This window comes from Helianthus annuus, chromosome 13 (assembly GCF_002127325.2).
Source record: "Helianthus annuus cultivar XRQ/B chromosome 13, HanXRQr2.0-SUNRISE, whole genome shotgun sequence".
NCBI lineage: Eukaryota > Viridiplantae > Streptophyta > Magnoliopsida > Asterales > Asteraceae > Helianthus > Helianthus annuus.
The window spans coordinates 113,119,089-113,191,177 of NC_035445.2; the positions used below are offsets into that span (position 1 = coordinate 113,119,089).

Genomic DNA, 72,089 nt, shown 5'->3' on the forward strand with positions numbered 1-72,089 from the left:
TATCAAACTCACAAATCATACAAAAATCATGCAAAAGACCTCTAAACTAGTCATGTTTCTTATTCATTAAACACACATAACTCTTAACACACATTTAACACTAACCGGTTGATGAAGAGGTACCGAGTCGCGGAAGAAGGTGAGGAAATGAAGTGTCCGAGTGATGATGATGAGCTTGACCGGGGTTCCTTGTTGTTGCCGGTTGAATCCGAGAGAGGGAGAAGGAGGTGAGCTTGATTGTTAGGGTTTAAGGTTTTCTAGAGAGAGAGGGAGTGAGGATGAAGTGAGAGGGAGTGTAGATGAGAGTGTGTGTGGGTTTTAGGTATATATATAAGGTGGTGCATGTGACAACCCTCACAAAACCAGGTATCCGTACGACTTAATTAACTATTAATTGTTGCCTAATTACTGTGCTTAACTGAGATTTCTGATAAACTGCTACTTGATTGTTGATACTTGTACATATCTGCATCATACTTTGATTTTTCCGTCACTACATTATTTACTTACTGAACTCTAGTGACAAACATGATGCACAAAAGCACAGTAGCATTTGGACGGATAACCTATTGAACATGCTGATATAGCCAGCATCAGGCAGACACTGCCTCTAAAGGCCTGTATGAGCCAGAAATATTTTACTACACCCATAGTGTGTGTAGGGATACAGGGGTTGTTAAACTGCGTCTCTAGGAATAAGATACAGAGATTGGATGTGCCTAAAACGTACTCTTAGCACAAAACACAACATTTTTATCAACACACTAGCTTCTAGCTAATTAATAAAGTGCCAAAACATGGGGAAATATTCCTGACACTTTGCAGAATAAATTGTGTCGCTAAAAATATTATTTACGACGCTTAAAGGATTACTTAAGCACTTTAACGGATTACTATCCAACCGAACAACCGGACTATACCCGGAACATAAAAATATTGCCAGAAATATTATTAGTCTTTTTCTGAGCCAGTTAGGGTCCCTGATTACCCTAACACCCGCTTTATAACGCATCATGCAACTAACGGGGTTAATCCCTAAAAGTAACCTACTTAACATAACTGAACTCTAACCGTATGATTGGAAACGAACCGGATGTCCTTTCCCCCTAAAGGGATCGGCCAACCAAGGGGACAAGGGGAGTACAATTTTTGATTTTTATATTACTTATGTTGGATATCAAGAAGACATAAGAACCGATGGACGAAGAACACAACTTTGTCTATAAAATCCAAGCTAAACACATTAGAGACTTCACATCCATTTCACCAACATCACTCTCTCTCTCTTGCTCTCCCTCTCTCTCGGCCGTAACCCACCCCCACCACACCTCCATTGCCGGCTTTTGATTCATCCATTCCAAGCTTATGCAAGTGTCGAGGATCACGTATAAGGAAGCTTGAAGCAAGCGGAAGTTGAAGGACCTCGTTTCTTTGCTTTTATCCACGCCATTTTCGCCAAAGATCTTCCCTAGCCCCGAGCTAGAGGTATAACGTTTAAAACTCACTCTTGATCGTATCTAAAGTGGTTAATATGATTTTTAACGGTTAAAAGTCGGAATCATGCGTTTTGAATCCTTAAAGGCTACTAAAACTCGAATATTGTTGGTTAAAAGCTCATAACATGTGTAAAAGTCGTAGTATTCGAATATGTTGATTATTGAGGCCCGATCTACGTTGTGGTGGCTCTTATCATCGTTTAACCCGACTTTGTTAAGATCACGAATCTTGACATACGCTTGTTTCTATCGATACAAGGGTTAAAAGGTGAAACTCCACCACACGAGAAACATGAACTTGTGTAAAAGTATTTTGACTTGTAAAATAGTATTTAAAACGAGCCGATCTACGTATGTACAAGTGGTATATTCGTAGAACCAAGTGTCGAGAAAATCATGTTTTATAAAAGTTGGATGACATGTTAACAAATATGATTTTTACAAACTACAAGTGTATAAACACTTGTGAAACGAAAGATCCGACAAAATAACAATTTTTTTTATAAAAGTTGTCGGGAAGTTGTAAAGGATGATTTGTTCCAAAAACGGGGTTTTTACAAGACTAAACTATTTTATACATAGATCCACTAAATATAAGGTGATCTACATTACGACTTTCGGAAAAATTACAAGTTCATGTAACAACGCGACTTTACATACTAGTCTACAAGATCGATGTGTTAAAACTGGTTTGAAGTATCGGAACTTGATTGGTTGATTAAAGAAATTGTTGAAGTGATTTTGTAAAAGAAAATGATACGCTTGAAAGCGTGGCCACCTCCAGTTACAGGGGAAACTCTGGCGAAATTTTTCTAAGAATCTAACACTTAGAATTATTTACAAGTGTTAAACTATTTTGAAATGTTTTCAAAATATATTTCGCCATGACTTTATTTATTAAATAATCGGAGGTGGGATTTTCACAAAAACTAAACGTGATAAATATTTATTCAATAAATATATTTTTCACCACACTGTTTATGATTATTTTGTGAAAATATATAAATATTATTTTAGAGTAAAAATAATATTTACAAACTGTGACAAACCCAAAATAATACCAACGCCTACACGGCAAACATATAAGTTACAACGGTAAGTACTATTACCACTAAATCGCCAAAACGTAACTTACGCTTTATACGGAAATATTCATAAATGCGGATATTGTCAACGTATTATTTTGGAAAGTATTATGCGAAGAGAAAATATATTATTTTTGAGAAAAATAATTATATTTTGGAATGAGAAATAAAATATATTAAGTGAGACTTAATATTATAAGCGCACATGTATTAAATCCCCCATCCTTGGGAAGGAGATTAACTACCAATTATATACAAGGAACAGTTGTCTAACTGTTTCCCAAAAATTAAACTATAAAGCTAAAGCACGGCCATCCGTCTAATAGAATTAGCACATGTAGGTCGTTGCACAGCTTTCGGACATTTGGAGTACTCGACTTAGCGACGCACAGACTGTGAGTTCATGTCCCCTTTTTCTCTTAACTGTTTTCAGTTTTCTAAACTGCGGGGGTGAAATACATGTTACAATGATTATGAATATGTTTATACATGGTATGATTAGCGTAAGGAGGTTTGTTACTTAGATCATGTGAGTGGGTAGGCGGAAACTTGAGGCCATTAATCCTCATAGTAGGACCGAGGGACAGGAGCGGTAGATCTATCTGGGTGTAGCGAGCCCAGCCCCAGGTCCAGCTACACGGACCTCGGGGTGACTTAGTGCCCGACTTATAAATCCGCTAGGTTTGAGTCTTCCTACTTGCACTTCACACATATCAATGGCCTTGCAAACCATTGGTGATCTCTTTTTTTCCTTATTTGCTACATACCAGGTTTTTGACAAAGATAAAGGTTTATATACTCACTTTCGCATGAACTCGCTCAACATTATTGTTGATTTTTTCAACTTACATGTATTTCAGGAAACTAACGATCTGGCGCGGTATGGCTTGTTTTCCGCTGCATTAGGCCCGAGGTCATCCAGGGTTCGAGACTTGTGACTCTTTCCTGGACAAGTCACAGTCCCTGAACCATGTTTACTTTAAGTTTGCATTTGTAATGTTTAGACAAGTTTATGGTTGTTGGGTGTTAACCCGTTAAGACAATGTTTAATATTTTTATTATCAATGGATGATCTTGCATATTTTAATTCATATAGCTTTGTTATGATTAAGCTATGGTATTAAGAAGTCACACCAAATTAACCACGCTTCCGCAAAGCCAGGGTGTGACAGTGCACCCTAAGTGGGTTCCGAGTGGGCTAAGGGAGTTTGTGGCCCAACCGGCCCCCAACCGTTTACTGTTCACTCGAGACTGGGTGGTCTCGAGTCGTGGTCTCGGTTCACTATTATACACATACATATATATATAATTCACATACTTAATACAAGGATCACATAACTCGTTAAGATAATTCATGAACTTTCATTTAATAATATAAGTGCACCAAAGGCTAATACAAGAAGGTTGCTCGGGAAAACCCGAAGTGTCACATTATCCCCAAGTTTTAAGAACTTTCGTCCCGAAAGTTAAGGCAGCCACTGACAAGCTAGTACGTGTGAGAGTGTTTCAACAGGGTGTCACATCATCCCCCCGTTAGTTTGGAATTTCGTCCCGAAATTCGGTTGTAGCTTCAGTGCTGGGGGTTTCGTTTGGGAACAACTGGGGATACTTGCACTTCATCTGGTCTTCCCGCTTGGAGGCGTGACTGACCAGGATCCAGCCACCAATTATACTGAGCAATATAATAAATAACATAAGTAATACTCACCAACCACAAGGTTAGCAAATATCGTAGTCAGAGTTCAAAAGTTTTAAGTTTAAATAATAGTTCAGATAAGTAGCGGAAGCATTGAAACAAAGTTCTTAGTTCAAGTTTGTTAAAAACCCAACACACGGGTTAGACGACCACTACGCATCCCCAAGTAGCAAGCTCCTGATGTTCTTGACATGATTCACAATGAGAGTAATCATGTTTGGGTTGTCATTCCTAGCCCGTTTAATAAACATGTGATGTTCGGGTTGACCTGTTTAGTTTAAGGGGGCGTGTTCGGATTAACCTGTGAAACAAACACGTCCACGACCCTTTAACCCTTTTAAAGCTACAGCAATAAAAAAATATATATATTTAATAAGGCCAACCCACCAATTGTGTATTATCTAACCCGTTTAATAATTAGGTTCATAACCCCTCAACCATTTTAAAGCAAAACAAAAAAAATAACACACATTTAATAATGTATTAGGTATCCCCAAATGTAGCACACACTAAGGTTTTGTCTGAACTAAGCGTATCATAATTATTGTTGTATGATATGTGTGTCAAGTCATTAAGTCACCTATATACCATTATCATGGTAATAACAATCGCTTTTATATATGAGAAGTTCTAAGTTTATTGTTTGATTATAGTTACGACATCAAAAATTATATGGGCATGCATTGGCGCCTTGAAGACGCTTCGCGAGTGGTTAAAAGTTGTCGTTGGCCAACCATTGGAAAAGCATAACAAGGAAGTTAAATGATTTGGTCATAGGTAAGGTAGGTGGTGTTTGATGGAGCTGGTAACAATTAAGAAGTTATTGTATTTGTAACTATTTAGAAGTTATGTATTTGTTACAATTTAATTTAATAGATTTGTACAATACATGTCTTTTAATTTTAAGAGTGTCCATACCACCACGACTCACAACCGAATCGAACCCTGCTAATCCCTAGGCGCAACGCGCCGGGTTGAAAGCACTAGTTAATAATAATAACTAGGTTGTTTTTTCGTGCGTTGTAGCTGTCACACCCCCAAAATCCACATGCGGAACACCACCGCTTGGAGGCGTGACTGACCAGGATCCAGCCACCAATTATACTGAGCAATATAATAAATAACATAAGTAATACTCACCAACCACAAGGCTAGCAAATATCGTAGTCAGAGTTCAAAAGTTTTAAGTTTAAATAATAGTTCAGATAAGTAGCGGAAGCATTGAAACAAAGTTCTTAGTTCAAGTTTGTTAAAAACCCAACACACGGGTTAGACGACCACTACGCATCCCCAAGTAGCAAGCTCCTGAGTCACTGGGTACCTGCAAAGCATGCAGTAGAGTGTCAACAAAAATGTTAGCGAGTTCACGAGTTGTCCAGTTTTTAATTACAAAAAACTTGTTTCACCAGTTAATTTACCGGTTTATACATGCCATGGGGAGCTACCCCATAAGTAAGCGACTAAACTGTTTTTCCAATACCGAATACTTCATGTAACCGTACGTTTCCGTAAAGTGCTCCGTTTGTCAATGTTCTATCATCATTGACGGATTTGCCAGAGTCTATTAGTTCACTCCCGATCCCATACACGGGCACGGTGTGAGGCTGGTAAGACCTAATAGCGCTATCAACTAATAACCCGTTCGCCTGGCCCCGGCGACTAATCGGTATTAAGTAGTAGGGACTTAAGTGATAGAGTTTCGTTTAGTGTTGCCTGTTGCATTCCGTATAAACAGTGATTAACTAAGAGTTCCCAGTAACAAGGGAAGAAAAGTAAGTTTGTATCCCTCACAAGGGGATGGTGTTGTTTTAGTTCCGTTTCCCAATCCACCGGGAACGCATGCTTTAAGTTGTGAACTTACCTTGGGTTGCTCGGCAGATTAGCTTACTTGGTCAAACTTGTTGGTCACCACGTCCTAACATGGTTACCAGTATCGGTCAGGTTTGGGGGTACAAGTAATCACGTATATCCTACTAGAATCTAACACATAGAATGCATACAGTTACATGTTGAGTTATTGGGCCTGCTCTACTATTGGATCAGTCAACAGTAACAACTCACATAGTTCAGTTAAACAGGCAGCCCAAACAAATCACGTTGTGGCCCAATAGCTAAAGTGAGCAGCCTAGTCGAGACAAGGTGGTCTCGACTCGAGAACATGTGGTCTCGAGTCGCAACCAGGAGGTCTCGGCTTGTAATGGTTGGTCTCGAGTGGTGCAGGCATGACTCGCAACCTCAGAGGTTTCGAGTCCCGTCTCGAGTTGTCACGGTGTGGTCTCGAGTCGCAACCGTTGCGGTCTCGAGTTGTAGCTTCATGGTCTCGAGTCGCAACCGTTGGTCTCGACTCGTTTACCTGCTGATTCTGATGCATCTGCCCGAATTGTACTATCCTACAGAATTTGTTTCCATGATTTTTGTGTACTAACCAATGAGGGTTCACAAACATGTTTTGTTGTCTAAAACCCTAATCAAATGGATCATACAACCAGATTTCAAACTTTATAACAACATTCAACACATATTCATCATATGTTCAAAATTTTAGTGTTTCTATATTATCAAACATGTTCATCCTACATAACCATGCATTCTATGAACAAAATCACCTAGATATCAAGATTACCTTGCATTTAACATAATCCGGATGGTCATAAACATTCTTAAACTATCATTCTTTTGCCATTTGAACATCTTAGCAAGACATTATCATGTAGTAGTTCACACACATTATCAAACTCACAAATCATACAAAAATCATGCAAAAGACCTCTAAACTAGTCATGTTTCTTATTCATTAAACACACATAACTCTTAACACACATTTAACACTAACCGGTTGATGAAGAGGTACCGAGTCGAGGAAGAAGGTGAGGAAATGAAGTGTCTGAGTGATGATGATGAGCTTGACCGGGGTTCCTTGTTGTTGCCGGTTGAATCCGAGAGAGGGAGAAGGAGGTGAGCTTGATTGTTAGGGTTTAAGGTTTTCTAGAGAGAGAGGGAGTGAGGATGAAGTGAGAGGGAGTGTAGAGGAGAGTGTGTGTGGGTTTTAGGTATATATATAAGGTGGTGCACCCTAAGTGGGTTCCGAGTGGGCTAAGGGAGTTTGTGGCCCAACCGGCCCCCAACCGTTTACTGTTCACTCGAGACTGGGTGGTCTCGAGTCGTGGTCTCGGTTCACTATTATACACATACATATATATATAATTCACATACTTAATACAAGGATCACATAACTCGTTAAGATAATTCATGAACTTTCATTTAATAATATAAGTGCACCAAAGGCTAATACAAGAAGGTTGCTCGGGAAAACCCGAAGTGTCACATTATCCCCAAGTTTTAAGAACTTTCGTCCCGAAAGTTAAGGCAGCCACTGACAAGCTAGTACGTGTGAGAGTGTTTCAACAGGGTGTCACATCATCCCCCCGTTAGTTTGGAATTTCGTCCCCGAAATTCGGTTGTAGCTTCAGTGCTGGGGGTTTCGTTTGGGAACAACCGGGGATACTTGCACTTCATCTGGTCTTCCCGCTTGGAGGCGTGACTGACCAGGATCCAGCCACCAATTATACTGAGCAATATAATAAATAACATAAGTAATACTCACCAACCACAAGGTTAGCAAATATCGTAGTCAGAGTTCAAAAGTTTTAAGTTTAAATAATAGTTCAGATAAGTAGCGGAAGCATTGAAACAAAGTTCTTAGTTCAAGTTTGTTAAAAACCCAACACACGGGTTAGACGACCACTACGCATCCCCAAGTAGCAAGCTCCTGATGTTCTTGACATGATTCACAATGAGAGTAATCATGTTTGGGTTGTCATTCCTAGCCCGTTTAATAAACATGTGATGTTCGGGTTGACCTGTTTAGTTTAAGGGGGCGTGTTCGGATTAACCTGTCAAACAAACACGTCCACGACCCTTTAACCCTTTTAAAGCTACAACAATAAAAAATAAATATATATATTTAATAAGGCCAACCCACCAATTGTGTATTATCTAACCCGTTTAATAATTAGGTTCATAACCCCTCAACCATTTTAAAGCAAAAACAAAAAAAATAACACACATTAATAATGTATTAGGTATCCCCAAATGTAGCACACACTAAGGTTTTGTCTGAACTAAGCGTATCATAATTATTGTTGTATGATATGTGTGTCAAGTCATTAAGTCACCTATGTACCATTATCATGGTAATAACAATCGCTTTTATATATGAGAAGTTCTAAGTTTATTATTTGATTATAGTTACGACATCAAAAATTATATGGGCATGCATTGGCGCCTTGAAGACGCTTCGCGAGTGGTTAAAAGTTGTCGTTGGCCAACCATTGGAAAAGCATAACAAGGAAGTTAAATGATTTGGTCATAGGTAAGGTAGGTGGTGTTTGATGGAGCTGGTAACAATTAAGAAGTTATTGTATTTGTAACTATTTAGAAGTTATGTATTTGTTACAATTTAATTTAATAGATTTGTACAATATATGTCTTTTAATTTTAAGAGTGTCCATACCACCACGACTCACAACCGAATCGAACCCTGCTAATCCCTAGGCGCAACGCGCCGGGTTGAAAGCACTAGTTAATAATAATAACTAGGTTGTTTTTTCGTGCGTTGTAGCTGTCACACCCCCAAAATCCACATGCGGAACACCACCGCTTGGAGGCGTGACTGACCAGGATCCAGCCACCAATTATACTGAGCAATATAATAAATAACATAAGTAATACTCACCAACCACAAGGCTAGCAAATATCGTAGTCAGAGTTCAAAAGTTTTAAGTTTAAATAATAGTTCAGATAAGTAGCGGAAGCATTGAAACAAAGTTCTTAGTTCAAGTTTGTTAAAAACCCAACACACGGGTTAGACGACCACTACGCATCCCCAAGTAGCAAGCTCCTGAGTCACTGGGTACCTGCAAAGCATGCAGTAGAGTGTCAACAAAAATGTTGGCGAGTTCACGAGTTGTCCAGTTTTTAATTACAAAAAACTTGTTTCACCAGTTAATTTACCGGTTTATACATGCCATGGGGAGCTACCCCATAAGTAAGCGACTAAACTGTTTTTCCAATACCGAATACTTCATGTAACCGTACGTTTCCGTAAAGTGCCCCGTTTGTCAATGTTCTATCATCATTGACGGATTTGCCAGAGTCTATTAGTTCACTCCCGATCCCATACACGGGCACGGTGTGAGGCTGGTAAGACCTAATAGCGCTATCAACTAATAACCCGTTCGCCTGGCCCCGGCGACTAATCGGTATTAAGTAGTAGGGACTTAAGTGATAGAGTTTCGTTTAGTGTTGCCTGTTGCATTCCGTATAAACAGTGATTAACTAAGCGTTCCCAGTAACAAGGGAAGAAAAGTAAGTTTGTATCCCTCACAAGGGGATAGTGTTGTTTTAGTTCCGTTTCCCAATCCACCGGGAACGCATGCTTTAAGTTGTGAACTTACCTTGGGTTGCTCGGCAGATTAGCTTACTTGGTCAAGCTTGTTGGTCACCACGTCCTAACATGGTTTCCAGTATCGGTCAGGTTTGGGGGTACAAGTAATCACGTATATCCTACTAGAATCTAACACATAGAATGCATACAGTTACATGTTGAGTTATTGGGCCTGCTCTACTATTGGATCAGTCAACAGTAACAACTCACATAGTTCAGTTAAACAGGCAGCCCAAACAAATCACGTTGTGGCCCACTAGCTAAAGTGAGCAGCCCAGTCGAGACAAGGTGGTCTCGACTCGAGAACATGCGGTCTCGAGTCGCAACCAGGAGGTCTCGGCTTGTAATGGTTGGTCTCGAGTGGTGCAGGCATGACTCGCAACCTTAGAGGTTTCGAGTCCCGTCTCGAGTTGTCACGGTGTGGTCTCGAGTCGCAACCGTTGCGGTCTCGAGTTGTAGCTTCATGGTCTCGAGTCGCAACCGTTGGTCTCGACTCTTTACCTGCTGATTCTGATGCATCTGCCCGAATTGTACTATCCTACAGAATTTGTTTCCATGATTTTTGTGTACTAACCAATGAGGGTTCACAAACATGTTTTGTTGTCTAAAACCCTAATCAAATGGATCAAACAACCAGATTTCAAACTTTATAACAACATTCAACCACATTCAACACATATTCATCATATGTTCATCATTTTAGTGTTTCTATATTATCAAACATGTTCATCCTACATAACCATGCATTCTATGAACAAAATCACCTAGATATCAAGATTACCTTGCATTTAACATAATCCGGATGGTCATAAACATTCTTAACTATCATTCTTTTGCCATTTGAACATCTTAGCAAGACATTATCATGTAGTAGTTCACACACATTATCAAACTCACAAATCATACAAAAATCATGCAAAAGACCTCTAAACTAGTCATGTTTCTTATTCATTAAACACACATAACTCTTAACACACATTTAACACTAACCGGTTGATGAAGAGGTACCGAGTCGAGGAAGAAGGTGAGGAAATGAAGTGTCCGAGTGATGATGATGAGCTTGACCGAGGTTCCTTGTTGTTGCCGGTTGAATCCGAGAGAGGGAGAAGGAGGTGAGCTTGATTGTTAGGGTTTAAAGTTTTCTAGAGAGAGAGGGAGTGAGGATGAAGTGAGAGGGAGTGTCGAGGAGAGTGTGTGTGGGTTTTAGGTATATATATAAGGTGGTGCACCCTAAGTGGGTTTCGAGTGGGCTAAGGGAGTTTGTGGCCCAACCGGCCCCCAACCGTTTACTGTTCACTCGAGACCGGGTGGTCTCGAGTCGTGGTCTCGGTTCACTATTATACACATACATATATATATAATTCACATACTTAATACAAGGATCACATAACTCGTCAAGATAATTCATGAACTTTCATTTAATAATACAAGTACACCAAAGGCTAATACAAGAAGGTTGCTCGGGAAAACCCGAAGTGTCACAGTAGCGGTACGTTATCGGTTAGGTTTGTTATACCACTGGTATGATACATGTACTCGATTTAGAAATCAACACATGTTTTACATGGACTGAAACAAAAAATACGAACACCAGTACAGACAACGATGTTGTCCGAATGGTGTCGATTAGTTCAGATCGTCACGGTAGTGGTAATGTTATCATCACAGACAGAGTTGTATAAATGAAAATTATTGAAACCGGAAACTATAAAAATGAATAATGGTACATGTACCAATGTTATTCGACATGATACATCAGTTTATCAAAAGCAACGACAACAAAAATAAGTAGCGGTACTGATACCGATGTTGTTCGGTCGGTTTCGGGTTGGTTAACTACGATAGCAGCTCAAAATTCATTACCAAACAGCAACTATACAAATAAGTACATGTACAAATAGCGATGTTGTTCGGCACGGTATAGTAACGATACGATGTCAGTTTATTGAAAACAAAAACAATACAAATATATATCGGTTTATCGAAAACAAAAACAATGTAAATAAATACTGGTATCGATATATATATTATTCGGTCGGTTTCAGTTCTTTTTTAGTACTATGGCGGGACAATATTTGTTTTCAATAAAATTTATACTGCAATGTTGAAAAAGAAAAACAATCGGTTCCAGTTCGGTTAAGTACGATAGTAGCACGTTATCTGGTTTCAATAAATTTATATTGCAATGTTGAAGAAATAAACATAGAATGCAAGTTATTAGGAAAATAATCAAAATATATGATAATAAAATATTATTAAAAATTATTTAAAAATCAAAATCACTATCTATGAAAACTTTGTTTTAATTATATATATAGGGTGAGGTTCGGCTACAAAGTCCAAATTTCCTAAAAAGTGTAAAAGGTCATAAAACACTATAGTTTCAGCCATAAAACACACCTAAAACCCTCAAATAACAGAGTGAAGACTACTAAAACACCATATTCAAACCATAATAGTCTATATAAACTTCAAACACACAATCATAGAACTATGAATATAAAATATAACATGCTAATCAACATAAAACACAATAATGTTTGTCATTTGATAATCAGGGCCTTATCATCCAAAACATAAAACACAACCCACATATATAATGTTTTAGTAATCTTCATTTTTTTTGGTAAAGGGTTACCCCGGTGATTCTATTAAAACAACCGCAATTAAGTACAAGTAGTAAGGATGATGCACACTAGTTCATATACAAGACATGCCCCATATATGTAAGCCATGAAAACAAAATACCTATGACACAACATAACCTAGTCTTCATTTTGTTATTTGTAGGTTTTGAGTGTATTTTATGATTGATATTTTGGTGTTTTATGACTTTTTACACTTTTTAGAAAATTTGGACTTCGTAGACAACTCCTAGCATATATATATATATATATATATATATATATATATATATATATATATATAGAAACGGGTTCGGGAGAAAACGCTCAAAAGTGTGAGAACGGTGAGAACGCTTCCTGGCCCAACACGTGTCACGCCGCTTAGAAAAGAGCGGAGGGGCTTTTTTGTCCTTTCATCTTCTGCTTTTACAGTTCCGCTTTTTCCCAATGTTGTTTTAATTTTTTGTTTTTAAGATTTTTGGCATTAACCAAATTCAATAATTAATGGCGTTTTAATGGTTTCATTGTATCAACATTTTGGAGTTTATGACGTTTATGGCGTTTATTCACATCGTATGCCATTTGAACCCAGGGGGCAGGAAATCTATTTGAATGGCGTTTTCCAAGGGGTTTTAAACAAGATGACCTATTGTTCTATTATTTTTTATAAACATTTTGGCGTTTTACTATTGTTAAATTATATTTCAACCACAGGAAAAAAAATACAAGGGAAGGAAATAAATTAAAAATCTTAATCGGATCTCTTTTCCCAATCTTCACTGTCATCGGTCTCTGTCTTCTTTAATAGTACAAGAACTGTCACCAAATATATGGCGTTTTATGTAAAACTTAACAAACCCATCGGTTTGATTTTTTTTGCCTGCTCGTCTGTTGAACTGGCTTTTTTTGTGGATGTTTGGGGACATAAATCTATGGCGTGTGAGTGGGTTTTTGGCTTTTTCTTTATCTGGATCTTCATCTTTATAGTGAACCCACTCTTCAGTGTCATTGATCTCTTCTCCTCATCCAAACCTTCTTCAAGAACAAAAAATACCAAATGCCACATGACTGGCATCAGTATCTTTTTCTTGAAATTTTGTCCATCTCATGCAGCAAAATCTTTCTGAGTTACTCCCCTCTGATAAGAATTCATTCAGTTTATTTGCTGCCGTTTTACAGTGGGTGGTATTTAGTAGTATTGGCGTTTGTTTTTTTGGTTTGATCAAATGGAAGTTGCTGAGACGTATCATTTTATAGGATGTCTTTTTGGCACCTAAATTAGGCGGTGCATTATTATAATAAAGTATTCGTCTTTATATACAAGACATGCGGAACACCACCGCTTAGACCCAGTAAGTATTCTAGCCTTGATAACAAATTTCCCAAGGTCTGTGATAATAAGGCGGGTGCCATTACATAATCCTTGCGAGGGGTTCACATTTCTTAAAAGCATGATAGGGAGGCCTTCTTTTAAATGCAAAGCGTGCGGTGGCATACCTGACAATGTCAAATAATTAAAGAATTTAACTGGACACATTTTTTTTGTCTGTAACTAATATTTTAGTGCCGGGGGGTGGGGGGTACCTGGGAATGTCAAAGAGTTTAGGAATTCAGACGGATAGAGTTGTTCCTGTTCTAATACATCCGTGGATGCGCGACATATCTCATCAGAACTCTTGTAGGTCTTTGTGGTCCGCCTCAGTTGTGCAAACATGTAATCATTGATTTCGTCCGCGTCTATATTGCGCGGGGTTAGTATTGCTCTTTCACATAAAAAATCGTCATCGACCTGCCTTTCTATAAACGACGGGAAGACAGTGTTAACAATCGATTCCACAGGAAGGCCACAACCATCTACGATGAACCTGGTGGGTATCTCGATCCAGGTTGGCTCATCTTCACCTTCTTTGGTCTTTGAAGGAACGATTCCATCGCCGATTTCTAACAACCATTTGTTGAAACGTTGCTTATCCATGTCTAGCACACCTGTTGAGGTGTATTCGTTGACAAGCATACTACGGTGGAGTCTGAAGAGTTTACAACTTTTCCACAGATTACGATTTATTTATGCATGCCTGAACAACATCTTCTCCTTTTTCCTTTTGGGATGACGGGAAGGATTTGTCTGAAATCACCACCAAGCAAAACAGGCATGCCACCAAACACGCGTTCCCTGTTTGCGTAGGCAGGAAACCCCAAGATATCTCTAAGTATTTATCAAGTGCTTCAAAAGCATATTTTTCATCATTGGTGCTTCGTCCCAGATGATTAACCTTACCTCTTGTAACAGGTGTGCCAATTGGGTATTTTGTTTGATGGCACACGTGTTATTGTGAAGTAATTCTAAAGGGATAGCGAAGCGGCTATGAGCTGTCCGACCACCGGGTAATAGAAGGGACGCGATACCAGATGTGCAGAGATAGGTAAAGTGAGTAAAAAATGAAGTTGCGTACGCGACCACATACATTATGTATCACGAGAATAATAATACAACATTTCAAAATTATTTTTTTACCTGAAGATGCAACCGCAAAGGCAATCATGCCCATAGATCTTAAGCGTGACAAAATGGCTTTGTACAGGAACGTCTTGCCTATCCCACCCGGACCATACACGAAATAGAACCCGCCTTTTCGGGTGGTAACAGAATCAATGACTGTGTCGTATATGACCGTTTGTTCCGTGTTCAGTGATGCATATAATCGATCGTGTTCGTCTGTCAACTTTTTTTTATTGTAACTCAACTCTTCCCTGATTAGACGATTATCCATCTTATCGAGGAGCGACGTATCCGGTTAGGGAATATCTGTGAAATCCGACAACGATTTTCCATTTTTCTCCAATAGTTCATTTAGTTCGATCAGACAGTAGTTCTTAAGCTGGTCGTCTGATAAATGTAACCCTGGGAACATGAAGAGCCTCCGTTTCAGGTACAAAATATCATCAGATAGTATCTCCCAATTTTGTGCCCACAGTTGCACCGGGCGATTCACTTCGCAAAACAACAACATGGTAACAAACAATTCCCGTAGTTGGGAACCGGACGCCCATAATTTAGCCTCTGACAGGGCGTCATTCCACTCCTTGTCATCATTAAGCAAGTCATACGCATAGCAGGCTTCTTTGAACGTTGCATATACGACTCCGTCGACCGTTTTTATTTCTTCGAAACTTCGAGGCCCTCTCACAATTCCCAACAACATCCTTAGATAATACTTTGGCCCAGCTGCTGGATTGCAATACACAATCCGCCCAATGGCTGTCCGCTCCAACCGCGTTTTCCATACCTTGTTATCCTCTTGACACACATACCTTGTTGGTATCTCGGCGTACGTTAACTCTCTTGCCGCTTCATCTCTGTTGTTTAGCGCAAACCATTGGGTGAACATTGTGTCTCGTATCCCGTCCCGGTTTAACAGGGCCGGCAAGCTGTCTGAATCACGTAACATGAGCAGATGTTGATTAGGTGTATGGAACGTTAGTTTCATGACGGATGGGAATGAGTAATGTATAGGAAATGCAAGCATTCTCCACACAGCTTCACATGGCGATAAGTACCGGTAATCCAGATAGTTTTTAATCTGATCAACCTTAACAATCTGTTGTGTACGCTTTTCACCGTGATTGCCAATGTTTTCCTGAACAACCATTGTAGCCCTGTCTGGCCCCTTGTTTAAGTATTTAAACAGGTATTTTATCGCTAGGGACTGGTTGCACCATTCAACATTGATGTGCGATTCGTACTTTAAGAGGAGGTAGCGGTTGTATGGGACGACAAACCGGTTGTCAAGCTTCGTTTTGCCCTTCTTAAAGAAGATCTTGGTATCTCGTCGGCGATAAACCGGGTAACCATCTTCGTCAATTGTTGTTTCTCGGTAAAATGGTTTCGGAAAGTGTTTCATGCATTTTCCATCTGTTGTACACGGAGCACTGCGCGCATCATTCCCACATGGGCCGTGCAACATGTAATCTGTTACAGCCTTATAGCCGGATGGATCGTCAATTTCCAATGGGATCTCTGCAGAAATCAAATCATCTATACCAGCCGGCGTGCGAGACGCGGCAGAATGTTCAAGCCACAACAAAAGGTGCGCATGCGGTAGGCCTCGTTTTTGAAACTCAATTGTATAAACAGCTGTATATAACCAAGGGAACAAAGATTGAAGTCAGCAAGGGGAAAAGGGGAAAATTAGAAAGTTAAAAAAGGTTAGTATTTGTGGGAGAATTGATAGCAAAAGAAAGAGGCGAGGCATTACAAACTTTACCTGCTTGGCAGCTGCCAAAGATTTGTTTCTTCATAATATCTTCAATCAAGGAGGTCAGCTTTAGCTTAAAAACGCGTGATACAACATCTGCACGGTCATGAGACTTTTGTCCTGGTATGAGAGACACCATGTCTTCGATTTCAGGCCATTTTGGGTTAGCTGTAAACGTTACAAACAGGTCGGGGTTCCCAAAAGTACGCACAGAGCCATGGCGTCTTGGTAATTTTTGATCATATATCTTGGACTACCCGTAAAGGTTGCCGGTAAAACTATACGTTGCCCGATAGCCTCAGCATTTGTATCCCCACGCGTCACATCGTCACAAACATTATGATAGAGATCAACGCGCAGCTTATTTTGGTTATTCCTCATCCAGCGCAACCTTTGTTCTTCGATAGCTGCGTATGAGTCAACTAAATACTGTTAGAATAAACGACCGCCTCTTAACAGGGTGGTGCCTTCGTTATTGCGATAATGGATTCTGTAGCAGTAGTATTCCCGCATTGTGACACATTGTCGTTTAGTCGCCCGACGTCCGGTGTTGTCATGGTAGTGTATGCGTTCGTGGAACCCGGTCTCTCCGTACGGAAACAACAACGGATACTGCAAAGGCATGTAAAGCTGATGTAATTCTGATATGCGTTGAAGCGCGCCGTGCTTTGTGCTAACGATAACATCACGTGGTTCGGTGTTGTCCCCAAAGTCGTTTGTGATAAGAACAGCAACTTCAGACACATTAGGGCGGTTGTATTGTGGATTGTTTATTATTTGGCCAAGTAAGCGTAGTTGACAATTGTTGCTTTCATTTTGAGTGCACCAGTCGCGTGCCATGCGGAAGGCGGTAGCCAAAGGACTGTGGGTGTCTAACATTCTGATGAGGGACGCAACAATTGCTTCATCACATGTGTCGTGACAATGGGTCTGGCCAAACAAAGCAGTTATACGGTTTTTAACTTCGTTTTGCGTGTCGTAGAAATACAGCTGAGCATATCTGGGTTGCTCACCTTCAACTGGCAACATGGAGCCTATTCGGTGGTAGTTCTGCCCACTTATTCAGAAGGTGTATAGGCTTCGACCACTGTTTATAGCATGATCAATCTTTCCCCCCAAATGATGTGAAACAGAACATGCTATTGTAAACTCTAATATGTTCTCTGAATCTAAGTGTCTCCGGGTCGTTATAATCAAGTAATGATCTTAATGGTTCAGGTGGATCAAGAAGGCGAGCAAGCAAAACCTTGCCATCCTGGCAGCACGAAGAGAAAGTCGTCCCATCAGACGACTTTGTATTTTTATTCCTCTCTTCATACCACATGATCGTTGCACAATTATGGCACGTGAAGGTTGGACGGCCAAGGCTCTGGTACCTAACATGCGCACCTATGATATTTGTAACAGGCAAACTTAGCACAACGCACGATTTAGAGTAGCGTATCAAACAGCATAGTAAAGCCAGATGCAAAAGGGAGCAAAACGTGCATGGCAAGAAATAGGGTCGGAAAATACTTGTTGATGCAAACGCTGCCCTACGTGGGGTGCGAACACGAATACCTGGTAACATATTAAAATATGGCAATGTTATTCCTACGTTGCATGATAGACAGGTCGAAGGATAGTCTGGTACAGGGCAGTGATGGTGGTTTACCTTCTGTTTTTTTAGGCCGAGAAGGGCGCAGGCGCGATGGGCCCGCTACGCTTTGGCGAGAATTCCGTGTAGTGCAGGAAATATTGTCTGAAAAAACGTAATAGTTACGAAAATGATAAAAGGATAGTAGTAAACATCGTAGATAACGTTGCAGACCTTGGGCAGATACGGAGGGAGAATATGTTGTTGGTGGACATAAAACAGGCTGCATCTGCACTGCATCGCTCCGCATGGCGTTTTTACCTGTAACATATGTTTAAAAACAACTATTATGTAGGGCTCGCAGCGGGATGAGGGATAATGTAAGCGTGCAATCCAGAAAGTATGAATAGGCGTACTGCGCCCTAGAGGGACGTACATGAGGAAATATGGGGACGACCTTTTATTGATTCTCTTGTGCACACTTTAGCGCCTGTACCAGTGGTCACTGTAACAGTTGGCGGTTGTATTTGAGTGCAACCTGCAAGAGGCACAAAACATGCAGATAGAATAAACGCAACAGAGTAGGTAGAAAAAGTATAAATAACTGACTAAGAAAGTAAATTCCAATCCATTGCGTGCGGCTTTACAGCAGCGGCATCAAAATTGGAGTGCCTAAACTGTTTGCAGCCTAGTTAGAGTTGTAATTTGTGCGTGCACGCATGTCGGTAAGCGGACATTATGGCTAAAAGGTTCCGTTTTTACGAACAGTATAACTAACCTGCGTTGGGGTCAGCAGAGGAAGTAGTTGCATCTATGGTAGTTAGGGTAGGCCCACAGTATGTCACGACCTTCCCACTAAGTCCCACATAATTACGATTTTGTATATGGATAGAATGTTTGCTACCCACGATGCTAGCATCGTTGCAGCTGTTAATCAATGCAAGGCCAAAATATGTTTGTATCTTTCCATAAGACAACGTATAGGAACAACGACGGGCCTGTATCGAATTACTAACCACATCAGGAGCAGTAGGCCATAACCTGCAAACCTCGTCTTTTATGAGGGAACAGGAAGGGTTAGAATTTAGTATTTAAAACTCCATATGCGGGGTCGGGGGTAACACTGCAATTAAAAGTCTCATACCTCTGTTTGTTCCAGCCTGTTCAATCAGTTTTAGCCCACAAACGTATTGGATCAACCCGTTAGGCAAATCACGTGAATATGCATGAAAGGCGAAAGAGGCTTCGAGCATCACAAAGGGGCGCACAGCCAGCTGTATGTTGCATACAATGTTACATAATACATCGTCCAAAATGAAGCATTCATACATGTCCCCGCCGGGGGGGGGGGGGTAAAACAAAGTAAGTTGCTGTCAAGGAAAAGGCACAGTATCTACGGCAAAATAATTCTTAAAGAATGCATGCTAAAGCTGGTTTAAATATTATATTTATTGTTGGCCACGCGCCTGTTTTTTTACCAAAATAACATATACAGGCACAGTCGGACAGAAAAGGTCGTATGTGGTTAGATATTTGTGTAGCTCAAGTCATAATTAGCTTATTTCGTTGTTGTTTGTAATGCAGTCTTCTACGTAAGTGCTCACGAAGGTTGTATAGTGACACGGTCATCGCTTGTATATTTGCATTCATCTATATGATTTATTCAACATCTTCGATAAAAATTCATGTAAGTCTTATATGATTCCAAAACTTATTTTACCTTGTTCATTGGTATTATTCTATTGGAGTATGCATGATTCCGAACAAACATTTATAGAACCCTTTTACAGTGATTGGAAGTTATATGTGACTTTAAAGATGTAACAAGAGGGTTGGGTAAACGTATTTGGAAGCGTATGTTCCGAGGTGGCATATTATGATCCTATTTGGACTATACCATCCCTTTTTAGGCGGAGTATCTTTATGCGATGTAAATACGTGGCTGAATTGTTTTAATAAATCCAGAGAGACTGGTAAGGCAGGAAAATTACATATATTGCACAATAGTAAAGCAGCACAGTTTTGGTGTGGGCACAAGTCATATATTTCGCCACATTATTTGAATCCATAAAAGAAAAAGTCACAAGAGCGCAAACACTTGAAGAAAATGAGAAATGACCACCGCCATATCAGCGAGAGCCCTTCTTAGCATCCCCACTATTGTCGACCACACCGGTAACATGCACACGATCAACGGACACCCCCTCATCATCGTCATCCGATTCTTCAAGGTAGCTGCAAAGAAAGATGGAAATGTATGTATTGGCGCAAAGTTCCAACATGTAAACATTCGAAACAGGGGAAAATTGGCAGGTGTAACTTACAGCTTTCTAAGTTTGCGTCCAGTTCCGGGTGTCGGAGGCGGGAGGCTCGAACCACGCTTTGGGGAGTCAGATGGTATGGCACCCAAATCCGACGTGACACACTTAACGTTCCCATCTGTATTATCCAAACCAGGGCCGACAATCTTCGCACAATTGAAGCTCTCATATTCTCCATAATGGTAGTATATGTGGCTCTTTATCTCAAAAGTGTGTTTTGTTCCAATAAGGGATTCGAGGGCGGAGGGTAGTATGGGAGCATCTATAGAAGTATCCTGCATACCAAATACAAACCAGAAAAGTTATCGTAGCAATTTCACATATGCTTCAAAACCATCTTGTAATGAGCAGTGCGCATACATTCAGCTGCTCCTCTACCAAGGATTTTGCGGTCCTCTTGACCAACTGCTCAGCAACTTCATCAAAGAGGGTGACAACGGTGCTCATCGTTCCATCAGTTACATCCGCTTGAATCCGAAACCTAGCAGGGTAAAGTAGATCAATAATAATGGTACTACGGGGACAAAATTGTTTGGTGGTGAAGGTAGAAGGGCACCAAATCACCCTGGACAATAAAGAATCATGGCATCATATCGGAAGGGGAACAAAGTCATGAAGTTGGGCGTGAGATGTTGAAGTGTATACCTCGTCCTTGGATAGTCAACCTTCGATTTGCACGCCTTGCAAATGAAGTAACCTCCCTCTCTTGTTAGTCCCCTACGACATTGGCTCCCGGAACACGCGAAAAGATACCAGCTGTTCTTGGTTCTAATAGACGTAATCTCTACAACGTTCCGGAAAAGGATGGCCTACAATGAACAAAACACAAGTAGGCACATGGACAGGTTGTGTCGGGGAGGGTAATCCCTATTTCCATACATTTGATAGATTAGGCAGTTCTGTTTAGCAGGGGATTAATAAAAAAAATTAAGAACCCTAGATGTTTTTTTTTTGTGATAAAAAGTTGAAGAAATGAGATTGGTATGAACCCAACGGTGGTGGGTCACAGTGGTGGTGGGGTGGCGCCGGCGGTAGCGGTGGTGGTGGTGGTAAATCTTGGAATTTAAAGCATACACTAATTATGTTCTTGTTTATTTTATACAGAATAATGGTTGTCTGCACATACTCTGGGCACTGGTCATTTTCTGATGTTTTAATCTAAGAATGGCGAAGATGGAATGATTTATTCATTAACTTATACTAACTTTTAAAAATAGTAAAAGATTTTAAAAAACAAAGCAGGATATGAGTGTTTATTAAATTACATTCAATAAAATCTAGTATGCATGAATGGTTTTAATGCAGAGTGTGTGTAGTAGTTCAGTACTTATTCCCCCGACCAACCAAAGCGAGGACCACCAGGTTGCCGTTACCATAACATCAACGTACCCTTTCTCAAATATATAGTTCTGAACCTATGAAAAAGGTCTTGTTTGATTTAATTTGTAACTTTCAACCAATCATTAGGGTGGTTTAAAGCTCATAAAGTCGATTAATCATTTCTTTTAGTTTCTTGGTAGCTGCCAAAGACAGTGTTTTTTAGAAAAGGGTTTGAGGAGTGCGTTGGGTAAAGTACTGGTTTACTGGTTGAAGCGGTATAAGGGGAGAGACGAATGCAAACAGTCAGTTGGGATGAATACTTTTTTTTTGGATTTGTCAGCACGAACTCTGTCCACAAGCTCTTGTAGGGTACCAACACTTACCACTTCCTCGGTGACTGGATCGCTAGCATCTCCAATAGGAACACAGCTGGGAAGCATAGTTTCATATTCAGCCAGAGCAATAAACGTATAAAAAATAGATAATTAAAGTGTGTGCGACAAAGGCTGTAACAGTACCTGACAGACGACTTAAAAGTTTGCAGTGCGGGAACCTCGGAGGAATCAATGAGCATAGTTGACGATGAACTGGACAAACCAAGGACACCTGCATTATCTTAAGTTAGGTGAAGTTTTTTTAAGTAGTACGCATCATAATTTACGCGTCGGAAAACAATCGTACCCAGGTAAAACTTTGCGCTCATGGAAGTCAGGATTAGACAATAGACAGCCGGGTTTTCGTCCTTCTTCTTAATCATAACATCACCGAGATCACCCCACAGCGTCACTCTAACCCGGCGATTGCTGGGAGAATTTTAAAAAGGTCAAAAATTTAAAGGGTTAGGTTAGGGAAAAAGAAAGAACAAACAGGCAATAAGGATTAGGTACCTACCGTTCGTTGGTTAGATTGAACTCAACCGCGCGAGCACCCGATGATTTCACAGACTGCGGCCCCACCTCAGTAACATATCCGATAACATCTGCAGTGCAACGAAAATTAGTCTGAATTATAAATATGTCCAATAGCCTAACTGAGCCAAATTTGAGCCAAATTCAACTGAGTAAACTAATTTATTCGGTTTAGTTAGCTGATCGAACCAGTTATTGTCTGGTTTATTCGTTTTCATTTAGTTTGGTTATCCGAATATGCAAGGTTTGTGGAACCCGGATTCTGAATTTATATGCGAACACGGCTACGGCCTGAACTGAAAACCGGATTCACCATTCGTTCAGTTATTTCTCGTACGGACAGCTTCAATTGGTTTTTGGCTTTTCTGTTTCAATGATTTGTGTGCAAGTGAATTTTTACCTAGAAGAATAGCGTTTACATGTTCCAACTCCCAAGAGAATTTCTAATGCATTCGAAGGTTGAAGGAGAAACAACGTGTCACGACAGAGTAGCTGCTATTCTACACCAGATAGTCATTAGTCTTTGTAGATTCGTAAAGCAAAATGGTTCTTACGTTTAAATGTTCCAACCAGTTTGGCCCATTACTTGGCCCGTTTACTATGCACATGTTTTACATTGAGGTAGTAGTCTTTGTAGATTTTAAGAGTAAAATGATTTTCAACCCAGGTGAGCCCTTTCGGATGGGTCGAAGGATAATCCAGAGGTAGAAACGGGTGGTTCCCACCAGTTTATGTGGACAGACATCAAAGACTTACTAACACCAATGGAACACCCGACTTTTACTATTTTTCGATGTTATACACTCTATGTGGATTCCCTTTTATTTCTCTCAGCCAGTTATAGCAGTCTACAAACTAAATAAAAGATCAGTTCCATACTATGTGGGGTTACTACTGGTTTTGGAACCTGATTTCCTCCGCAAAACCGTTACACCAGCATGAGGAGAGTAAACATACCTACAAAGTACTTTCCCTCTGTTGGTTCGAGTTCCTCAAACGCCGTAAGTAAGAACGGGTAGCGCGTAAATGAACCACCGGCATCGTCAACCTTCTTAACTACCGTGGAGCCATTTAACCCGATAACAAAGGGGTTGTCTTTCAGAATCCGGTATTGATCGGTGCGTTGGACTACAAAACCCTTGAGTAAATATACCCCACCCTCTTTTAGCTTATCAAAGAAGTAATGTGCAATGTTATTCCAGGCGGTACAATGCATGACACCTCCCTGCGTAAACCAAACAGTAGACTTTCAATAACGATGAAACTCGTAAAAGGGAAAGGGTACGGGGGTTAAAAGGGTGATAGTTACCTTTATATCACTGGCGACATAGTCAGTGCTCATGAAGCGTCCATTGACACTTGTGACGTCCCACTTTCTGCAAACCATAACCGTGATGGGGCCGGTACTCCCTTCATGGAGGTCAGCAAGGCCCAATTGGTTGCCAACACCAATTCCTGATGTATTAACACTAACAGAGCTAGACATGACAGTAGATTAACAACTCTGAATATGGGTGCACAACAATAGGGAGGGTGGAGGTCATATAATAGAAATTAAGACCATTCACCTTCCTAGGAAGAAATTGGTGAATTATCAATGCAATTAAAACCTACCGTAAATTGCCCCATTGAATGTTCATGCAATTGTGGTATATAAAAAGCCTCATTAATCAATATCCCTAGCTAAAACCCTAAAATCTATACATAATTTATTATGAAATAATATGATATAATGTGACAATTTTAATAGTATGAAGAATCATTACCTGACCACAATAATTCCTAGAATTAATATCACCTGAAGTTTCTTGAACAACCAAAGAACCAACAATGGTGTATACCCGCAACAGGAAGAAGATATACATATACTTCACCATTAGATTCATCTCATTGAAGAAGATGAATCAATAATCCCCAAACTCCAAACCCTATTTACCCAAAAATAATCAAAACAAAATAACAAAAAAACAATAACAACACTATTTGTCTTTAAAGACAACCATATTCTCAAGTGTTTTGGGCTGGGATGGCCCGAAGTACTTTCTATCATGAATCAATAATGTATTTTTTAAAATTTTTGTTCCGCGTCAAATAGTATACTTTTTCAAAAAATAATACGATTTTGACATAAAACGATTAAAATGTTGTATGCACTAAAAGTTTATATTATGTTGGAACTCATATTCTGAAATGACTAATTTCAAGATACTAACTGAATCGTACTTCTCGTTTGAAGGTTCGTTACGAAGAACTTCAGGTGCCATGCATTGAGGCTGTAAAAGACATAACCATAATTAAGATTTTTTTTGCCAGTTTTGACACTTTACCAAGAAAATAGCGAAAGAAAATGGTCTTACCGTCCCTCCGCGGATCTAGCAGATAAAAAGGCTGCATGCTTCAACTTTAAAAGACCGAAATCCCCAACCTAATGAATATCATGGTAGATTTAAATCATAAGCTAAAAAACAAAACTTTGAGAAGGGTAAAAACGGCAATGATCACATGAAGTGGTAGATTAAAATGTTGTATGCACTAAAAGTTTGTATAATGTTGGAACTCATATTCTCAAATGACTAACTTCAAGATACTAACTGAATCTTACTTCTCGTTTGAAGGGTCGTTACGAAGAACTTCAGGTGCCATCTATTGAGGGTGTAAAAGACATAACCATAATCAATATTTGTTTTTTGCCAGTTTTGACAGTTAACCAAGGAAATAACGAAAGAAAATGTTCTTACTGTCCCTCTCTGGAGGTAACAGATAAAAGGGCTGCATGCTTCAACTTTAAAACACTGAAGTCCCCAACCTAGTGAATATCATGGCAGATTTAAATCATAAGCTAAGAAACAAAACTTTGAGAAGGGTAAAAATGGAAATGATCACCCGAAGATGGTTGAACAACCAAATATCCAACAATGTCGTACGCTTGCAACACCAAGAAGATATACATATACTTCACCATCAGATTCATCTCATGAATAAGATGAATCGATAATCCCCAAACTTCAATCCTAGCTCACCCAAAAATAATCAAAACAAAATAATAAAAATAATAACAACAACACTATTTGCCTTTAAAGACAACCATATTCTCAAATGTTTCGGGTTGGGATAACCCGAAGGACTTTCTGCCATGAACCAATAATTTGTTTCTTAGCAGTTTTTTTGGTGTGTGAAATAGTCTACTTTCTCAAAAATAAAATTTTTGTTAAATAAAACGATTAAAATGTTGTATGCAGTAAAAGTTTATATTATCTTGGAACTCATATTCTCAATTGACTAATTTCAAGATGCTAACTGAATCTTACAGCTCGTTTGAAGGTTCGTTACGAAGCACTTCATGTGCTATCCATTGAGGCTGCAAAAGACATAACTACAATCAATATTTTTTTTGCCCAGTTTTCACACTTCATGAAAATAGCCAAAGAGAATGTTCTTATCGTCCCTCCCCCGGATATAGCAGATAAAAAGGTTGAATGCTTCAATTTTGAAAGGCCGAAATCCCCAACCTGATCAACATCATACTATATTAGGCTGCTTCATTATTAATACTAACAACAATTAACAAATATCAGATCATTTAAACAGTGTTACTCAGTGAAACACTACCTTCAACCTACTAATTATACATAAATAAGAGCCATAGCATTTTACAAAATAAATAAAAGATCAATTCCATACAATGTGTTGTTACTACTGGTTTTCGAGCCTGATTTCCGTCTGAAAACCGACTAATAATTAGAAACCAAAACACCAAGGGTAAATAACCGACTAATAATTAGAAACCAAAACACCAAGGGTAAATAAAGAAATTAGCAACCTGGTTTACGGATGTTGAACACAAAAACACCTAATCGACTTACAGATGAACAATAAACAAAAAATCACAACGAATTAATTCATAATATCAAAACTTAAATCAACAAATCAAACCAAATATAAAACACTCAAATTAACCCAACTAATTTCATCACTACATATTCAAAAGACCAAAACAAAAATTTGAACTGAACATGTAAGATCAAACGAAATCAGAAAGTACCATTTTTTAAACGAATCGCACCATCGTCAGTGGTTTAGGGTTTAGTGTCGTCACATTCAAGCGTGCATCACTGACGTCGAGTACCGCCTTCGCACACATCAGCGACTTCATTGCCTTCGGAGATTGAGGCATATCGCGGTAGTGATTGAGGCAAACGGAGATTAGGGTTTCAAAAAGTCGAACTGTGAGAAAGACAGATGATGCCAGATTGGGGATTTCCCTTAAAATTCGTCGAGGAGGGGTTTGGTTGTGGAAGATGGATTCTCCATCTTCAGAGGTTGAGAGAACCCTAATTAAAAGGGATAACGGGGATGGAGGGGGATTATGATTTTGTATTATATTATTTTAATCAATTTTATTTTAAGAATTGCATTTAAAACATCATAAATTAGACTTTAAAATGGAAGATGTAACTAAATTTTAGATTATATATAGATATAAATTACAATACACCAGGTTCTTAAAAATATAATATTTTTTATTATTTAATATGTAAAATTACATTTATCCAACCTGTGTAATAAATGAGGTTTTTAAAGATATATTGTTTTATTATTTACTATGTAAAATAACATTTTTTCAACCCGTGTAATACACGGGGTAATAATCTAGCAATAATATAACCAAAATGGTTGAGCACACACGATTTGTTCCGATAAAAAGAATCAATCTTTACTTTTTTTAATGACCCATAAAAAATTGATTATCTGGGTAAATCTAATGGCAAAAGATCATCCATGTCTGTGAATACAGACAATGCTAGTGACTCGGTCCGCCATCATTCTAGAGGAAATTCACTGCCCAAATATCTGCTCTGATAAAACCCCTAACTCAACCCAGAGTATTTTTGCTCTAGACAAAACTCGAACCTATAACCTTCACTTTTGGAAGATCACAAAACTGCCATTTGCACATTAAGAATTAAACTTTACCTAAATGTGAATTCCATTTAGATGCAACTTTTTCGCCCCTCTCTTACTTGCATCTATGTAATTATGTTATATGTTAGGTCATATATTTCGGTCTTTCTTTATAAATTCATCTAAATCTACCCTCTCATACTTATATGTATGTAATTATGTTAGGTTATATATTTTGGTCTTTCTTTATTAATTCATCTAAATCTACCCTCTCTTACTTACATCTATGTAATTATGTTAGGTTATAGCTTGAAGATATCCGTGTTTTGTGTGTTTAATGAAGTGCAATTTTCAATATATATATATATATATATATATATATATATATATATATATATATATATATAGGGTAAGGTTCATGCGAGAACCACATTTATTGTGAGAACCAATGTGAACACAACCTAAAATAGCGAAAAAAACCCTAAAAAAACCTAACCTCCACCCCCCCCCCCCTCCAAAAAAAAAACCCTAAACCCCCAAAAAAACCTAAAAAAATCTAAAAAAAATAAAAAAAAAATCTAAATTTTTTTTAATATTTTTTATGTTAAAATCGCTACTTTTAGTAGCAAAAAAAAAAAATTTAATTTTTTTTCTTTTTGCTACTAAAAGTAGCGATTTTCTTATAAAAAATATTAAAAAAAAATGTGTGTTTTTTAGCTATTTTTAGGCATTTTTGGTTGTGTTCACATTGGTTCTCGCGGTTCTCGCAATAAAAGGTGGTTCCTAACGGATCTTTGTCCTATATATATATATATATATTTCGATCTTTCTTTATTAATTCATCTAAATCTAAATATAATGTTTTTGGGTGTCTTTCTTTATTAATTCATCTAAATCTAAATATAACTAGAATTTATACCCGCCGCGCGTTGCGGCGGCGAGCGACGTAAGTAACTCAATTATTCGATTGCAATCTGGTTTATTATACAAAGTCTCTGACCCATGCACTTGTTGTAGATTCTATAGGTGGTGAAAAGCCCAAGCATTGATGCTGGTAGATGTGGACTTGGTCAAAGAATTGCACATTGTAGCATGTTTAAAATTGAAAATTAACACATACTGTTTCAAGAGTTCTCTTTACAAAATCCAATAATGCTATGTAATATCCATAAAAATTTAGAGTCCAACCTGTATTTTTATTAATACTAATATACTATGCTTTCTAATTCGCCTTCTAAAATAATTATTGCTCCTCCCTTGTCAATGCTTCTTCTTCAACTTCACAATCTCTTCCTGAGTTCGTTTTTCTTTGAAACCATCTCCCCATCATCATCTCTGCAAAATTAAACAACTTATTTAAACTTGACTGTTCAAGTAAATGGGCCAAACGGAAAACTGTTAGCCCGATAAATGACCCTCATTTGACTCATTACCCAACCCGCAAAACATCCATTTTTCCAAGTCCGTGCGATAAAGAAAATGCGAGTTTCTCAAGCGATGAAGAAGATGCAAGTTTCAAATGAAAAAAAAAGTGTAATCATACCTTTGATTCCATTTCCGCTTCCTAGTGACTTTCCTTTGAATCTCAAAATCATCAAACACTCTGCTTTTTTTCAACATTATTGTTATATAATGAATGTTGTTTAAATGATTAACACACCATAACAATCAGCAAAAGCAATTATCACTCACTCGCCACTAAGAACACGTTCTAAAGCAATATCACTCACACGCCACTAAGAGCTCTAAAGCATCATCATCTCTAAACAATTTTTGCAATTCATTTTCTTGACCGCATCATCAAATTTTAAATAAAAAGAAAAGTAATTAACAAAAAGTGTGCGAATTTTACGGGTAGAATCACTGCATCATGCGATGCGTGCCTAGCCTCTGATGTGACCAAGGTGTCCAATCTGCTCATAGATTAAAAAAGCATTGTGAGTTTCATAGTTAGGTTAAAATCAAGAATAAATACTGTTTAGTTGAATTATATGCAAAAAAGATGAAGTTTTACTCTTGGCATGTTGTCAGACATTAAAAATCTTAGGCTTTGGTAAGATTTAGTTTTCTGTTAGTCTACTATTTCCATATTATATTAGTTTTCCACTTTGTGTTTTGAGACAAATAAACAATAGAACTATCAGAATGAAAATTTAATGATCTGAGTTAATTCAATCTAAAATCTTATAAATAATGGGAAACCAATAGAATGGTCGCCTTCCATTTCAGATTGTATACTTTAAACGAAAAAATATATATACCAAGTGATACTGGCTAAAAGAATGTTAATCGGCATGAATTTTTAGCAACAAAGGAACTAAGCTTGAGTATTTGAGGTTGTTTATCAAATCAGTTGCAACGGAAGTTCAGTGACCAACTCATATTCTTTATTGTAATTTAACAAACACACAATATAATTTTTTTTAAAAGACAAAATTAGGACCAACCATACCTTAATTTATCTTCCGCTATCCAAATCATCGTCATCGGCATTCCAATAAAAAAACAATCTATACTTCATCCATCTTCATAAGATGAGTAATAATCTAATTTGCACAAACAATTTGTATGTAAATAAAATATATGAGCACATTTTAAAGGAGTCAACAAAACAATCAGATTCATAAATTAGAACTCTAAAAATCATACCGGCAAAGAACGACGACAAGAGGCATCCAGTTTTGCACAAACAATCTATATAAAAAGAAAATTACATATGAGAAGAAACAATCGAATTAATCATAAAAATAAAGACGATTGCGGAGCCGTAGCCAATGTCGGTGGAAGTCTTTGCATTGGAGAATGGAATGTATTTAGCCAATAGACACACACATGAATAGAAATATCAAGAAAGAGTTGTGCAAGCTACTGTCGCTAATATAATAAAGACAGAATTGAAATACGAAACACATAATGATTACATGTACTTAATATTTGTTACAATGGAAGGGAAAAAAGGTTAATTAAGAAAGTCTTATGAATTGATGCCAGTTCCCAAAGATTTGAAAAGATCAAAACTCTTTAAACACTTGATTAATTAGTTAACAATCCATACTTCTAAGGATATACTGATTCAATGTATCACATTTTGTACTCCTCATATACATAAAACAATCTTTTAAAGCTTAGAGTAAAACCCCAAATGCAAATTTATCAAGACAAATTGTCGAGCAGTTGGTGTGCATTAAGAAGAACCCAAAAGAGAGGCAAACTTTAAGCACATATCATATAATAAAGAACAAACCATAGATTACGATACTGAAACTAAGGTGTAGAAAACCGTCGCTAACCTAAACAAACAAAATCGTAGAAGAAGCAGCATCCAAAACCACCGCAGGCTACCAACAGAGCACATCGCTCGATCCCCTTTACTTACGTCTTTTCCCTAACAGGCATATGCATATGTAAATTTTTTAGCTGCAAATACATTCATATCTCGAGCAATACTTGAACACGATCCAAACAGAATTCATTATAATCAGATTGGTTGAACAGTTGACCAAAATCAAACCAAATATCTAGAACTTTGAAAGAAATAATGAATGATTTACCTGCTCAAACTCTTGGATTTCGGCATCTTTGTAGAACCCTAGTTGTAATGTGTACAAACCATAGGTGTAAGGTGGAGGATGTAGTTTACGGTGGTTTGTGGTAGTTTGCGGTGATGAGAGACATCCATCTTTCTCTCTTTATTTGTTTCGTTTCTTGAGAAGATAGCAAGGAAGATGTGTTTTTAGTCAGTAAAGATTGCTTTCCAAAACCTCAGTACAACCCATGATTGCATTATTTACAACTTATATTGCATCATATAATCTTTTTTTTTTTTTTGAAACACACCCAAAGCTAAGGGTACAATCACCCTTAGCCTAAAGAGGTTACTTATTTATAGTGTATAATGTTTTTGGATCCCACTATAAGGCGTCGGCAAACACTCTTGTTACCCCCATTGGGTATTGCATGTGCTTGGAAATGGATTTGGCTATGGAATGACATGATTTAAATTATTCTATACACATAAAAAATAAATCAAAACAAGTATTATGTGATGTGGTTCATGTCATATTGGATCAAAGTCAAAACGCGTTTTAAAAAGCACATATAAATGTTTGACACATTTGTGGTCTTAGTGGTACCACACATAAAGCAACTTGTGGCCCATTATTGAAAATTTGTGGTCCTTCTTCGCATTAGGAAAAAGTAAATAAGGTGGGAACTTCTCAGGGAAAAAAAGAGAGGAATATGTCCGATTCAGTCTCATCGAAATACACATTGTAACCTGTTTGAAGTTTTATGCTTATTACTAGGTACTTAATAAGACGTATATAACATTTGCACATCTATCTTTCCATCAAAGAACGAGTTTCGTATACCAATTAAGTGAAAGATTCATGATTCGATTTGTGTAATAGGGATGACCAACTTAAGATAACTTTATGTTATAGACTAATACTATTGCAAAATATTGGATTTGTCCCGCATCGGTTGTATGGGCAACTGACGTGGGTTTCATATACCAAATGGGTTCTCTCACCCACCAGACTAGTCTTTTGGGTTGAGTTCTCTCGTTTGGTATGTAACATTGGTATCCGAGCCAGAACTCGTAGTGGTGGAACACGGAGTGGTGGCTACGGAGAGAGCAAGCCGTGACCAACGAGAACGTTGGCCCTTAAGGAGGGTCGATTGTTATGGACTAATACCATTGCAAGGTATGCGACTTGTCACACATCGGTTATATGGGCAACTGGCGTGGGATTTATATACCAAATGGGCTTTCTCACCACCAGACTAGTCTTTTGGGTTAAGTTCTCTTATTTGGTATATAACACTTTATAATATTACGTCAACATTAAGCATGATCATTTCCGGCCCACCACTCAATGGCATAATATAATTGTCTCTACCGGGCCACATTAATGATTCAAACGAGTATATTAAATAATTAGACGTGAAATGAATCATTTTTCTTCATCGTGAGTCAGTCGTTCGATAGGATAGAACAAAATAGTCATGGTTCACAAGGGTCAAAAGTCGTTTATTATATATGATCTAATAACTTAAATTGATTTATTATATTTGTAAATTTGAGATATAAGAACTTATCAAACTTTCATATATAAATAATGAAGTGGAAAAGAGAAATTGCATCTTTCACACACACAAATTACTTTCATATTTTTTAAGTTTATTTTTTGGTGTGTTGTGTTTATTATTGGTTATTTTTGTTTTAATGAGTTTTAAAATCTTTATTACTTTTTTTATCGTTAAGTATCGTATTATAACGTATCATGGCGTATCGTATCACACTTTTAATTTAATAGTTGAACCCTCCAGAAGAAATCGCCGGCTGATACTTAAAAATACATATAACGAGTTATCGTTTTTAGAATCAGACGAAGGTTACAAACACTCAGAAAATCACCAAAATGATATTGAAATTTGTGAGCCCTCAAATTATTTTGGGAAACATGAAAGAAGACCACCTCACGAAACGAGGTTTCATAATCATGGGAAACGAAGAAATTTGATCGTATCATGTTTTTAATTTAATATCGTATTATAGCGTATCGTTGAACCTTCCAGAAGAAATCGCACGCTGATACATAAAAATACATGTAACGAGTTATCGTCTTCAGAATCAGACGAAGATTACAAACACTCAGAGAATCATCAAAATGATATTGAAATTTGTAAGCATTCAAATTATTTTGGGAAACAAGAAACAAGACCACCTCACGAAACGAGGTTTCATAATCATGGGAAACGAAGAAATTTGATCATATCACATTTTTAATTTAATATCGTATTATAGCGTATCGTTGAACCTTCCAGAAGAAATCGCAGGCTGATACATTAAAATACATATAACGAGTTATCGTCTTCAGAATCAGACGAAGGTTAAAACACTTAGAAAATCACCAAAAATGATATTGAAATTTGTGAGCCTTCAAACTATTTTGGGAAACATGAAAGAAGACCACCTCACGAAACGAGGTTTCATAATCATGGGAAACGAAGAAATTTGATCTTGGAAGAGATCGAAGATTTGGGTACAACTTCAAGTCATGAAGATCACTCTGTAGGAGTTAATCATGACGACTGTAATAAAACGGAACATAATCCTAGATTGTCTAGAGAAGCACTTTTATCATGTATCATATGTTGGACGGAATATAGTTCAACTAGTGTAGCTGCAAATTCAGATCAAAAGCGTGCTGAGTTGGACAATGGTTTCTCAACGAAATGAATTGTAAAAAGGAAAAGAGACACAACTCGTGTAGCTGCAAAAACAGAATCACAGCCCTTTTCCTTCAATTTCCAGAACAGCCACCACCAAGACCAGTGTGTTACCAGTGCGGTTGCCGTGAGCCTGAGGAACTTTTAGTAAGTTGTCACAGTTGTCAAATTAGTTGCATGCATTCATATTGTTTGGATCCACCACAAATTCCATGGGTTTGTGTCCAATGCAAGGATCTTCAATTTCATGTACTTGATCATCTCAAATTTAGGGAAAATGGGGTTGAAAAATGATAACCCAACAGTGGAGGATCTCATTCTATAACTCTAATCATCATTCTTTTCAGTAGAGTTTGAACAAGTGGCCAAAACATTAACAAAACGTGAAGATCATGATTTAAGGTGTTTTAGGTTTTAATTTTGTTGAAGAAAGTCAAATTTCTTGTTTAGCTTTATGTCATTCAAATTTATCAATCACATTCTTGTAGGTTTAACTTAATATCGTATTATAGCGTATTGTGGCATATCGTATCACATCTTTAACTTAATATCGTATTATAGTGTATCGTGGCGTATCGTATCACATCTTTAATAATTTTTTATCGTTAAGTATCGTATTATAGCGTATCGTGTCGTGTCGTATCACATTTTTAACTTAATATCGTATTATAGCGTATCGTGGTGTATTGTATCACATCTTTATTATTTTTATATCATTAAGTATCGTATTATAGCGTATCGTGGCGTGTCGTATCACATTTTTAACTTAATATCATATTATAACGTATCGTGGCATTCGTATCACATCTTGATTATTTTTTTATCGTTAAGTATCGTATTATAGCGTATCGTGTCGTATCGTAACGTAATTTTGTTTTATTTTTTCATGTTGATGTATTCACGACTTGTGATATTATACATTGTACGTAACCAAGCAAACAAATCTAAACAGTTAAAATAAACAATCACAAATACAAATAAACTAAACCTGCAAATTTAATTAGATAATAAGTTTGTACATATACAGGACATCGTTCAAAATACATAAACTGTCAAAATACAAGAAAAGTACAACGATCCTAAACATATGGATCCTGACCCTCCTGACTGGTGCCTGAGGGCCCTGCCCCCTGAGTGCCTGAGGGCCCCGCCCCATGATCTGCATCCGTTACGGACCTACGCGCGTTACAGATGACTTCGACTAAAAATAAAAACATTATATATCAATTTCTACTTACAAGTATAACATTTAAAAAAACTAAGATATAAAACATTTTTTATACTTTATAAAACAGAAAAGAAAAAAAACATGAAATGTTGAATTAATACGATGAGTATAGGCCCATACGCATCGTATCGATTCATCTGATTAAGAAAAAACTTGAAATTCTGAAGCAATACGATGCGTATAGAGCCATACGCATCGTATTGCTTCATCCGATGTTGAAAAAACCCCCCAAAACCCAGAATTTCAACCCCAAAATCACACAAAATCGTCGGACAAATTTCAAAATTGAAAACGTATAAATGATGAGGGTTCGGAGATACATACCGTATGTGTATTTGATCTTGAAATCTCTACCGTATGTTCACCGTATATGTCTACACTAATGTGTGTGTATTTGGTGTTTTTGGGTCGTATCAAAAGTAATAACCCCCTGTTAATCAGGGGGTTATATCGTACAGCCGTATGATACACATAGTATAGGTCTATACGATACGTATTATAACCCCCTGAATTTTTTAAAATTCAGGGGGTAATATGCATCGTATAGGGCTGTACGATGTGTATTACCCCCTAAAATTACTGAAATACCCCTGGTTTTTTTTTTTTTTTTTTTGAGAAATTCAGGGGTATTTTTGAGAAATTCAGGGGTATTTTTGAGAAATTCAGGGGGTAATACGCATCGTACAGGCCTATACGATGTGTATTATACTGCAGTACGATCCAACATAGGCTTATACGATCGTATATGGCATAATTAGAAAATTTGTTTTTATCGTGTTTTCCTCGGTTCGACGCGTATACGTGTCGTTTTTGATGAACTTTCACGTATTTTGTCATTTTATGAAGTATACCTTCAACATGCGTCGTTTTGGTGACGTTCGGTTGCGTGTGATTATCGTATTCTATGATTACGTACAGTTTTGTTTGAAATCCACTTGTATTGTATAGTGTCGTGTTATATGTATACGCGTGTTGAAATATCATTAGTTGCGTATTTTCTGTGTCACACCCCAACCGATAGCGGAATCATCGGGGCGCGGCAATGAGCGAAACAGATTGTCCAGGAGAATCCATAACACTATTAGTGACAATATATTTAACGTTCACGTCCCATACCATAAACATATAAAGCATAAATAGTTATTACAGACATTGTTCTCAAAGACAAATAATTGTTCTGACAACTCAGATTTTATTGAATGACGTTTCTAGACTCCCTAGCTTGATTTCCAGCAAACATAGCAAGCAAAGCATCCTAATCATCATATCACATACGTTAAAAGAAAGTCAATACACAGAGTGTAAAGGTGAGCATACAAGTTTAATAGCATATAGTGGCGAAAAGCAATTTATGCATAACCAGCATGTAACACGTAGAAATGTGATGCAAATAAGCTATCGATAATGACATATGCAACCGACATGACTGCGAGTTGTAGAATGCGCAACACATTATCACCACTATGACCATGTGAAGTAAAGCCCTTATGTTGGTGCATGCATCTGTCGACTTCGTCTTGTATCGAGTCTAGAGTAGAATAGGCTAGAACAGGGCACATGAATCAAGAAATTGTGTTAAGTCTGATTTCGTTCCAAATGACATTTTGTCATTAGGAGCGAAACCCCTATGTTCTGATTCCGCCCGAGAGTGATTTAAGTCTGATTTCGCCCAAAAGTGTAACAAGTGATTTCGCTCTTGATGTAAATGCTGATTTCGCTCCTGATGATCATGCATGTTGGAGCGAAATCAGGACAACTATATATAGGTTGTCATTTAGAGCGAAATCAGAATAGAAGTTAGGGTGATTGTCTTCCGGTAAGCCACGAAGTGCTGCCGAAGTGTTGTCAGGACTGTAAACGTCATCAGAATCAATAGAATCAACAGTTAAAAGTGAATACTCGGTGAATTGAACCTGATTTTTCTGTTTCCGCCGTTCAAATCAGGAAAAGTTCTTCTGATAGACTCAATTGGGTCCGAAACTGATCCTACACCTTAGCAACCCCTGTCCACGACAGATGCTGAGTCCAAACTAAAGTACTATCGTTGCTAAGGTGTCAGGCAACAATCACTATGTAAACATAACATACAAGCATTCATCAAAACACGTATAACATGCAGGAACGGTTAGCATTAAAAGTGTTTGCGTTGTGTGATCGATGTGATTTGATATAGGTAACGTATGTAACACCCAAAAGTGCGTTAAGCAAAAAGGGATCAAGTATACTCACAGTATGTGTTTAATAGATGAACACAGCCTTGGATTGAAGGGAGCGCTTGAAGATTAGCCTGATCAGAGAACGATAGTGTAAGCATTCAACAACATGTAAAACAGCGTCTCGAGTCAGATGAGTGACGAATGGTGGTTCGATCGGATGACCGTCCGGATGGATGACCATTCGATTGGTTGGTCATTCGATTAGGGAGGTGTGTTTGTAAAATGTTAAACTTTTGAAGTTTTCGTTGTGGTATAAACAAAGTCATTCGATCGGATGGTCATCCGGGCGGATGGCTGTTCGATCGGATGGTTATTCGATTGAAAAGCTGATATTCTTTGAAATTTCTCAAAACTTCAAGTGTTGAACTTATAAAGGGTAGTTACCTGGTCGAATAGTCATTCGATCGGATGGTCGTCTGATCGGATGGCTATTCGATCGAGCAACCATTTTGTCTGAAACTCTAAATTGTTAAGTCAAAAGATTCGCGGTTTAACGGAGATGGTGTGACAACGTGTCAAACAATGGAAACCGTACTAAGTCCAGCTCAGTCGATCGAATGGGAATCACCCCGTTCGATCAGACTCAACTATTCAAGATGAAGTTTCATGTTCAACCTGTGAATCGGTCTTCTTCTCCGATGGAAATCCGTTCTTAGACCGGTTCTCAACTAGAGTACGAGTAGAAAACCTGAACGAGTCTGGATTCCATCGATTTTCGAGTAAAAAGTGATGAATGTTGAAGAAAAGTTTGAAACAGTTTGAAAATGTTTAGATCTAGTCGAAATCAGCGTAAAAATGTGTAGAAATCCATTAGGTCTGGATAAATCTTGATGAGATGATGTCACACTTCAGTGTTAATAAGAACCCGAGGTGATGTCACCCTAAAACAGTCCAAACCAGGCGATTTTCCATGGTGAAAAGTAGTGATTTGATGGGGAAGATTATTAGAAAGTGTGTAATGAAGATGGAAGTACAGGATTTAGGAAGAAACTTACTAGAATCGCGAGGAATCGAGAGAAAAACGCTTGAGAGCGTGCTGGTCGGATAGAGTTGTCACATCAATGAACAGTTGATGTGATAGGGGGTATTTATAGGTGAAAGGGTGAAAGGCGGTGGAAAGTTACGTGGGTCGAACGGCCGTTCGATCGGATGGCCATCCGATCAGATGGTCATCTGGTTGGATGTCCATTCGATCGAATGGTTGTTCGATCAGTTGGCTCACACAGGTTAGTTTTCCAACTTTCGTTTCGTGCGTTGAGCGTTGCGTTGCGTTTAAGCGAGTTGCGAGTAAGCGATGCGATAGTATTAAACAATAGTTACACAAATAACATAACTCATAAAAGCATAAAACACATAATAGTTGCGATTCACTTTCATGCCCTTGCGAGGAGATTGCGATGTGATAGAGTTGCGATTGCGTTTATGAATAACATTCCAAAAATACATATAAAGCACACACAAGTAAGCACATAATAACACACATACACACATACAATCAATACCAATAACTGCGTTCCGAGTTTGCGATAGCGATGTGATAGCGTTTAGACTAACATGCGATGCGATAAAATACGTTAAATAGTATGCGTTGTAAATGCGTTAAATGCGATAAATGCGTTTTGATTAAGCATTATAAAATGTGTTGTAGAACTCATAGTTTAAAAATATCGTTTAAAATCGTTACCAATATGTCGTTTATCGAATCTCGAGAGTACAAGACAATAATTATGTAATAAAAGACAGATCTGAATGCTGACATGTCTTGACTTTGACTTTGACTTTGACTTGTACTTTGACTTTAAAAGCCGGGTTGTTACAGCCTCCCCTACGTTAGAGAATTTCGTCCCGTAATTAAGGCGCAGGCGTAACGAAGAGATGTGGGTATTTCACTCTCATGTCACTTTCGAGTTCCCAAGTGAACTCGGTGCCGCGTTTGCCTTCCCAACGAACCTTCACTATAGGAATGCGTGAGCGTCGGAGCTTCTTGGTCTCTCGGTCCATGATCTCGACTGGCTTTTCCACGAAGTGTAATGTTTTATCCACTTGTAGATCCTCAAGAGGGACGTGTAAATTCTGCTCGGCTAGACACTTTTTGAGGTTCGAAACGTGGAAAGTCGGGTGTACATTGCTGAGTTCCTCCGGTAATTCGAGTCTGTATGCCACTTTGCCAATTCTTTCCAGAATCTTAAAGGGTCCAACGTATCGCAGCGCTAGCTTTCCTTTCTTGCCGAATCGGATCACTCCCTTCCAAGGTGAAACCTTTAGGAGTACGTGATCACCAACTTCGAACTCAAGAGGCTTGCAGCGTTTATCGGCGTAACTCTTTTGACGACTCTGAGCTTTCAAGAGACTGTCTCGTATTTGGAGGATCTTGTTGTCGTTTCTTGCAATAACTCAGGACCGGTGATTTGCGCATCTCTGATCTCGTGCCATACAATCGGCGATCGACATTTTCTTCCATATAATGCCTCAAATGGTGCCATTTGAATGCTAGAGTGATAACTATTGTTGTACGATGCGAATCCCAATTACTACCAAAATCTATTACACACGATCGAAGCATGTCTTCCAGGGTGCGAATCGTGCATTCAGTCTGACCGTCGGTCTGGGGATGGAAAGCGGTACTTAAATTAAGAGTAGTACCGAGAGCGAAGCATGTCTTCTACTTATTAATCTGGTAATGTGGATTCATATATTTGGGAATAGTATCCTTTATTACGTAATGTCAAAAAAAACTGGGCCTATGTTCCGCAAAGTAATTTAATATTGGTTTTTAACATCTTGGCGTTACAAGTTGGTATCAGAGCCCTGGTTTGAGAGAAAGCAAGTAGAAGGAGGTAAATACTTGAACTCAAACCTGTGTGCTCTTGTGACAAGGAACCCGTAAAATTCAAGACTCGATCATGGCCTAAAGTTAAAAGCGAACGTAAGTATGTATTAAATTATGTATATGAAGGAAACTAATAGTACGTTATGTGTAAGGTAAGCATGATTGCTTGGAAAAGATGATCCATGAATGCGGTCTAGGACCAGCACCAAGGTATGTAATAAGACATATTGACCCAGGTATGTAAATTTAGCATATGGGTGCATGTAATGGTAAAATCTATCAAGCGAAGGAAAATTTTAATGAAATATAATAATAGAATGGAAACGAAGTTATGAAAATGTTACACATGCCGAAACCTAATTCTTCGGACATAAGGTGACGATTACACGAAGACACGAAACTAGTATGTGGATTGTGTACCTGGCCAGTACACAAGAAACATATGACTTTCGTGAGACCGTGATGATTGCTACAGGTATGTCCGTTAGAATTAGGTAGTAGGTGGACGTGAGGGTGAAAAGAAATGTAAGACTTTCAGGAATGAAAGTATGAATGATATGTTAGAATCCGCGAGACGAATTCGAAACACGAAAGAAATGAAAGTATGAATGATATGTTAGAATCCGCGAGACGGATTCGAAACATGAAAGGAATGAAAGTATGAATGATAGGTTAGAAACCGCGTGACGGGTTCGAAACATAATGAATGATAAGAAATAAAAGATTCGAATGTGTAGGTAATTACAGCCTAAGCAATTAAATATTCTTAAAAAAGCGAATACTATCCAAGTTATGTCTTAAACTTATATATATATATATATATATATATATGCAAATAAATATATATACACAAATATGTTTGTATGCAAGAATGGTTAAAGAGACGAATGAGTCATGCGGGTTAAATGGTAATCGCCATTTAAACCCGATATATTTAATGTTTTGATTTGTTAAGTTTTATACTTGTCGGTGAGCATAATGTTTGGCACGCAAACCTAAATTTTGACGAAAGAAAGAAGTTTTGAACATGTTATGTGTTAGATGTGTTAGTAATCGACTCTTAGGAGTCGTAATGAATGACGGCCTACGACCCGAACAATAATTTAAGTATGATTGGGAAGGGTAAGTTTTGGCAAGAATACTGAATTGATGTAATGAATGTCTTGGCAAGTAAGCATGAATGGAAAGAAGTAAGAACGCGTACTTTAATACATCTACGATAAATAAGAAATATCAGTTTGACCTTGAAAAGTTAAACTGTAAAGGTTGACGAAATAAGTAACTAGAATAAAAGAATTGCATGTAAGGGATGAAATGTGGGATGTGTTATAGCATGTATGTAGGAAGAAGTAAAAGGATTATAGGTGGGTAATCATCTAGTATAATGAATGTTTCAATGAAAGGTGTTAACCGCCGATTTTGTAGATGTTAATGGTGGAATTCTAAATGTGATGAAACCAATCGAATTGGTGAAAGAATGTGCACGAGTGGAAGCCCATTACATGGATGAATGAAAGTTGGCCTGGTACAGTTAGTACTTGTGAAGGAGCGGATCGATCTGGTTTATGGATCGCTGAAGTATGAAATGAAATCGAGGTAAGTAAAATGTTTTAACTCATGCCAGATATATATGAATTAGTAAATTGAAAACGACCTACGAGATGAATGATGGAATAGGTATGGTATAGAATGTTTGACTTTTAATATTTGACGTAAGAAGAAAACTATGCCATTAAGAACTAAATCTAAAAGTTTTGATCGAAAATTTCGGGTATTGGTTAAACTCTCGTCTAATGAACTTGCATGACACGCTTGCTTATGCAATTTAAGTAATGCATGAAATGAGAGGAATAGTAATGTAGAATGAATGAGGTGAGTTGAAGGTAACGTAAGGGTATGTATGGTACAAACCACTATAGGAAATGTAGAATGATGTTGACCTTGGTGTTGAGCACGTATGCGTGACCATGAAATAGTAACTTCGTTGTGATAACAAAATAATAATTAAATGTTATGTAGTAAATGTAAAAAATGTAATCTTAAAGGATGAGATGAAGGTATTAGATCTGTTATGAACGGATCATATGAATGTAAGTATTACAAGTTTGAATAAGTATGTATATTGACCTGTTACTAACGGGTCAAGGAAATGAGAATGTTAGGTGGAAGCATGGTATGGAAAGTATAGACTTGTTAGAGAGAAGTCAATTGTATGAATAATATATGAATTGAGATCGGATGGTTAATTATAATTATGATGCAATTGTTAAAAATTAAACATAGAGGGGTATGTATAAATTACGTAGGGAAGATAATTAGTATCAAATGGAAATGAGAAAGAGGTTTCGGGGACGAAACCTTCTTTAAGGGGGGTAGACTTGTAACACCCCAAATTTTGTATGTTATAAAATAATATTATTTGGTGATGCTAAATAACGGAAGACGGTAATTGTAAAACGGTACCGTAAGGAAATGATAGTAAATTTAAATATATGTGTGTATCTAAGTTAAATAAAGAAAACAGGCCAAGTTAGTATGGAAATAACAAAATTAAACACACTTTGATAGACAAGGGGGCTAATGTGTAAATGTGTAAATGAATTAATAAAAAAAAAGAAGCCAGTGTTGTGTCTGGCTTTTGTGCGATCGAACAAGAGGGCAGGAAGGAGAAACCCTAGCCCTTCAGCTCTTCACAAGAAATTCAGAAATTTATGATGAAATCAGACACGAAATCGAATGCATGAGCCTAGTTGGTCTCTAACTTAAGTGATTTGAGCATAAGGTAAGTTGAATGTTATGTTTTGATGCACTTTTATGAAGTAGGTGTTAATCAATCTATGAAAGTTTATGAAATTGAACTTGTGTATAAGTTAGAATCATTAAATAGAAGATGTTTTATGCATGAAACTGATTAGATTGAAAGTTTGAGTAGAATTTGGGTGAGAAGTTAGCATGAGTAGGATGATCAAGTAGGATTATGTATGTGAAGTTTTGTTGTATGATCTTGATTATAATACATGAATGATAAGTAAATTGATGTATAATGAAAGAATCATGTGAACTTAGATGATTATTGAAAATAAGTGAGTTTAACTAGTAAAATGTCATGCTTTATATGTTTGTATAATATGCTTTAAATGCGAAACCCGCCAAGTGCTCCATGAAATTCTTAAGAGAGCAAGTATGTGGAATACTAGCAAGGATGATGTCGGGTTCAAGGATAGTGTTAAATTGGTTAAATTTTGAAGGAGGATTGTTAATCGTGAATTATGAGATGACTAGTATGAAAGAAATTGTTATGTTGTGTGCATATATGATCTTATGGTTGTATATGTGTTTTACTATGTGAGTAGGGAATGAAAGGATGCGATTCTAGTTCATATGTTGTGATGTTGGAAATTGACGTACTAGTAAAGTTAAAATAGGATACGAGTGTGACATGAATGCAATATTAGAATGTGCGTTATACTAATGAAGTATCTAACCTTGATGGTATGAAAGTATAGGATCATGTTTAGATGGGAAAGCATGGAAGGCAAATGGAAAGGATATGAGGAAGCATGTACGAAACAAGCACTCGAGGTAAGTGATTTCCATAATCACTTCTTATTTTGTTTAAGTAAGGTAGCGTTAGTTTATTGAGCATGATGATGATTGAGGTTTGAAATGGTTTTGGTTGTATGAAATTGGTAACTTTTACTATGTAGACCGAACGGGTCAAAACAAGGTAGTATTGATATGTCGGAATAATGCTTAAGTAATGGCTACGGTTTTGTAACCGGGTAATGGGTAGAATTTCATATAAGAATGTTAATCGAGAAATGGAGACGCTAGTGTAGACAAAAGACTCGGTTGTGAGTACTTGAATGTGTTTGGAGTCGTGTTGATTTAAATAGCCTTTTTGTTGACCCGAAGTTCTTTTTATAGTTACGGTGGTTTGATACAAATTATTGAATATGGTTCAACTTAATAATAGCCTATTGTCTTGACGATGTTTTAGGGGTTTAAACCCATCAAAAAAGAGTGCAAATTGTTAATGGGTCGAGATACCCAAGTGCTGAAAATTCAGCTTATTTCCAGATTTTTGCTAGTCTTTAAAAATTCATAGAAAATCAACCGAATGTCCGTTCGAGGCGTATTTTATATCCACGGAAAGGTATCAGAGTCACCATTACTAATAATTTTAGTTTGAAGTGAAATACTCATTGTAAAGAGGGGAAAATACTGAATTACTACAGCTGCGTAAAGCTGGGTGAAAAACGTAAATTTTATAGTACTTGCATAATCTTAAGGAATTTATAAGGAACCAATCGGATGCGATTATCTTGTTGTTTTAAAACTCAATGTAGTTATATATATTTACATGAGTTAAAGTGAGTGATTCCTTGAATATGGGATGCGTATGCTAAATTAAAAAAAAATCATGGGTGTTGTAACCTGTATATGCAAAAACATGTGTTCATTTGGTATTGCTTATGAACGAGTGACACTTGTGTCGTTAAAACCATATAACCTATTTGAGTATGTTATGAATACATGTACGAATTACTAAGAGTATGTTAGGTAATAATGATTGTTGATAATCGTATATGTTGTCTAATGAATTACAACATAGTTATGCGGCGGTTTACCATTTTATTTATATTAACCGAATCGGTTTGATAATGGTTTACTTTGAAGTGTCCTTGATTCTATATTAGCAGGGATATACATGAGATATGGATAAAAAAGGGGCGCCCAGATTTGAATAGAGAAAGTCACGAAATATGTGATTGGAGATAATGAAGTAGTGGCTCGACATTGTTTCGTTGGGTGTTATGAGCATTGAATACTCCGTTATGTTTGATACAAAATCATATTATGAGTCCTCACTTAGCAAAAAAATAATTATTTTTGGTGTTTTCAATGTAGGTAATAAGTCATGAGAATCAACGGGGTGGCTTGAATCGGAATCATGAAATAAGAAAAGAGCTCACAAGTCATTCACCAATAACCCGGTTCAATCAATATATTAGTAATTATTATGCTTACCGTAGTTTCTCGGTCGACACTAATGATATGGTAATGTTATATGACAGATTGGGGTGGTAGAAAGGCGAAAGTTATCAAGTCTTGGAACCGGGTCAACGATACGAGGATTTAGTGATATTTTGTTCACTAAGTATATGGGTTTCCTTATTGGGACAATTAGACTTAATTATTTGTATTTTGGAGTTTAAGTCCAACGTTTGTTTTAGCAATATTCTAGTATGTCAATGTAGTAATGGGTTATGTTTGTTTAAAAAGAAAAAAAAAAGAACTTTGGTTGTTAAGCAGGTTTTGTTTTCGTAAGGATTGGTCGTTTTGCAAATGGGTCATTGCGAAATTTTTCTAAATACTTGTTTGCAAATGTCTTATTAATCTGGTGATGTGGATTCATATATTTGGGAATAGTATCCTTTATTACGTAATGTCAAAAAAACATTGGGCCTATTTTTCGCAAAGTATTTTAATATTGGTTTTTAACGTCTTGGCGTTACATTATGCTATGTATTAAACTTGTATACTCACCAACATTTTTGTTGATTTGATTTTAATACATGTTGCAGGATGATAGACGAAGGAAAACAAGAAGTCAAGCTAGGATGAACTTAGAAACTCATCTTAGAAAATAAACAATGTTTTGAACAATTTTGATACAGTTTTGTTTTGGCTGATCTATGTATGACATTTTTGTACTCTTTATGAAATTTGATTAAACTATATTGTCATAATTAGTGTTATGATGCTTTGAGCGATTTGTTCGTCCAGCCCCGATGTTTCCGCATTCGGTTTGGGTGTGACAGATTGGTATCAGAGCCATAACTACAGGGAATTAGGAAAAGTAGGAATGCTTTTACCTAGTCTATGGTTTAAGAGCTTATGTTTTGCCTGAAACTACTTGCATTCTATATACTATGTGCTTCTTAATTATTCGCTATGGGTCTTTTAAACATATATGCCGTTTTTATCTTTATGTGCTACTCTTGACGTGATTTCTTATGTGATCATGCTTGTTTTATTATCTCTCAACATACGTCTTTCCTAAGGCATTTTACCCGATTATACTAAACTCAAAAACACTCGTATTATACAAACGAGACGACTTCACCAAAATAGGCGTGAAATCCATAATTTGGTGAACAATTCTCAACCCACTCATTCTTTTTACACGAAATTCATCAACAAGTTAGGAGTGAAATCCTCACCTTGATGGAGAATTTCAACTTCAGGTTCTAGTGGACCCTCGTCATCATGTCGAAATTAGATTTTGACCCAACGAGTACCAACCACACATAGGGTACGAAGTCGTCAAGTTAGGGGTGAAACCCGTATCTCGTCGACTAGTCTCGCTCCCCGATTTTTTACAAACTCCATCAAGTCTCGAATTTTCCATTAAATTAGGTAATGTAGTAATCGGAAGGGTGAATACCGATGACCGACATGTCGGCGAGAGTATACCACCTATTAGGCCAAAGCATGCTTCTCAAATTCAAAGGACTTTCGACCACTTTGGGTAGTCAAAGTTCCGTCGGGAACCATCCAATTTTAAATCAAACCTTTCTTTTACTATTCTCAATCGTATATGATGCAATCATCTCTTTACAAACTCCGATCATATGAGACTTCACTTTTGCGCAGACATCATACTAGAGTCTTCATACAATTATATATTATTATGCACCTTTGTGATTTCACATAGTCTTATTTACGCCTCTTGTAACAACAAATGGAGACATATCATTCAAGATAGGAGTGATTTCCTTACCTTGATGATTAACTCCCCTCCTTTTCTCATCTTACAACGACCTCACCAACGGGTTAGGGGTGATTCCCTTACCTGGGTGATCATTACCAAGACTTTCCTTTAATAGACTTTATTATACAAACACGAACATGTTTATACCTAAACCATTTATCATTCGTCAGAAACCCTATTCTTTATAAATACATTATTCAAACATATTTCTTATCTTACGATTTTTTTCACATAACTCACATGCACAACATTCTTAATCATACCATAAACGCTAGTTCCTCGATTTTCAAAATTTTACGAAGCACTACTCATCAACTTAGTCGGTCTAATGAATCCATTGCCCATAAACATTTCATACTCAACGTAATTATTGAAACACGCTCACCTCATATCAAACTCAATAGGGTATTTATTTTGAGAACACTTTTCAACTAATCACCAAGTTAATATACCAAACTACTCTTCTAAGGATCAACGTTTTCACAAAGACATCTAAACTTCGAACGTCTTCTACACCAGGACATTTAAAGCAATAAGTTGAACTCAAAAACATGTGGGCAAGAAAAGATTCCTAAGGACCGGTGAATTTTCAACTATGTTAATTCTTTAAAAACCATAGTAGCATTTCCATACTTTTACAAGGTACAATTCACATGAACGGTGGATGATTTATACCCTCCTTGCATTCACGAACTAGATTCTACATTCTATTTCAACTCAACCTGTTTTGATTTAATAAACTCCACATTGTGCTTAAGCAACTGCACATGCATATCATCTTACACGTTTTAGTCAATATAACGCATCAATCTCACGAAAACCATTTGTTTTCCTTTTCCCTCATACTCAAAGCTTCGTTATCTTTCACGTGCTTGAATTCGCACACTTCGGTTTATATCATATACAAAATCATTATTCCTTGCACTCATATTCTTATTCGTACTATTACATCTTATGTATACACTTATACTCATACCTACGCATTTATATTCATACCTACATTCATATCCATACTCGTACGCATACATTTTATATCATACACATATTCACGACTATACATTTACGTTATCCTAACAAAATGTTTTATACTTATATTCGTGCAATTATACGTCTAAACTCATAGTCACATTTATACATTTATACTTATGTTCATATCCATATTCGTATTCATACAGTATACGTTTATGCTTATATTTATCAATACGCATTTACGTTCACACTTACAAACATATTCACGCTGACACTCGTTCACTTTACCTATATTCATATTTATAAAGACTATGCTTCCACTTATATTCGTACACATAAATTTTATTCAAATATGTTTACACTTAAATTCAGGTTCACACCTTTTATACATCCTTATACACTTATGGTCACTCTTATATTCATGTACGTGTTTATAACTCGTACAGTTCACATTTATACTCATATTTATACTTGTACACTTTTGTTTACATTTACATTCATATTCATATTATACTCATGCAATTTACGCTCACACCATTATATTCAGATTCAGACACATGCTCACACGTTTTATGTTTATACTTATACTCACATTTATACTCATACTCACACCCTTTATGATCCTCATATTTATACTCACAATTTCAAACGACCCGTTTCATGGATTAAACTTACTCCTAAATTTATATTCATACCCACCCAACACGCCATATGCTTACACTTGAGCTCATAAACATACTCACATTCATACAAATTATGACTAAACTCGTATTCATGTTCACACTCATGCGTACTATGCTCCTACTTGTATTCATATTTATACTCATATCTGCAACAACATGTTTCGTACCTATACTTATACCCATGTTTACACTCATACGTGTACGTGTCATGCCTAAACTTATACACATATTCATACTCATCACGATACATTTTATACTTATATTGGTACTCACGTCTGTACTTTCATTTCTACGATTCACGTGTGCTCGTACTCATGTCTATACTCACACGTATACTCACATTTCATACCCTTTATGCTTGTACATATACTCATACTCCTGTTCATGCGTATTATGCTTATACTCACAATTTAAATTGATACTTATGCTCGTACTTAAACTAATACTTATGTGTAATCGTATTTAAACTGATACTTATGCCCGTACTTAAACTGATACTTATGTGTATTCGTACTTAAACTGATACTTATGCTCGTACTTAAAACTGATACTTATGCTTGTACTATAGTCATACTCACAATTTATGCATTCGCACCCGTACGCGAGTGGAACCCGAGAAATTCGTTTACGTGGGTCTCATGTTTATGTGAACGCAAACATGCTTATGTCTACATTTCTTAAACATGCGCAAATTTTATTATCAAAACTTATGTGTACCAAAATTCATGCGTACCTAGTACAAGATATGCGGTTCATGCGACGATCAGTATAATCACGGGTGCACACGGGATTATAGTGATAAGCGCATGAGAACCATAGAGTGTACTACTGCATATGGTAAGACCCTGAACATAACATTGCACCGAATGACGAAATGGACGCAACATGGTCAAAACATGGTGGATACGCCGTTGGTACTTCCTATATATAAGTGTTTTCACCATATTGCCAAACTTCCGCAAACGTGCGATGAGAAATTCAGTGTTTTGTAGACCTTCTGGACCAGATTCAAACTTTAAACAACTCACAAATGCGTTACACCAGATCATCCATGACGAGACTTCTACTTTCGCCTGTCCAATACACATTATCCTTATGCTTCCATCCATGGTTGGAGCAATCAAATCACTTTTGTACCTCCATTATTCTCCAAATCTTGTCGTTTATACGAACCTTAGTTACGATGAATCAGTTTAAACGTTCAAATCCTAACATACCTTCTTACTTTTAAAACTACCTTTTTATTCTTTACTCATGTGCAAACAATTATGCTTGGTCGTTACCTTCAGGACCGTTTTACGTAAAACGCAGAACTTTCTCATTTTTTTTCTCAATAGAACAATTTTCCACAAATATGCGATGTGGTACTATCCCTTAAACTTCTCATACAAGTTGCCTCACTTTTCATCAATTAACAAACCATTTTATACAAAATTTCCCTCTTAAACACGATAGATATAATATATCTTCAATCTGAGTTATTTAAAACTGTTTTAAGCCCATTTTACCCATGCATGACCGTACACGTTTTCATTTATGTTTGATGCCTCAAACCATTTTAGATAAACGAACTATTTTACAAACCTACCTCTTTGTTCTTCAAAAAATTCATACTTTTCAAAACATCGCAAATTTTAAATAATCACCTCTTGCCACAGCTCTTCGTTCCGTCTTCCTCCTAGATTTGGAGGACGAAATCTCCTAAAGCCGGGGAGACTGTAACGCCTCGCGTTTTGATACTTCTTATTCCTGGCAAGCCTCATCGTACTTCTTACCTATTGACACTTGTACTCTCGTTGTATCCTACTTTCGATTCTACTGAAGCCCGAGACGACTGATCGTAATGAAAATGAAGCTGTTTTAATCATAATTGTGTTAACTATGAGCTAACGGTTGATTCAAAATGAAACTTTTCAAACGAGAACAACACGTTCATTCTAGATTCTTGATTCTTGACTCTTTGTTACGCTCTGGCTCTTGACAATTTGTTATGTTCTGATACTTAATGAACGAGAAATTAATTTGACATGAACTCGAAACACGGACTTGCTCAAGATAGTTATGTTAATCATGTGCTTAGATGTAGTGATATTATAAGTCTCAATAATAATGGCTACTCACAATAATACGCAACGCAACACTTAACCTCGCTTGCAAACGAACTAAAGTTAGAAAACTAACAAACGCGAACCTGGCCGTCCGAATGGCCATCCGCCCGGATAACCATCCGGACACTGCCACTCGCCACCGCTTTAACTCTTCGCCATCCGAACATAACCAGTCGAATGGGCCTGTCGCTGTCACGTATAAATAGTAGACTTGAGCCTTCATTTTCACCTTTCACCCTGCTCATCCGCTCCCAAACACTCGACGGCGATTCAAGGCCATTTTGTAAGCTTTTTCCCCCAAATCTTCTTCAATCTTCATCTCTAATCACTTCTACTCCATCTTCTTCACCAAAATCACACACACACCTTAACTTTCTCTCAAAAACACTGATTTTAGACCTTCCGAAGGTGGTTTTCACTCGTTTGGCTTAGGCAAACTGTTGTGGAGCACCATTAAGTCGAGATTGGTCTAAGATCTAAAGGATTTTCACACTTTTCAACTTGGTTATGAAAGATTTCCACATTTTCCAACTTATTTATGAAACTTCTCTTTGATTTATACAAAACACTGGTAAAATCGGACTCAAACAGACTCTCGACTCGTTCCTTAGTCGAGAGTCGGCTTGAAAACTGATTTCCACCAAAGAGATGGACCGATTAACGGGTCAAACATGAATTTTTTTTATCAGAAACAGCGCGTCTGTCCGAAACGGCTGAGCCCATCCGGTCGAATGAACTGAATTTGGTATATTCCATTGTTTGACACATCATCACGCCGTCTCCGTTAACTCGAAACTTTTACTTAGAAAATTTTACAAAACTTCGAACACAGACCATCCACCCGAATGGTCATCCGTCCGGATGATCTGATCATGGTAATAATCGTTGTTTACTTCTGTTAGAACACTTTGATCAAAACTTCGAAAATTTTAACAGTTTATTCACAACCACGAACTAACCAAATGACCATCCATTCGAATGGCCATCCTTTTGAATGGCCATCTGTCTACTCGGATAGTCTGTTGAACACTTAACTCGTTTTTGCACTATTCGACACTCTGTTCCCAACCGGGTCAGCACTTAGAGGACTTATGCTCTGTTCCCGCACGCAGGCTGATCCAGCGCTCCTTTCGATCCAACTAGACTGTGTTTAGGTTCTAAGCACTCACTATGAGTATACTCGATCCCTTTTTGTTTTAAACACTTTGGGGTGCAACATGTATTCTATATAAACACACGACACCTGAAACTTGTTTGTAACCATACTCTATCCACTATTAACATGAAAACATGATACTTGTGATACTTGTGAGTCTCGTATGCTATGTGAACGTTGATTCTTATGTTTAGCCTACCTTGACAATTATAGTGCTATAGAGGTAACGCACCACCCTTGAGACTTGGGGTATTGTCGAGTCAAACATGTTAACCTCCTGCTACTCTTTTGGGACAGGCACAATTAACGCGTTGGAAACTTGGGTTAACATATTGTTTACGTTAGCTTAGCATGTTTGAAACTTGTAATATGTTATTCATGTCGGATATGAGCAAATGCGCATTTTAAACTATTTATGCTATGTATTAAACTTGTATACTCGCCAACATTTTTGTTAATTTTATTTTAATACATGTTGAAGGATGATAGACGAAGGAAAACATGAAGTCAAGCTAGGATGAACTTAGAAACTCATCTTAGAAAATAAACAATGTTTTGAACAATTTTGATACAGTTTTGCTTTGGTTGATCTGTGTATGACATTTTGGTACTCTTTATGAAATTTGATTAAACTATATTTTCACAATTAGTGTTATGATGCTTTGAGTGATTCGTTCGTCCCGTCCCGATGTTTAGATGGAAGAGTAGAGTCAGAACGTGTGGAAGATGAAGAAAACGAAGTACTTACTTTAGGGGTTAACAAAGAGAAGGAAGACTTGTCCGTTTACGGCTTTGGTGGTGGTCCTTGCGAATGCGTATAGGGCATCCACTAAAGACCCGACAAAGAAACAAGCATAATGACTCTAAAAATAAATGACTCGACAAAATAATAAGTAGACACTAAAATAATAAATATTTAGACTCCTACGCCTCAAAATAAAAAAAACAAGTAGCACGTATGATGTCAATTAAGTCCAAATAAAGTAATCAACGCAATTGTCAAAGAGTCCCCGACAACAACGCCAAAAACTTGATGTGCTAAATGTGGTCAAATAAAAATAAACTAAATTAACCTAAATTAGACACTCTAAGCTTTAAATTTTTAAACTTAGACTCGTTCTAAACCTAAACCACACAACCGGCAAGTGTACCAATCAATGCAGTATAGCTTAAAGTAAGTCCGAGTATTGAACCCACGAGACTCTCTAATTACGTTAATTAGACTCTATCTAGACCTAGAGTGACACAGACACAAAACTAACCATTTTTATATTTGGGGGGGGGGGGGTTCCCTAAAATTGCAAATTAAATTAAATTAATTAACTAAAATTAACTAAGCACGAATTAGTTAAGGTTTTACTCAATTAATGGAAATGACTGCCTAGACTGGATTCCTGATTTATTTTAGTAATGACTTTACTATGTTTATTAATTATTATGGAACCAGGATCTTTATATACTAAACCTACCGAGATACCGAACAAGACCCTCGACCCTTCTTAAGGAGACACTTATGGCACTCTAAATAGGCTGTTCTGATTACCGGTTAACTAGACTTCTTCACAGGTTATCTAGGTCTCTAAAAGTATCCTAATACGATTTACTCCCTCACGGGTTATAAACCTAGGATAAGTTTGGAATTTCAGTTTAACTTGTTAGACAACTATCACTAAGGAAACTAGTCCAGACTCCTCACAAATATCCTACCTAGCAATTTAGTGACGAAGACCTAACAATAATTTTGCACCTCACAACCATTGAAATTAGTAGAACATTCTAATTTATTAAATTATCACAGATATGGTAACATAATTAAGATGTTTTGGCATAATGAACTTGCTTATAACTCATCCGATCACCCGATACTGCCTATGTGCGTACATTGACTTATGTAACTTAGTTTACGTAAGTTAACCAAATTGGGTTAAACTCCTTCAAATTCTTATAAATTCCAGAATGTATTATTGTTTACCCATATTATACAAGTCTTAGTACTTGTGAGGGTTTAAACTACATTCTATCTGGTCACCGCTTAATCTAACGTACCGTACCGTTTTCTTTATATTATAGTTAACCGGTCCAAGTCTATGATTTGAATAGGACCCGTTAACATTCTAATTGGTTATTATACCATTCATTCCTGATTTATTTTAGTAATGACTTTACTATGTTTATTAATTATTATGGAACCAGGATCTTTATATACTAAACCTACCGAGATACCGAACAAGACCCTCGACCCTTCTTAAGGAGACACTTATGGCACTCTAAATAGGCTGTTCTGATTACCGGTTAACTAGACTTCTTCACAGGTTATCTAGGTCTCTAAAAGTCTCGGATTACAAAGTTGGAAATGAAATACAAACATGATACGAATACAAGTTTCCATGAATAGAAATACGATTACACTTTCTAAATAAGGAAAGTACAAAATGCGAAGCGTTACACCGGGTGTCAGGAAAATATCAGAGTTTGCAAAACACCGTAGTTTTCATTTCATAAATTGTGGGATGAAACCCATATTTACATAAAGTTTTTTCACAGGGATAAACCCTTGATTACAAAACACGTTTTATTCAGGTTTACATAGCCACTTATTTAAGTTTGAGTGCTTTATAGCACTTTTCCTTCTCTTCACAATAAATCACAAGAAACACATTTTATAAATATTTGATCAGCGGAAAATGCTGGTGAGTTCATTAAATTCTATAAAAGACACATTATTGTAGTTACAACATTAAAAGTTTTTACATTTGTTTATATATTTCAATTACTCAATCAATATTTATCACCTATTTAGGTGGCTGTGGTCATATTACTATTGGCTAACTATTTGTCCAATGGCAACGCTGGACTAGTAGTGTATACAAAACCCCACATACCGGCAGTAATTTCATAATACAAAGACGTAATCACTGTAAATACAACTAGAACACATTTAGGGTTTTGAAAGTATTTAATAAAAAGAGAATGACTCACATTGTAGATTTAGGGTTTTCAGTGATAGCCTTCTGGTCTAAGTCTTGGGTTCCTAATTAAGCACACAATGCAACACGTATTAGTGTATTAACCTAATTCAAACTTTAAAGATAATCACGAGATCAAAACCACAACGTAGATGACAAAGTATAGCCTTATTCAAGAAGTACTTAAACATCTGTTGATTTGGTTTCAGATCAACCGGACATGGTATCGTACCAGTGATTCAGGTTAGCATGCTGATTACAGAGAAGAGTTTTAGAGCTTTGGGTATAATAGCGGTATAATGAGAGAAAGAAAAGAGATTTGAGCAAGTCTTAAATGCCCAATTCACGTTCAATTTATTGTTGTGGAACCACCTTGTCGTGTCGCGTGACCTGTTTCCTGGTTCACCTTCGCGTAACGCGAAGGGGGTATCTAGGGCATAGGTGGCATGAGTCACCACATAGGCATGTCACATGGATACCACGTGGTGCTATGTGTTAGCTAGTGGTCAATGAGCCGTCGCGTAGCGCTACGTGACCTAAATCCTGATTTCGTCGTTTTTCGTGCTGGTTTCCATTGTACGAGTTTGGGGTCTCGATTATTATCTGTTTAGGGTCTTATCCGAGGGTTGTCATACAAAGTATTTTGTAAGTACTTTATGCATTAAAGGGTTGTACCTAGGTGTAAAATGACTAAAATATCCTTGTAGTTAATTGACTAGGTTAACATTTATAAATTTGAACTAAAATGATTACAAAATTGAAAAATCACATACCCCACCGCCCGACTAGCGCCTAACGTCTTCTACAACATTGCCCTCACCACCACCGCCTTCATTCGACCACCACAACCACCGCCTTCACTCGACCACCACAACAACTGTATCAAACTCCTAAATTCAAACCCATATCAAAGTATTTCCGACCAAACCCATATCAAAGTGATTCTAATCGTTGTAATTCCAAATAAAAGTATCAAACCCCCAAATTCAAACCCAAAATTGAAGCCTTGAAACCCCCATATTCATAACCTGGTTTCATATTCAAACCGTATCAAACCCCGCAAATCTGCCAACACAAATCTGGCAACCCCGCACCACTGATTTGTCTAGATCTGAAACCAAGTTTGAATATGGGGGTTTCAAGGCTTCAATTTTAGGGGTTTGATACTTTGATTTGGAATTACAATGATTGGAATTACTTTGATATGGGTTTGATCGGAAATACTTTGATATGGGTTTGAATTTGGGGGTTTGATACAGTGGTTGTGGTGGTCGAGTGAAGGTGGTGGTTGTGGTGGTCGAATGAAGGCGGTGGTTGTGGTGGTCGAATGAAGGCGGTGGTGGTGAGGGCAATGTTGTAGAAGACGCTAGGCGCTAGTCGGGCGGTGGGGTACCGCCTAGGGATTAATCGGGATTAATAGGATTTGTTTTTTATGTATAATTTTATATATTTATATATAAAAAACATTAATTTTATACTTTTTATCTACAAAATGGAAAGTTTAGGGACCAAGTGTAAACTAGTAAAAATAGAGAGGGGTTAAATGTTAAAACACCCAAACATTATTAACCCTAATCCCACCATCGTTCTTCATACACTGTCTCCTCTGTCCTTCGTTCACCAGACCCCCAAAATTCTCCTTCTAATCACAACAACATCAGGAATCTCTTGGCTGATGTTGATTTCGCACAATGGAGACTCGTTTTGACTCGAAATTGGTCCGATTTTGGTTCGAATTCTGGTAAGAACACCTTTCCCTTGAGCGATTTGGTCTAATCTTGACCCATTCTGATCCAATTGCTACCGGTTTTGACCTAATTTTGACTGACTAGGTCCGATTTTCAGTGGATTCCTACCGATTTTCCTGACTTTGACTGATGTTGACCTTTACCGCCTAATTAGACCGATTTTGAAAAAACCGGGCTGCAAACCTTCGATGAGCGACTAATCGCCACTTAGGCGCCGCCTAGAACCAATTTCTACAACACTGGGTAAGGGTGTTTGTAGATTAATGTGGTGGTAGTAAGGGTGTTTGCAGATGAAGATGAGGGAGGTGACGGAGAAGAATGAGGTGGTTCTGGTGGTCAAGTGAAGGCGGTGGCGGTTTTAGTTTGGAGGTGGTGTGACGGTGGTAGGTTCAGGGTGGATGTGGGTAGCTATGGTGGAGGTGGGTGGCTATGGTGATGGTGGTTGGTTGTTTATAAGGGAGAGGTGTAGGGATGACAATGGGTCGGATTTAGGTAATCCCAAACCCAAACCCGATTAGATAAACCTATCCCAAAACCCGTCGGGTTTCTATCGGTAAATACCCATTGCGTATCGGGTATACCAACGGGTTTCGGGTAAATCCATTAATCTAAAAAATTACTCGTTGGGTATACACGACCCAAACCCGTCGGGTAACTACTAAAGCATTATCATTATGAAAATATATCAACTAATGGCAAAGTATATAAAATAAAATACCTCAATCTAAACAAAAAAAAAAAATCAAATTCATAGATGACAAATGGCGTGTGTGACGTATGTGGTGAGTGTGAATGTGTTGATATACCAATGGCGGTTCAGTCTGATTTCTTTGTTGTTACTCTACAGGCTAAGGCATGACACCAATTTTTTGAAAACTTAAAAAGTCTTATTAGGAAATAAAAAGATTTACGTTGAGAATTAGGAAATTGAGATTTTAAGGTAATGGGGGTGACTTTTGAGTTTCCATAATTATAAAAAAGAATATGTATATTTATATATAAAAAATATAGAAAGAATATGGGGTAAACGGGTATATTTATCAGGTAATCGGGTCGGGTTAACGGGTATATCATCAAATCCCAAACCCGTTCCAAACCCGCGAAAAAAAATAAAACTAATCCCATGCCCGATTACTAGACCCAAACCCGTCCCAAATGATTCGGGTTTACCCATCGGGTTCGGGTTCGATTGCCATCCCTAGAGAGGTGAATAAGGTGGGCCCCACACTTTTAATAATCCATATTGGTTTTTTATTTTTTTATAGGGAGAGGTAAATAAGTTATTTTAGATGGACTTAACAGAGAAACTAACAGATATCCACTTCAAGGACTATCCGAGTAACAAACTATCAAACCACATGGACTATTGGTGTAATTTTCAAAAGTTGAAAACTATGAGTGTTATTTTATAAAACCACAGGCACATCTGTACATTTTACTATATATAATAAAAATAAAAGATTTACATTTCTTATTTGTTACGTTTTAAAATTAAAATTGAGATGTTACGTTTTGAAATTGAGATAAAAAAAGAGAATTTAAAAGGTTCGCTTTTTTCCGCCATTAATAATTCCATAAAAAGTATATGTGCGTGACCACCTACTTTCTACTCTTCATCATCTCTAGTTGAAACTTTGAATGTTTGTTGGAAGGTAGATTCAGTTTGGGTTTTTAGGTGTTTGAGGGTAAAATGGTGGTCATAACCCAGGATATGATCAACCAAATCCTCAATCTAATGGATGCAGGTTACTATTTCGCTCTCTAAAAAGTAAAATAAAAAAAAAACCCTTATTTTTGTTTTTGATTTGATATATCTGTTGTTGCAGCTGACGAGCCACTCAAGATCGCATTTGAGGTTTGATTCTTGATGTTTTTGATCTGATATTTAGGTTATTGTATGTGTTGTGTCGGTTTGAACTCAGATCCCCTTTTGATTCGTTTTGCTTAATGAACCCTTTTCATAAAACGTTAATATACCAAATCTTTAATTAATGTCAAAGTCGCCTGCTAATTTGAGCTTAATTTACTGCTAGTTGTAGCTTCATTAGATTGGGTGATGCTAAAGAGATCGGTTTAGAACCGAACCGGTTTGGAAGAAAAACAAAACAAAACTTTGTCTTCTTTTGACAAGGACCCATTTGGGACCAAATACCGGTTTTGAGTAGCCTATGGGTCGTGTGATGGGGCGAAAAATGGTCATACAGGCCATATGACTAGGGCTGTTCTTTTTTACCCGAAAACCGACCTGAATTTGAAGTCACCTGAACTCGCATTAGAGAATAACCGAAAAACCTGACCAACCCGAACCATAAATGGGTCGGTTATCGGGTCACTTTTTCCCAACCAAAAACCTGAACAACCCGACCCGAATAACCCAAAACTTGAAACCCGAACATTAGTTGTCTTTTTTTATAGATGCGATTTGATTTGGACTGTTTTGTATTTGAAACAAATAAACAATAAGTTATGAGACTTTTGAATATTATCATACCATATTGTCACAATATGATGTTTGAATTGTGATGATATTTTTTTTAACAACATGATATGTTTGATGATATTTTCTAAAAAAACATTTTTTTTTTTCATTTTACATCTAAACCCGAAAACCGAACAACCCGACCCGAACTAACCTGAACCTGAATAACCCATACCCGAACGACCCGAACTTTAAATGGGTTGGTTATCGTGTCACTTTTTCCTAACCAAAAACCCGAACAACCCGACCCGGAAAACCCAAAACCCGAAAAAATAACCCGAAGAACACCCCTACATATGACTTTGTCAGTGGTCACATTAGTCATTTATGTGTAGTCAGTTAGTCACACACATCTTACGGGCCGTATAATTTAGCAAACACCACCTCATACGACTCGTATGACCATGTTTGCATGTCATATAACTCATATGAGGTCGTATGACCGTATGACATGTCAGTGGTGTATGGATAGTGTGTCAATGGTGTTTTTAGCGAAGCCCGCGTGATTTTATTATCATAGGTCATATTTAATCGATTCTTCTGGTTACACGAATTGATTAGGGTTACTGTTGCATTTTGATCTGCATTTCAGAAATTGCATAGAGGGCATCCAACCGAGACCGTGATCAGGTTTCTTACAGCAAGAGACGGGAACATAACCAAAGCCCATAACATGGTTAAAATAAACTCATTTCAGTTGAAAATTGAAACTCGTACTCACATTAAATGCCTGCTGATGAATCTTGTCTTTTCAGCTGGTTGATTGTCTGAACTGGAGAATCGAAAATGAAGTCGACAAAATATTATCAGTGAGTTCTGTTCATCGGTTTTACACGTTTCATGTACTTGATATCGTTAACTTTCTTCTTATATGTGCAGAAACCGATCATTCCTGCGGAGTTTTATAGATCAATTCGTGACTCGCAGCTTGTAGGGATGTCTGGTTACACAAAAGATGTATGCTTTTTGTTTACTACGGGTCCATTTTTGTAATTTGCTAGATTTAAACTTTAAAGACACCAATAAGTGGCGAAGTATAGAAGGGGCGGGGAGGGGCGCCCGACCCCCCAAACTTTTCGCTCAGTAGTGTTATATATGTAGTTTTCGTATAGAAATTTTTGGGTATATACGTTTTCGACCCCCCCGGTTCTATAGATTTTTTTTTGGTATATACGTTTTCGACCCCCCGTCATTCGGGTCAAGCTTCGCCACTGACCAATATGATCTCGTTCGTTACTGATGGTTTTTGTTTTCTTGAAAAACTATCTAGGGGCGACCCGTTATTGCTATTGGTGCAGGGCTCAGCACATTTGACAAAGCATCCGTAAGGATATTGTTCCCCTTCTTTCTCGCAGTATTATGTTTATACTTGTTTTTAGATGATATTATATGAAAGATTTGTGTGAGATCTTGATTTTTGTATGTATTTTCTGATCGCCTCACGTCGTAAACACACGTCCAATCGTCGCCGTTGTTTCTTGATGTTCTATTCTTGTGTTTGAAATGGATTATATGACATTTTTTGGTGTTTCTCGCTTCTATTTTAGATTCATCACTATGTTCAATCTCACATCCAAATAAACGAATATAGAGACCATGTAATATTGGTAAGTTCAAACTACGATAGTCGTTTCGACTTTATATATCTCTAGTAACTTTTCAATCAAGCTAACTCTTATTCTTATTGCAGCCATCTGCATCAAAAGAGTTTGATAGACACATAAGCACTTGTGTCAAGGTTTTGGATATGACTGGCCTCAAACTCTCACATCTCAATAAAATCAAGGTACCATCGGTCCATAAACATTTGAATAAAATGCCACTTTCGTCCCTGAGGTTTGGCCAGTTTGCGACTTTCGTCCAATGGTTTGTTTTTTCCATATCTGGATCCAAAAGGTTTGAAATCTTGCCATTTTCATCTGCCTCGTTAACTCCATCCATTTTTCTCCGTTAAGTCAGGGGTATTTTCGTCCTTTTTGCTTACTTAAAGGGCAATTCGGTCTTTTTCACTTTATGTAAAAAGACCGAATACCCTGGAAAAGGACCGAATTGCCCTTTAAGTTAACAAAAAAGACGGAAATACTCCAGACCTAACTGATGGAGTTAACGAGCCGGATGAAAATGGCAAGATTTTAAACCTTTTGGATCCAGATGCGGAAAAACAAACCATTGGATGAAAGTTGCAAAACTGGCCAAACCTCAGGGACGAAAATGACATTTTACTCTTTTTTAATTATATTTCAAGAAAGCTGCAATAAAACTTATACGCTGTCCCCTTTTATTTGCAGTTGTTGACAGTTATATCTAATATCGATGATTTAAACTACCCAGAGAAAACAGATACTTATTATATCGTCAACGCGCCGTACGTATTTTCAGCATGTTGGAAGGTTTGCCGTTACTCTTCACCATTGATGAAAGATTTCGGGTTATCGTTGTGCACCTTTAAAGTTTAAACATTTTTTAGGTTGTGAAACCTCTTCTGCATGAAAGAACAAGAAAGAGAGTGCAGGTGCTTCCGGGTTGCGGTAAAGATGACCTGTTGAAGGTAACATGATTCAGTATTTCAGTGTGTGTTTGGTTAAGGGTATGGGTTTGATACCCGTAATTTTGGGAATAAACTATACGGGTTGGGTTTAGAAATTAATTCTCATTCCCATTTTACCCTATGATCAAACACTTACCAAAAGTGATTCTTCATAGGGGTGTAAACGAACTGAGCTGAGTCCAAGCTCGCCAGGGCTCAGCTCGTTTCGAGCTTTATTTTTATAGCTCAAGCTGGGCTCATTAGTAGTTTTTCAAGCTTGAGCTCGGCTGGTGAGGAATGTTTAAAGCTCAAGCTCGGCTCGGGCTCAACTCGTTCATTATTTATTAAATATTTTATGTTTATTTGATATTTACAATTAGAATTTTTGTATAACATAATATATATAGTTTATGATAGTTTAAAATACATAATCTATCATAATTTTATTTATAATAATTATCTGAGTTAAAGTACACAGATAGTCCCTATGGTTTTTCAAGATTCTGGATTTGGTCCCTAGCTTTCCAATACACAAATGGTCCTTGTGGTTTGCATTTTATAACGCATTTAGTTCTTAGCTTTTGCGAAAAGTACATGGATGGTCCCTGTGGTTTGCACTTTGTAACAAATTTAGTCCCTAACTTAGACCTCCTGAAACCTTTAGATTTGTTGGTTGAGGACTAAATACGTTACAAAGTGCAAACCATGGGGACCATCTGTATACTTTTGGAAAGCTAGGGAGTAGGGACCAAATCCAAAATTTTGGACCATAGGGACTATCTGTGTACTTTACTCTAATTATCTTTATGTAAGTATATATTTGTAGTTTTATACATTAAATAAAAATTGTATAGATATTGGCTCGTTTAGGTCCGGCAATTCGAGCTTTTAGCAAGCCGATCTTCAGTATCTCATGAGCAGCTCGGCTCGTTTACACCCCTAAATTTCCCAACTGCAAATTAAACTGCTCGTTGTAAATTGTGTAATATTATAACAAAATCTGAATTTTCCTAAATTGGACAGATAATGGATTATGAATCTCTACCCCATTTTTGTACAAGACAAGGGTCGGGATCATCACGTTATTCTAAAAACTCGACGGTCGATGTTTGTTGTTTCTCGTTGGACCATGCGTTTCACCAGCAGCTCTATAATTACATCAACCAGCAAGCTGCAGGCATCGAGCCGCAACCCTTGTCAAACTAGGGTCATTTCATGTAGGTTTCTTCGAACCTGACCCAACCGGCTGTATAACTGGAACTATAGAAACCGAGTTATACACTTATGTAAGCTGGAAAACCGGAATCGGTTTACGGGTGAACAAAATGATCTCAAGACAAGTGAAAATGGACACCAAAAGGAAATGAATGCATAGAGGCTGCAGATACTTATTACCGGATATTTTGTAATTTCATGGTATAATTTTATAAATTTGTTTGTTGGTGAACAAACAAAATATGAAATGGTCTGTTTGACCTTAAAAGTCAAATATAGCTGAACAATGAAATATAATATATATATTTTGTTCGTGATTTTTGGTTCTGTTATATCTGAAATGATAAAGCAGTTTGTTAGGTACAATTTATTATCAGTTTTTATAAAGCGAGTTTGTGTTTAAGCTTGACTTATTTTGAACTATATAATGTACAATTATTTTTGTATATATTTGTAATTGTAGTTGTATATGAATATAACATAATATGTATTTAGCTAGCTTATCATAATTGTATACTAGTATTGAATGTAAAATCATGAAATAATCATGGTTGCAAAAGTCATTAGGCGCTTCCTAGTCGGTCAAGCGGAGAGTTAAGAGTACTCGGCCTAGCCGGAGAGTACTCGGAGAGTATTCGAACATGTTAAATTATAAATAAATTAGTTTTTAGAAATTAAATGATAATTATAACAAAAGAGTTAAATGCTTGGTTGGTCCCTGTGGTTTGCAAAAATTTCAAACTTGGTCCTAGTGGTTTACTAATTACACGCGTGGTCCCAAAAGTTGTCAAAAACGCACTCGGTTGGTCCCCATCCCTAACCTCTGTTAAATTTCTCAGTTAACTATATGTGAAATGACTATATTACCCTTGAACAATTAAAACCATCTTCTTCAACCTCCCATTCCCAGTACTTCCCCCTCTCTTTAAAACCCACCATCTCCACCTTCAATCCATCGCCACCACCTCCACCGTCACCTTCAACCCAGCTAACCCCCAGCCTTTCAGACACTCACTGTCATCTAATCTCAAATTTGAAATATAACTAAAACCATAACAGTGAAATTAGAGTTGACTGATGAATGATTATCAACTCGTACTTAAATCTGCAAAACAAAATAAATCCACATCGTAATCTGTAAAACGTAATATTCAATAAAATAAACAGAAATTCGATTTCAGTTGTAATGGACTGTTGAAATGCAGACAGATCGAGAAAACGATCGGTGGTGAAGCTGAGCAAGTAGATCCTCACAACTAGAACCTGATCAATCTGTGCAAATTGTTCTTTCTTCTGCAGATCGATAGTTGAACAATGTCAGTTCAATCGCCTGCTGACGAATTTCAGAAGCAGAAAACGGTGAAAATGTCTGTTATGGAGCTATTCGCAACAGTGTGTCGGTGTGAGTTTTGTGTGTGTGTAAAGTAGTTGAAGAGCAGTAGTTTGCAATGGCGATTTTGCGTATGACAGTGAGTGCCTGAAAGGGTGGAGGTTGGCTGGGTTGAAGGTGACGGTAGAGGTGGAGGTGGTGGTGGTGGTGATGGATTGAAGGTGGAGACGGTGGGTTTTAAAGAGAGGGGGAAGTACTGGGAATGGGAGGTTGAAGAAGATGGGTTTTAATTGTTCAAGGGTAATATAGTTATTTCACACATAGTTAACTGAGAAATTTAACAGAGGTTAGGGCTGGGGACCAACCGAGTGCATTTTTGACAACCTTTGGGACCACGCGTGTAATTAGTAAACCACTAGGACCAAGTTTGAAATTTTTGCAAACCACAGGGACCAACCAAGCATTTAACTCATAACAAAACTAGTTTTATAAATAACATAAATTTACTAGTAATTATAACAAAATCTGTGAAAATGATAATCATTTTTCAATATGATAGGAATAAAAATTTGTTTTAATAATTTTTTAAGTGAAACTTGGCCTGAGTTGGCCTATTTGATCTGATTCTGGCCGAGGTTGACTGCGTTTGATTGATTTCGAGTAATTAGGCGGAGTTGAAGAAAGTCGTCTCGATAGCCTACCTTGGAGCGATTACTCGGAGAGTACTCGAACTTAGAAACCTTGTTTTACAACCATGGAAATAATAACCAAGTTTCGGTGTTGTTTCAATAAAGTTGTTTTTTATTTATATAAACCACTTAAGTATCATTAGTTTTCCATTTTTATGATTTTTTTTCGTTTCTTTTTATAATTGTTTAAAATGAATGACTGAAATGGAACAATATTGAAATTTGGTTATTGTTTTATAGTTATTTTTTTTACAATCGCCATACTTTAGGCTAAACATGCAAAAAAAAAAGTCACTAAATAGTAACCAAATTTCATATATGTCACATCTAGGTCACTATTTTTTCTAGATTAACATTTAATTAAATACACAACAAATAAAAAAGTGTTAAACTTCAAATGGTTTTTGTAGTTACAAAAAAAAAAATATATATATATAAATGACGTTAATGGTACACTGAAACAACTTGGTTATCATCGAGTAAAATATTCCGAAATATTTATCATATTTACGAAATACTCGTTTATAAAGCACAAGATCGAGCTTGTTTGACCTCGGCTCAATTCAAGCTTTTAATAAGTTGATCTCGAATAACTCACAATCGGATCAGCTCGTTTACACCCCTACGCAGTGATGAAGCTTGAGATTTCCGACGGGGGGTCGAAAACGTATATACCAAAAAATTTCTATATAAAACCACATATATTACACTACCTCCCCCGGCCCCTTAATAGCTGCGCCCCTGACCCTACGCGTCTCAAACTAACAGTTGTAAATAATGGTTATAAGTTAAAGCTCAAACACAAGCAAATCAAGCAACTTTATTCCAATTGCAAATTTGTAGTAAATCCAGTGCACAAACAAGCAAAGGCATCAGGAACAGAACACCTTATTCCTGATGACATTCATATTTTAATATTGTTATGCAAAACTACTAATACTTCACAAACATGCAACAAAAATACAAAATGTGATCAACCCAATTGTCTGTAGCAGTTATAGGCGACCGCAACCGAGACAGCAGCACCAATAAGAGCCAGAGCTGCATACGCGTCTTGACTCTCCCACGTCTCGAGCCATGTTGGCATGGCACAAACCTTGTGTGGTGCATGTGCACCATTATTACCAATACTCATAGAAATCTGATTTTTGACTCCCCTTTTCTTTTCACTATTAATCTTCTTCTCAAGATTAAAACTCACTGCATTTTCAGTCGGGTTTGAAACCCGACAGCAGGTGGAACCACCACCATCCGACGTGTCATCACCATTTGCTACAACCCTTTGTTCTTCTTCTGATAAACTCATTTGTGCCTTGAAGAAAATAAAATCTTTAAAATGTACTCAGCCTTTTGAAGTTGAGGGTGGTTTATAAGTTAGGTGGAACAGTGGAATATTCATGATTATAATCATTAGAAAGGTTGATGATAAACATGAATCTCGCATTGAATGCATCGGTTTGTCGATCTATCGGTACCCAACTAAAGGAAGTATGTAAACAGCAATCCAGATATGTCTAGCTTCACATGGTCATCACATTTTGTTTGTCCATTTACCCATGTTCATTTGCATCTATCTGCCTAACAATCTTTGTTTCAAAAAGAGGGAGGCAAAACTACCTGGCTTAAAAAGCGCGAGGTGCTCGTAAGGCATTTTGTTGATGCATAATGTCTGCTGCCTACGTCATCGAGTCGTGTCATGTAATAGGATTGAAATGTTAGATTATTTCACGTTTTTGAGTTGTATTTACTTTCGTACGAATGTGATCCATCCGTGCGAAGGAAGTCCATTCGCACGGATGTAACATATGTCCGCACGAACGAAGAATGTTAGTCCATACGAATGTAGTTATGTCTCATCCGCACAAAGGTAGGTTATGTGATGTGTATAAAAATAACTACTTTTATTAACCGGTAGTTTAAAAAACAACTAACGACAACTACATATAACTATATATTACCACTTTTTATAAAAAAAAAAATTAACATATAATACTTGCTTACAAAATAGACTTACATATATTTAACACATGGATTATAATATACACTTGACATGACTAATTATTTACTAGCCATGTACTAACACTAAGACTAGAGGGCATGGAGAGCCCCATCCTCAAGAGGATGGGCCGTCATGTCACCGTCACGTAGGAAGGTGAAGAAACACGGGTTCACCGCCGGGATGACTTGACCGCGCTCTACATGAGGGTGAAGAATCACACCTTGTTCTTCCTCTTGAACCTAGATCTGCAATGGAGAAGAGAAGAAAGTGGAGCTGTAGAGATGACCGGTAGGGGAAAGAATCCCCTGTTCCAGTAACAAAAGTGTGGCGGCTCCATATGCCATGCCCTAATCAAGAGGTGAAGACCTCTTTATATAGGGGGATATGTGCCTCCCCTAACCTCAATGGGCCAGGCCCAGTTAGGGGTTATCTCTACAAGCCCCGACCCAAAGTAGTGTAAACTACAACGCGTTGGGCCTCGCGGTTGGGTTAGTAGCAACAATAATAAATAATTAATATAAAAGCAATAAGTAACGGGAAGTCCGACCGCTCGGGTCGGGTTTAGTACCGTACCCCATCAAGTCCCCCAGTCTAGTGCTGCTCCGCGTGCGAGCGTGGTAGGAGTACTAGACTTGTTAGGAGTGCTCGAAAGTAAAGATTGAGTTTTAGGCTTACCTGTCGCCCGGGTGCGGGAGAGTTGTTGGCCATGCTTGTTGCGTCTGTCTTTCGCTGTGAGTAAAGATAATGGAGCGGTGAATATTACATGGTACTAGTTGGGCAAACCTGACGCACGCTGATTGGTTACAGGCGGTTGCTACTGTCGGTCTCTGTCATCAGCCAGTTAGTGGGGGTCGTGGGGCAGGTGTCTTTGGGTACTTTTTGTCCCCTGCATGTCGGATGATCGTGGAGCACGATTGAGCAGGGCCTGGAGGATGCGGATTGGCTCTTTTGGTCTGCCATTTGTACCCTTTGTACTTTTAAGATGCCTTTACGCCACATCCTTGCGTGAGCGTTGCTGCGCATGGTATTGGCCTGCGCAAGCGCTTGGAGGCTTGACTTCAGGATACTAAGTTGTTGATTTGGTCTCTTTAGACCCCGCGCGACGCTGTCTAGTATTGCTCTACCCGCGCAAGGTTGAGATCAGAATGTAGTTGATTAAAGAGTATGGTCCAGCGCGTGATCTGGAGGAAGAATTGTGCGGCCTTTTGGGACCATACCCCTTCAAGTCCCCCCAGTCCAGTGCTGCTTCCATGCGTGAAGTAAATGGTTGGAGCTCTGGACTCAGAAAAAAGAAAATGTGTTGGTCTTTAAAGCATTTGTTCGGTCATGGTAGCCGGCGCGCGTGTAAGTGTTTGTCGATTACTACGGCGCGGCTACCAGGCTTGTTAATTGATACCTGTCGCTTTTGAGAGTTGGCGCGCATGATCATTGGTTGTTGAATCATGCGGCGCAACCCTTGCTAGCTTCAACTTGCAGTTTCGCTGCAATTTTAGGCGAGAAATTTCTCGAATTTTAAATTCTGACAGGTTGGTGCAACTGTCGTTGATGGTGACCCTTGAGTTGGCTGCTGACACGGCGATCATTATGTTGTGACTGGCGGTTTGCCTTTGTCAGGTGAGTGTGGCCCAGCTTTAGCGGTGCGCACACAGTCGTGTGGCTATTGTAAAATAATCACCCTATGGGGTGACTTCTGTTGGTTAGCGCAAGGTGCGCGCGTGTCTTAAGCCGTGAAGCGTATATATTTATAGAGTTTGAATCTTTTGTAAATTGCTGTCTACAATAGTTGCACGTGTTAACCCACTTTGAACAGGTTATCGCGAATGAGAATTGGCATAAAGTTGTGTTATAAATAATGAAGTGGAGACCTGAGCCTGCGTTAATACTCTAGGGTGACATAACAACCATGTGGCATGAAGCAAGGAGACGTGGCTTGTCTTGAAGATTGTAAAGAGTAAACGAAACTTTATTTCAGCCAATGCGTTTTCGCGTATACCCAAAGTGGTGCGTGCATTTGTAGCACAGTTTACGTTTTGTAAGCGTTTTCATATATGGCTAAGCAAGCGCGTGCGGACGACACACACGCTCGTATGTAAGGCAGCAAGGTCGCGTGGAGATTAGCGTGCTTACATGTGTAGCGGCAAAGGCTCGCATGGAGGCTGAGATGATCACATGTAGAACAACAGACTCGTATGGAGATCGACGTGTCGGTATGTAAAAAAGCTTGCGTATATGACGACTTACGTGCTCGTAAGTAATGGAGTATGCGCGCGAGGCGACTAACGTGCTCAATGTGAAGGGCATGCGCCAGTCGGCGACTTACGTGCTCATAAGTAATGGAGCATGCGCCAGCCGGCGACTTACGTGCTCATAAGTAAAAGAGCATGCGCCAGCCGGCGACTTACGTGCTCATAAGTAAAAGAGCATGCGCCAGCCGGCGACTTACGTGCTCATCGGTGTGCGTGAGGATCGCTCGCTGCGTTTCACCGATTGAATGTAATGTTTATCCTGCAAATAAATTGTAATAAAGAGTGATGTGGAAAACGTTATACCAAAACTTCATCCTTAGGAGGTGTTTGTTCCGTGCATCCGTATTTCGCAAAATGTGAAAGCAATTTTGACCCCCGAAATGGTGTTGCACCATGTTAGTCTCTCAATTTATTGCTATTAAATAAAATATTAGTAACATTAAACTTGAATAATAATACTAAGCAATGATACTAGTATGCGTCGCAAATATCGCAAGATTAGTAGTCGTTAAGGTGATGAACTACTAACCGTGTTGTTGAATAATTTCCTTTGCTAGACATTAGCCGGTTTGTTTTATCGGGGTAAGCGTGTAACAATGCCTTGCTAAGTGATTGAAATGTTCAGAGTAAAGTACGTATGAACCTTGTCCTCATATTAGCTAAAATGATATGTGCCCAAATGCATATTTGAAAGTCGTACACTAACTGTTGTAGCTTGTAATAATGTGTTTGAGCCATAAATTGGAAGTTATGGTGCAAGATTTATATTAAAAGGCAAACATGTGAGCTAAATAAAGACAAGTTCAAATTATCCCTTTTAAACCCCCACAAACGAATGGTAGAGTTGATTCGTGCGTCGGAGATGCTGCCACGCAGGAGTTGTTGTTTGTCGGTTGTGCGCGACGGTTTTCTTAATCACCCCTTTTAAGGAGGAAGTAAGGCGTGTTAAATAATGCTAGTCGTAATGCACTAAAAGGTATATGCCGTTTAGCAACGAATATGACAACTATATAGAGTATCTCGTACATGATACGTAAGTCTCATGGTTGCTTGATCATGACGGTCGTACGCATGTGTGATATGCGATGAAGTCTTGTGTTCATGCCTCTTTTTTTTTTAAAACCCACTTATAAGTATGTGGCTTAAAAAAAATCCGTGATGTAATGTATACTTTATTCAATTTAAAAAAAAAAAAATCTAGTGCCAAAAGTCAATTAGTTCACTAGAAAAGTGTGGTTCTAAGTGACATGCATAGCTTTTAAAACACAAGCATGGCTACTGTGGAATGTGGATATTGTGTTAAACACTATAGGGTCAACCGAAAGTTGCAGTTAACTCAAAGGTCAAGGACCAAACTTGAAAAATATGAAATTGTGTAGGCAAAAAGGTTTCAAATATGAAAAGTAATCATCTGTCTCATTCGAATAAAGTAGTTAGTAGTCTTAAAGCTGTAATCTTCCTTTGCAATTATCAGCTTCCACATGCGGCATACCAACCTCGAAATAGGCTGCGCGGCGATGGTCAAACACTCCGGTGGTTGCACGCGGAGTACGTTATGGTGAACTAAGCCCATGCGCTAATAGGTCGCGCAGGAGTTGAGGTCATGGCTGACGACTTAAAAAAGATAAGTCAATATCAAAATTGAATATATATAAATAAACTGAAGATAATGTTTTATAAAAATCTTCTATGTACACGTTAAAATTATGAGTGAAGTACGTAAATAGCATGTCTGCAGCGCATGAGATGGCGGAGCATGCTCACTGCGCGCGATGTGCCAGGCGTGTTGGTGGCGCTTGTTCAGCGTGCGCGGGGTGAATAGCGTCTCCGTGGCGGAGCTTGTTTACCGCGCGCGGTGTGTAAGGCATGTCAGTTGAGCTTGTTTACCATGCGCAGGGTGAGTAGCGTGTCCGCGGCGGAGCTAACCAGCGCGGCGACAGAGCGTGACCCGCTAGTGGGGGTGTACTCGCGCGGCGGTGGGTTGTGTCCGGCAGACAGAATGCACTCGCGCAACGACGGAGTGGGACCAGCAGCGCGGGGTGCACTCGCGCAACGGCGAGTTGTGTCCGACAGACGGAGTGCACTCGTGCGGCGGCGGAGCGGGACCTGCAGGCTTGGCTTATTCGCGCAGCTGCGGATTGTATGTAAAATAATTCTGACACTCAACCAAAACCATTCATGAAAATATGGTTGCTTTAGAGGTGTTTTTAGGGTAAGGACAAAAATGTGATGCTCATGCTTTGTAATGGAGAAGAGAGAGATGATGCTCTCATTTTCCGTATGAAGACAAAAATGTGTACCCTATATGTCAGACATTTCTCTAGTTGTTTACAGCTGTAAAGAAGCATATTCCTCTTTTCTTTTCCCTTTTCTTTTCTTTTTTTTGTTTTTGAAAAATGTGTCTGTGAGTTTTGCTTCATGTAATGTAGCATGGACACCTCATAATGTGGACACAAGATTGTGAAACGATTGTGTCTTCTTTTCATTATTATTATAATAGTAAAAATATTGTGTACCAGATTTGAAGGCTCTTTTTTTTTCCAAAATTTGCTCATCGAACTTGGATAGAAGCTCATCTGGCTGTTGAAGATAGAAAGCCCATATGGGTCCTGTAAGTAAAAAGCTTATGAACTGCAGGGACCACTAATCCTTTTATCCACAACCCTTCTTTTTGAGCCCCCATCGAACAGATCTGGGAACAGATTTTGTAGAAACATGTGAAGAACAAGATCGGGTGTGTGACTCTAAGAACACAGATCTGAAGATCTGAGGATAGAACAAGATGTGATCAACAAATGTATAGCATATACTCGGTGGGCGCCAATGAAGAAACACGGGTTCACCGCCGGGATGACTTGACCGCGCTCTACATGAGGGTGAAGAATCACACCTTGTTCTTCCTCTTGAACCTAGATCTGCAATGGAGAAGAGAAGAAAGTGGAGCTGTAGAGATGACCGGTAGGGGAAAGAATCCCCTGTTCCAGTAACAAAAGTGTGGCGGCTCCATATGCCATGCCCTAATCAAGAGGTGAAGACCTCTTTATATAGGGGGATATGT

General features: G+C 37.9%; 3 protein-coding genes, 1 long non-coding RNA gene and 1 pseudogene across 5 annotated transcripts; 1 reads left to right on the plus strand and 4 right to left on the minus strand.

Annotated features, from left to right (window-relative positions):
• Positions 1 to 15,142: 15,142 nt before the first annotated feature.
• Positions 15,143 to 16,984, minus strand: LOC110901502. The gene is made up of 3 exons (XM_022148327.1): positions 16,861 to 16,984; positions 16,613 to 16,771; positions 15,143 to 16,482 (listed from the first exon to the last, which is right to left on the minus strand). Exons 1-3 carry the CDS (start codon positions 16,982 to 16,984, stop codon positions 15,143 to 15,145), a joined length of 1,623 nt encoding a protein of 540 aa, XP_022004019.1.
• A 3,324-nt stretch (positions 16,985 to 20,308) lies between these two features.
• Positions 20,309 to 25,699, minus strand: LOC110901501 (replication protein A 70 kDa DNA-binding subunit C-like). The gene is made up of 13 exons (XM_022148326.1): positions 25,612 to 25,699; positions 25,467 to 25,534; positions 25,086 to 25,153; positions 24,038 to 24,206; positions 23,686 to 23,953; positions 22,712 to 22,799; positions 22,502 to 22,623; positions 22,339 to 22,426; positions 22,141 to 22,249; positions 21,146 to 21,309; positions 20,861 to 21,065; positions 20,504 to 20,775; positions 20,309 to 20,414 (listed from the first exon to the last, which is right to left on the minus strand). The coding sequence occupies exons 1-13, from the start codon at positions 25,697 to 25,699 to the stop codon at positions 20,309 to 20,311; spliced, it is 1,815 nt and encodes a 604-aa protein (XP_022004018.1).
• A 2,997-nt stretch (positions 25,700 to 28,696) lies between these two features.
• LOC110898999 lies at positions 28,697 to 31,700 on the minus strand. Of its 2 annotated transcripts, none has more exons than XR_002569840.2 (6): positions 31,182 to 31,700; positions 30,921 to 31,015; positions 30,280 to 30,324; positions 30,083 to 30,176; positions 29,174 to 29,543; positions 28,697 to 28,965 (listed from the first exon to the last, which is right to left on the minus strand). It is a non-coding gene; the product is annotated as an uncharacterized LOC110898999 (long non-coding RNA). The 2 variants fall into 2 exon arrangements; XR_002569841.2 differs by having other exon boundaries at positions 30,921 to 31,076; positions 31,182 to 31,601.
• A 26,370-nt stretch (positions 31,701 to 58,070) lies between these two features.
• LOC110898998 lies at positions 58,071 to 63,099 on the plus strand (annotated as a pseudogene).
• Positions 63,100 to 65,759: 2,660 nt separating this feature from the next.
• LOC110901500 lies at positions 65,760 to 66,092 on the minus strand. Its single transcript, XM_022148325.1, has one exon. It carries the CDS (start codon positions 66,090 to 66,092, stop codon positions 65,760 to 65,762), a length of 333 nt encoding a protein of 110 aa, XP_022004017.1.
• Positions 66,093 to 72,089: the final 5,997 nt, after the last annotated feature.

Excerpts from the sequence above, each read along its gene's own strand:
- LOC110901502 (XM_022148327.1), bottom strand. The coding sequence starts at position 16,984 with ATGAGGAATAACCAAAATAAGCTGCGCGTTGATCTCTATCATAATGTT. Across the intron at positions 16,772-16,860 it reads TTTACCGGCAACCTTTACGG|CTAACCCAAAATGGCCTGAA; the intron begins GTAGTCCAAGAT and ends TAACGTTTACAG. Across the intron at positions 16,483-16,612 it reads CTTTGGCAGCTGCCAAGCAG|CTGTTTATACAATTGAGTTT; the intron begins GTAAAGTTTGTA and ends GGTTATATACAG.
- LOC110901501 (XM_022148326.1), bottom strand. The coding sequence starts at position 25,699 with ATGAATCTGATGGTGAAGTATATGTATATCTTCTTGGTGTTGCAAGCG. Across the intron at positions 25,154-25,466 it reads GTTACCTCCAGAGAGGGACA|GTTGGGGATTTCGGTCTTTT; the intron begins GTAAGAACATTT and ends GATATTCATTAG. Across the intron at positions 22,800-23,685 it reads AGAGGGAAAGTACTTTGTAG|ATGTTATCGGATATGTTACT; the intron begins GTATGTTTACTC and ends GTTGCACTGCAG.
- LOC110901500 (XM_022148325.1), bottom strand. The coding sequence starts at position 66,092 with ATGAGTTTATCAGAAGAAGAACAAAGGGTTGTAGCAAATGGTGATGAC.